The sequence below is a fragment of the Thalassophryne amazonica genome, chromosome 22, assembly GCF_902500255.1.
Source record: "Thalassophryne amazonica chromosome 22, fThaAma1.1, whole genome shotgun sequence".
NCBI lineage: Eukaryota > Metazoa > Chordata > Actinopteri > Batrachoidiformes > Batrachoididae > Thalassophryne > Thalassophryne amazonica.
This window is the reverse complement of record NC_047124.1, coordinates 5,770,080-5,831,027: the sequence shown is the minus strand read 5'-3', so window position 1 is coordinate 5,831,027 and position 60,948 is coordinate 5,770,080. Positions and strand designations below refer to the sequence as shown.

At 40.9% G+C, this 60,948-nt stretch overlaps 3 protein-coding genes across 3 annotated transcripts; all 3 read right to left on the bottom strand.

The window, feature by feature from the left end:
* Positions 1–229: 229 nt before the first annotated feature.
* On the bottom strand, positions 230–15,036 carry LOC117503907 (calcium-activated potassium channel subunit beta-4-like). The gene is made up of 5 exons (XM_034163192.1): positions 15,011–15,036; positions 14,743–14,953; positions 8,405–8,575; positions 2,633–2,760; positions 230–624 (listed from the first exon to the last, which is right to left on the bottom strand). Exons 2-5 carry the CDS (start codon positions 14,929–14,931, stop codon positions 300–302), a joined length of 813 nt encoding a protein of 270 aa, XP_034019083.1. The 5' UTR covers positions 14,932–14,953; positions 15,011–15,036; the 3' UTR covers positions 230–299.
* A 5,305-nt stretch (positions 15,037–20,341) lies between these two features.
* On the bottom strand, positions 20,342–36,399 carry LOC117503906 (CCR4-NOT transcription complex subunit 2-like). Its single transcript, XM_034163191.1, has 15 exons — positions 36,324–36,399; positions 34,924–35,055; positions 33,371–33,443; positions 32,626–32,773; positions 31,702–31,899; positions 31,143–31,222; positions 30,892–31,017; positions 25,498–25,628; positions 25,228–25,348; positions 24,979–25,135; positions 24,256–24,317; positions 23,970–24,019; positions 23,718–23,818; positions 23,250–23,394; positions 20,342–22,870 (listed from the first exon to the last, which is right to left on the bottom strand). Exons 2-15 carry the CDS (start codon positions 35,041–35,043, stop codon positions 22,784–22,786), a joined length of 1,599 nt encoding a protein of 532 aa, XP_034019082.1. The 5' UTR covers positions 35,044–35,055; positions 36,324–36,399; the 3' UTR covers positions 20,342–22,783.
* A 22,309-nt stretch (positions 36,400–58,708) lies between these two features.
* On the bottom strand, positions 58,709–60,775 carry LOC117504314 (potassium voltage-gated channel subfamily A member 5). Its single transcript, XM_034163752.1, has one exon. It carries the CDS (start codon positions 60,549–60,551, stop codon positions 58,875–58,877), a length of 1,677 nt encoding a protein of 558 aa, XP_034019643.1. The 5' UTR covers positions 60,552–60,775; the 3' UTR covers positions 58,709–58,874.
* Positions 60,776–60,948: the final 173 nt, after the last annotated feature.

Sequence of the window (60,948 nt, the reverse complement as noted above, 5' to 3'; positions counted from 1 at the left end):
AGGCTCGTCTGCTTGCTTTCATCATAAAGGCTCGTCTGCTTACTTTCTTCATAAAGGCTCGTCTGCTTGCTTTCATCATAAAGGCTCGTCTGCTTGCTTTCATCATAAAGGCTCGTCTGCTTGCTTTCATCATAAAGGCTCGTCTGCTTACTGAGTCATGACTGATCCTGTCTTCCCATCATGCGCTCTTGTTTCAACACTGCTAAATATATAAACCATATGTCAAGAGTTGTTTTTTTACATTAGGTGACATAAGCAGGTCAGGCGACTTTGCCGACGTCGATGTGGGCAGTCTGATTTTAATGTTCTCGATCGCGGCGTCTCACCGGCACCGCACATGTCAGCAGGGTCCTTGAAGGCGATGACAGCTCAGGGTCAGAGTTTGTGGTAAGGGCGTCACCGGCCTTGTTGCTGCGGCGCTCTGAGACCACGCCTCCTGTGTCTTGGCACACCTCATAGGAGAACTTCCTCTTCTGCAGAGCCTCAGCTCGCACGGCCAGGGAGCGCGCGCACACTGTCAGCAGCACGATGAGCGTGCCCAGAAGCAGTGAGACCATCGGCCAGAGCACGCAGTGCAGCAGGACGCTGGTGTCATGGGAACGACGCCACAACACATCGTCAGGCCTAAAACAACAACAAGGAAAATAAACAAATAATAAACAGCTGGTTTTCTTTTATCCAGTTGACAGGGAGGCGGAGCTTCAGTCATACCTATCTGTCATAAGACCACTCAAACCCTTGAGCTGCAACCGTTCTTTGATGATGGAAGAATTGATTACTTTTCAGGGCTTGACAATAAGGCAATTTATGCACTGGCCCACAGGGCCAGTAGAATTTGAAAGTTACTGGCCTGGATGAAAATATCACTGGCCCATACTTTCACGCCCGCGCCGAACCGACGGCTGCCGCGATGACCCAGTAAATGTACAATACTCTAATTGCTAATGTTGTTACCATGGGGTTTCCACAAGGGCATAATGATTAGACTTTTAAACTGGCATATGAAATCTACCAGATGTCTACCAGGACTTGGTATATTTATACTTAATTGTCAGTATATTCTGGCATGGCTCTACAAGTTCCACAGAAGACAACCTCGCTCTCCTCATCACGCTCCAGCCATGGCCATCTTTTCTTGCAGGAAGCTTGCCAAGTTTTCCTCACCCTTTTCTTCTCATATTCAGCATCAGCAGCCTTCCTCTTCTGTGTTTGTTTTGAGGGTGATAGCTGTTCTTTCCTTTGCTTCCCTGGTTTCTGCCCAGGGGCAGGAGGTTTCAAGAAATTCATAATATTCACTGCAATCGAGCTTGCGTAAGCGAAAATGATGCGTCGATGTTGAAGCGAAATTTGCGCCACATCAGAAGATGCTCTTGCAGATCAAGTTTGTCTGCAGGTTCGTCTGCACTTTGGCAATGTTCGGAACATTGCCAAAGTGGCGCGGAAAGAGATGAAGACGGCCCCACACATGCGCTGTAGCTACCATAACAAACATGGTGGACGATGTAGCGAAAATGTTCAATTTCTACATGTATTTTGACATATTTCTTCACGGTAAGACTAAGAAATTTGCCCAAAGCGATTTTAATTCTTCCTGGCCCATACGAAAAATGAAATATGAACTTCACTGGCCCGTGGTGGCCCGGAACATGTAAAAAAGGCCGCCGGGCCATCGGACCAGTGCTATTGTCGAGCCCTGAACTATTATTATTGGTGATGTATCTGTCTGAGTTTTCTTTGATGTCCTCCTTTCTTTGGCTTTGACCTCTTCTTTAAGAGTCTTACCTTATGACATCACAAAGGCCTACAGTCACCAAATCAAAATCAAATCAATTTTATTTATATAGCGCCAAATCACAACAAACAGTTGCCCCAAGGCGCCTTATATTGTAAGGCAAAGCCATACAATAATTACGGAAAAACCCCAACGGTCAAAACGACCCCCTGTGAACAAACACTTGGCGACAGACACCACACACACTTGTGTGATGATGTTCACACGAATGTGATATGAATAATACACATCAAGATTTCCTCCATGATGTGCAAGGACACAGAGGCGTGATGAGAAAAAAGTCATAAATCAGACCGCCCTCCAGTGACATCATACCATTAGTACTTTGTCCATGGAGTTACGTGCAGACGCCATCTTTGTGCCTGATCGTACGTCTTTACACAAAGTGTACGAAATACTCGACATCATGATATAAAATTCCTTCAGCATATTTGTGGTCTGACTCAGGATCTCCTCCGAGGCCACGACCCCACAGGGAGACCAAGACCTCCTCAAAGGTTCTGACCCCATGTCCTTCTGGATGTCAGAACCCAGAATTATGAGTCCAGAACTGACTTGCCTCCCTGGAAACGAATGATTGGAAACGAATGATTTCAGCCACATGCATCCAAGATCTCTTCTGGTCGCTTCAGTTCAGGCTTGGAACCTAAAAGAACAAACTAACTGTGTCGCCTTGATCCACCCGTCAAGCTCTTGATCCAGTTTACTGTTATTTATAGATGGGGCATCAGTTTGAGGCAGAAACTCACTGACTCACCAGGTCCAAACAGAGCCCCCGACCCCAGGTCTGGGATTAATAATCCTCAGACCTTCGTTATGGAAACTCTCTCGCCATCTCACCTCCGCTGCTGGTTGAAGAAGCAGGTGAACGACTGGCTGCTGACCTCTTTGGTGAAGTAATCCTCCCACCACAGGACGCTCGCTCTGTTCTTCTGGTTATCACGCTCACACGGGGGGACGTACGAGCACTGAAACAAAGGACATGCACAAGATCAGCCGCGCATCAGACATGCACCCTGTAAAAGGCACACGATAATTCGAAAATAAACGCTGTCATCTCGTTAATCTCAACATTAAAAGGACATATAAAGAAGATAAACTGGTTCAACTTTGGTTAACTTTGATTCACCAGATCAGTACAAAAAGTTTGATTCATAACATAACAGTTTGGGATTGTTGCAGGAACAGCCATATTTTCACATGCATGATAGAAATTAGGAGCAGGTGTGACTGAAGTTATATGTATCTTGAAATGTGTTTGCAAGCCCAGTTCTTTCATCTCCAAGGCCGCCACTGTTTGTCTAAAGAAAATATGGAGAAAACATTTTTGGATTTAAAGTTATTGTTTTGGGACCATTTTCGGCCCCAGTTGCTCTGCTTATTTATTTTTATAGCTGCTTTGATCGTTTCATCACAGCTGTGTGCCATCATTCCCTAAAAATGACAATGATTGCCCTACAGGGGGCGCTGTAATATCAGATGGATGCTGATTGGCTTTGAGGGGCGTCGACATCATTCAACTTCCAAACACAACCTCAGCACAGAAGTGCTGGCGTGCACCGTGGGAGCTTGATTGATGTCTGGATGCTTACTGGGGGGACACTGGTTGCTATGACAACAGTGTGATTGGCATAAAGAAGGATAAGAGAGAATGTGGGGATTAGAACCTAAAGTACAAAGTTCAGCTCGTCAGAGAACAAAATTAAATAAAACAGCCGTGCAAAAACTAGATCAGCTCCGATCCTGACAATTGATGGACCCCGTAGACCCAAGTCAAGGGTTAAAAAATTTCCTGTCGTCCTAAAATGTAAAGTACAGCATCTGACATGTTGGCAAACTGCAGCTGAGTGCAGAGAAACCATCACGCTGTCTCTGTTTCAGCTAATAAATGGATTTTCATCTCAGGGCACGTCGCAGCCATTCGTCCTGAACGTCATTCATCATCCAGCTAATCGAACCGGCCTCAGACGATGACATCATAAGTAGGTCGCAGTGGATGGTGGCGGTTGCTATGACAACAGGCCGAGGTTACAGTGGGTGTTTCGGTCAGTAATAAATACACAAAATTAAATCAATCTACAGTGTTTGTATCGACACGCGGGTTCAACTACGACACGGTTACACAAAAGTACACAAAACTCACAATGTGAAGTTAGAAACACACTCGAGTTCTTATCTGACAGTGTCAGACAAACGTGTGTTTTAAAATTAAGCACCTGGAGGTCAGGTCAGGTAATTAACATTCACTAATAAACAAAAATGTCGACTTGTGTATCTACAGCAACATCGTTAACGAGATGAAAAAAAATTTATACATTTTCTGATGTCATCCACAGATGTGCCTAATCTGCCCCGTAGTGCATAAACCTTGCTTATACAGGCAAATACATGACTGCTACATGTGACGTGATGTGATGTACATCACGTCACATGTAGCATATTCATGTGATGTAATGTACATGTTTATGGGTTGCATATGTTTGTGACTTACAGGTCTTATATTATTTCTCTGCCACTAGATGTCGCACTAGCTTCACATTTCAGGATCAAAACAAAGATTCCCTCCTCAGCCACTCCTCCTCAACCCTCCCTCCCTCTCTGATCCACATCAAGCAGAAGGAACAGCAGTTGGAGCCCTTTAACTGGTCTAACAGGTCCAAGACGTGGATTCTAGTCCAACAGCATTCTTCATTGGAGGCATTTTTAGCCTCTGAATGTGGTTTTGGGATGCACATCTGGGAAGCTGCTGCCATCTTGGAAAAAAAACCCAACAACTATGTGGTGAGTAGTGATGACTGCTGTTTCTTCATAAACATGAGGTGAGTTATGAAATGGAAAAGCTCAGGGCACAGAGGGAGTGCTGCTTCATTTTCTGCACACAAAACCTTTATAAAGAAAACAGTTGTTTGCTGTTGTATTAATGTTTAAAATGCCATATAAGGCATCTTTAAGGCATACCAGCGGAGATGACAAAGACACCAGAAGCACAGAAGCTATGCTAATACCACCATACAAACATCAAAGCTAAAACTACACAGGAACAAAGACTTCCTGTTTCATGAGATCATGAAAAGTGTCACCATCAGCTTCAGAATCTGTTTCTGTGACGGACAAAAGAACAACCTGATCAATAAGCATCAATCAGGGTCGCAGATTGTAAAATTAAATGACATGAACAGATTAATGTCATTTTCTGTCCACATTCTGCCATTTAACTAACTAATTTAGACTAACTCGTGGGTTTTCAGCTGGATGACAGTGATCTGGTTTATGTTCAGAGGAGGGCTCACATTAGCAAAGGATGATGGGAAATGAGGAGATGGAAGCAGGTGGGCGGTTTCACTGCGCCAATTAGCTGCTGAGTAATTTCCTTGTTTATGATTTAATTCTGTTAGAAATGTAAATGACAAGAGCTGCAGGTACCCAGAATGCAACAATGTTCCTCCAGCAGGGCTTACTGACAACACACATGCACGAGCGTGCGTGCGTGAACACACGCACACACAAGCACACGCCTTAGATCACGCGCAGAAAAGCATTCTGGGATTAACGTTGAGAACAGATGAAAGCTAAAAAAAACAACAACAAACTCTTCAGTCCACTTCTACTTTAATGGAGTCTGCAGCCGAGCTCAGCTGGTTACATCACAAAGGGTGTGTGTGTGTGTGTGTGTGTGTGTGTGTGTGTGTGTGTGTGTGTGTGTGTGTGTGTGTACATGAGAGTCAGGGGAACATTACGAGCTCAGAGCAGCAAACGGAGAACAGGACAGAATACTGTCGCTGTTGAAAGTTCACAAACAGTCTCAGTGAGGAAATACAGCAGCACTCAGAGCGCACAGAACCGCCGAGCCCCAACAGCACACACGTCACGCCTGTAGAAAGACGTGATTAATTCAAAACAACAGATTTTACATGTTGACGATCGCAGAAAGTACGACTGAAAAACTGATCAAACTCTGAAAACAGACCAAAACCTACTAACCCATCTTGCCACGTGAAGAACAGAATTAGAAGGTGCAGGTTTTAAGTTACGTGTAGCTTCAAAAGAGCTCATTTGTCAGTTAGGTTTATTTCCAAAGGCTACATCTGGCAGCCACAGCGGCCTATCTCTTACCTCCACCCCAGCCTACAGTAGTGTTCAGAATAATAGTAGTGCTATGTGACTAAAAAGATTAATCCAGGTTTTGAGTATATTTCTTATTGTTACATGGGAAACAAGGTACCAGTAGATTCAGTAGATTCTCACTAATCCAACAAGACCAAGCATTCATGATATGCACACTCTTAAGGCTATGAAATTGGGCTATTAGTAAAAAAAAAAAGTAGAAAAGGGGGTGTTCACAATAATAGTAGTGTGGCATTCAGTCAGTGAGTTCGTCAGTTTTGTGGAACAAACAGGTGTGAATCAGGTGTCCCCTATTTAAGGATGAAGCCAGCACCTGTTGAACATGCTTTTCTCTTTGAAAGCCTGAGGAAAATGGGACGTTCAAGACATTGTTCAGAAGAACAGTGTAGTTTGAATAAAAAGTTGATTGGAGAGGGGAAAACTTATACGCAGGTGCAAAAAATTATAGGCTGTTCATCGAAAATGATCTCCAATGCTTTAAAATGGACAAAAAAAACAGACGCGTGGAAGAAAACGGAAAACAACCATCAAAATGGATAGAAGAATAACCAGAATGGCAAAGGCTCACCCATTGATCAGCTCCAGGATGATCAAAGACAGTCTGGAGTTACCTGAAAGTGCTGTGACAGTTAGAAGACGCCTGTGTAAAGCTAATTTATTTGCAAGAATCCCCCACAAAGTCCCTCTGTTAAATAAAAGACATGTGCAGAAGAGTTTCTGTGTAGGCTCTCAGTTGTCCAGGTGGTTTCCATAGTAGAGAAGCTTGAATCTTCGACTGGACTGGGTTGCTTGACCCGAGGACGTCAGAGTCAAGACAGAAGTCAGACTACCAGAGCAAGAATTTTAACTGAGGAAGCTTCTGCGATTTGAAGCGAAGCATCCTCGCGTCAAGCAACCCAGTCCAGTCGACGATTCAAGCTTCTCTACTATGTGCAGAAGAGGTTACAATTTGCCAAAGAACACATCAACTGGCCTAAAGAGAAATGGAGGAATATTTTGTGGACTAATGAGAGTAAAACTGTTCTTTATGGGTCCAAGGGCCGCAGACAGTTTGTGAAACGACCCCCAAACTCTGAATTCAAGCCACAGTTCACAGTGAAGACAGTGAAGCATGGTGGTGCAAGCATCATGATATGGGCATGTTTCTCCTACTATGGTGTTGGGCCTATATATCACATACCAGGTATCATGGATCAGTTTGGATATGTCAAAAAACTTGAAGAGGTCATGTTGCCTTATGCTGAAGAGGACATGCCCTTGAAATGGGTGTTTCAACAAGACAATGACCCCAAGCACACTAGTAAACCAGCAAAATCTTGGTTCCAAACCAACAAAATTAATGCCTCGCAGATGTGAAGAAATCATGAAAAACTGTGGTTATACAACTAAATACTAGTTTAGTGATTCACAGGATTGCTAAAAAAGCAGTTTGAACATAATAGTTTTGAGTTTATTATTCTGAACACTACTGTACGTCTGGTGGCCACCGCGGCCTACCTCTTACGGCCACCATGGCCTACGTATGGCGGCCACCGTGGCCTACCTCTTACATTCACCCCAGCCTACATCTGGCAGCCACCGCGGGCTTCCTCTAACGGCCACCATGGCCTACGTATGGCGGCCACCAAAAGTGCTGCTGCATACTTAATCATTAAAGAGTGATTATGTCTTTAAAATGGGAATAACTGTGGTGATGAACACAGGTGGTCAGTTAGTTAGCAGTTGCATTTTAATGTCAGTTGGGTCCACGGGCGGCTCCATGAACTAACGGCTCCCTGCAGACAAAACACCAATTAAGAGTGAACATCTGTGCAGCTTTGTGTCTCTGTCCCTTACAGTGGCCTCATTAGCTGCAGGTAAAAGGTCAGAGAGCTGATCTACACTTAGACCAGATCCTCTCTGAAAGGAAAATCATCCAGGTGTCATCATTGTAGGTTTGTCCTTCAGAATAAGAGTCCCACGGAGCGGGTACAACGCCAACTTTAAACCAAAAGAAATAAACAAACTGAATAACAGCTTGTAGAGTCCGTCTGAGTTGGGGGGGGGGGGGACACGTCTCCTTTAGCACACGCCTGACTGGTCTCCATAGCAACAGAGTAAATATAGAGGGGAGACGGAGCGTCATCGATGCTGCTTGGTTACCATGACGATGGCAGTGGCGATGAGGTGAAGAGGCAGAGTCATGAATCATTTTTAAAATGTATTTAACGTTGGACAGAAAGAGAGCGCGAATGAGGATAAATATCAACACGGCGTGCTCACTCCTTCGCTCTCTCTCTTTCTCTCCGTGACCTCTGAATGCATCACGAATGATGATGTCACCACCAACACAGAAAACCTTAAAAAGTTTAATTAGAATTACAACTTTTAGGCTCCGCCTCCTTTGCTGTCATTAGACCTCTAGAGCAACCTTGCTAATGAGCTTTTAATTTGCCGTTGAAGCAATACGTTGTTAATTTTGGATAAACAGCGTTGGCTGGGTCGTACCTTTGGGTTGAGAACCAGCTGCTGCTCGTCAAAGTGCAGAAGAGCCACTGAATTGGACTCGGAGTTATTCACAAAAATCTGCAGGCAGGGATAGAGCGACGTTCCTTTACAATCTGCACCGCACGTAAAAACGCACTCAAACATCTCCTCCGGGCGCAACACCGACACCACCTACAGGACAGAAACAGAGTTAAAACACTCAAAGAACAACTTTCAAGTTAAACTTTAATTCATATTTAAGGGCTGCGGAAAAAGAGTTTCTGCCAATGTGTTCTGCCCAGTAGGGGGTGCTAGTGAGTGTGGACACTCTGAGCATCATTGTGACCGTCTTTATCGCAGTCATGCAGAAACAAGACAGATATCACCAGTGTAACTAGCCCCGCCCACAGAGTGAGTTGTGACAGCAAAAATTTACTTGTATGACATCATCATCATCATCCTCACTTTTATTTAAAGGAAGCTTTTCCTTTGTGTTGCATGACAATCATGTTCTTTTCATCATTATTTATGCCACAACAATTAAATCAGTAATGTATGATTCAGCCCGTGGCCACCATATGCACCACTTCATGTTGCCACCTTTTTGATTATAACAACATGCTCTCAAAACTTTCTAATGCTTTATGCAAGCATTAGAAGAGTAGGGAGAGAGCGTGAGGGGAAAAAAATAAGGTTTCCCTGTGAGTCTGTCACCAAAAAACAATTACATGAAAGGCCAAATGTGGCCTGCGGGCCACCAGTTTGTAACGCTCATTCATTTGTTGCACAATAGCAGACTTGCAGTTATGCAAACCGTCACTCAGACCACTTTAAGAGTTTTTATTCATCTTCTATACCAAGTAACAAGCAAGACAAACACAGTCGCACCTACACTCAATTTAGAGTCACCCGTTCACCTAACCTGCATGTCTTTGGAAGTGGGAGGAAGCCGGAGCACCCGGATCGAAGCCAGGGAGAAAACAACAACTCCACCCACAAATAACCAGATGGGAAATGACCCCACGACCTTCTTGCTGTGAGGCAGCATTGCTAACCACTAATCCACCGTGCCACCTCAGAGTTCTCAACACTTTTTAAAGACACTTTGTCTTCAGCAGCGCAGATGTCTGGTGTGACACAGGAATTCATGAGAGGTTTTAACAGCACCAACGGATTGAGCTAACGGTGAAAAAACAAAAAAGAAAACGTGCAGTACAAAAAAATTCAGAGTTGGAGAAAATGCCAAACCTGTGGAGCAGATGTCAGATTCTGACAGCTGACTGCACTGACGCAGAAAGCAGAGTGTGTTTAACGCTGCTGGAACATCACAAAATAATAATCATAAGCCGATGAGTCAAATCGCTGCAAAAATAACAGTTACTCCACAGAAGGTGGTGTGAAAGGATAAAAGAATCAAAGCTCTGTGGATGTGCTGAAATGACATTTGATGGTATTTTTTTGTCAGCATCATTAACAAAATATTTCTGACCTGGCAGGGATTGTCATTGGCCTGGTGGCCTGCCAGGCCTGTAATACTGTGGGGGAAACACTGGGAGTGCTAACAGTGAGAATTTTTAGCTCCCTTAAATTACTGAACACAAACAGTTAAAAGAATGTTCCAGGAAATTTTAGTACATAGCATTGCTGCTTGGTGTATTAACTTCAGCAAGGTCTTAAAACAAAGGTTAGAATTTCGTGCTCCCGAGTGAACCGACAGCACACGGCTATGCCTTCATTCTTGAAGGTTGCTTGCACATTGTGATCTTTGAGGTTAAGGTTTAAGACGGTTACCATGGCAGCAGAGAAAACGGTTTGCTTCCTCATGACCTTATGGCGATTGAATGCAATTGCATTTTTTTTTTTTTTTTTTTTGCACAATTAAAATTAGAGACCACTGCAAAGATTAAATACTAGTTAATACACACGTTTGTAGTAAATGATTCTAAAGTACTGCAGCCTGTCAAGAGTATAAAGGGTTAAAAATGCGAGTAAAGTAAAATAAATAAATGCATGAAGAGCTTGCACTTACTGGAATGAATCAATTTTATTTCAGGGCAAAGCAACAAGCTGACAGACAAATATATCACAGACAATATTCATCATCCATATTAAACTGAGTGCACATTTGTCACTGATGCCACCGGCTGCAGAAACACTTTAAATAATAAATCCACAAACTGCAGCTCCGAAGAAACAGGCTGAACAGGAATAGTGCAGCGGATAAGAGAATATTTAGAGGGGAATCCTGCAAATGGTGATTAAAAACATCAAATTTGGCAGAAATACTCCTCAGACAATCCTCTTTTGAAAAAAACTGATTGGCCACTTGACTTTTCAATCAGTGGTCAGGTAGGGGTCAATTGAAGAATTACACCGAGGTCAAAATTAAAAGATGCTCCAATCATATTGAAAAATATTCCACATTATTTGCCTGATCATAAAGATTCCAAAAAGGTATAGGTTGAACTATTTGTGACTGAATTCTATGGAGTTATGGGATAAAAACAGCAAAAATGGTGACAAAGGTCAGTGTCAGTTTGTACAGGGGTCAAAAGTTAAAGTTGCTCCAATTTTGATAAAAAGTGATGCAAATTACTAGCTGAGTTAACACGGTTTTAAAAAGGAATAGTTTGGACCATGTATCATCCTTACTTATCACATTACGGGGTAACATATGTCACATGTCATAGAATCCAATAGACGTAGACCTTGTTTGACCTTTACTTTGGAGACCAAGCATTCAACACTGTAAAAACTATTCCATTTATTAATCCTATTAGATCAACCAATAATTTGCATCACTTTTTTTTACCATAACTGGAGCAACTTTAACTTTTGACCCCTGTACAAAATGACACTGACCTTTGTCACCATTCTTGCTGTTTTTATCCCGTAACTCCATAGAATTCAGTCACAGATAGTCCAAACTATACCTTTTAGGAATCTTTATGATCAGGCAAATAATGTGGAATATTTTTTAATACGATTGGAGCATCTTTTAATTTTGACCTCTGTGTAAGTCTTCAATTGACCCCTACCTGACCACCGATTGAAAAGTCAAGTGGCCAATCGTTTTTTTCAAAAGAGGAGTGTCTAAGGAGTATTTCTGTTGAATTTGATGCTTTTATTACCGTTTGCATGATTGTTTCACTTATCTGCTGCATTAGAAGGGCATCCGGCATAAATCATGTGCCAATTAATTATGCAGAGCCACCTCGTATTTGCTGTGGCCACCCCAAATGCAAAACAAGGGAGCAGCCGAAAGGGCTTACTTACAGATAAATACTGTTCTTAAACAAACTGATTTAAAGTTAAACCGGCTCAGCATAAATTTATTGGTTATAAATAATCAATCGAAGTGCTGTATTTCCAAGAAAACCTCTTCTACTGTAACAAACATGGACAGTCAGTCAGCAGAGGGGGCTAAGGCTCTGCCCCCTCAAAATATTGCGAAAAATAAAATGGGAAACAGCATAATTAACACATGAGTCTGATTTGCTCAGAGTTAAAGTGTGTAAGTGCCTGTCGGTGCATTTAAATGAGCTTTTAATTTCAGTGTTTTCATTTCCTGTCAGTTCGCGTAACGGCCACAGACATCTATGGAAGTGTGAAAAGTTTTCAATCATATAACCTGAGGATGAGTTTTAATTTGAGCTTTGTCTGGTTTTTAAATCAAATTTTACTGGACAACGAACAAATCAATCCCGCTGGAAAAATAGATACGCCTCCAACCGCCTTGGCTTTTGTGTTCCAAGCCCAACTCCCAGCTACCTTTTGTGTTATTTCATATATGTGCTTTTACGATCACCACATGACATCATTCAAAGCAAAGATCAGCAAGAAGCACTCGTTTGGATCTTGAAGCATGCTTCAAGAATCGAAACATCACGCTGACTGAATTCAAAACAAGAAGCTGACTGTATTAACTAAGTTACGATACCTAGTTATTGATGGATAACATTCAATATCAAAGGTGGGATGTCACATCATTAGAAGCAAAGACTGGACCTGAAGCACTCGGGAATATTCGAAGTTCTGAATTGAAGTTAGTCTCGCAGGCTGAATTCCAAAACAAGAAGCGGGCGGTTCAACAGCTTCATCAACCGGTGAGTTTTAAAGCATTTCAGTGGTTCAAATTCATGAGAGAGGCTCCTGCGGAGACTAACAGAGCAACAATCACACACTGTGAACGGCTGCCTGAACAGTTTATAACAGGTTCTTCACCCTGATCGTTAAATATATTGATTATTGTCATCTGATGACAGGTGAAACTGTGTGTGTGTGCATGAATGAGTGAGTGAGAGAGAGAGAGAGAGAGAGAGAGAGAGAGAGAGAGAGAGAGATGTAGGTACACTGAGTGAGTAAATCCCCCTTCATGAAGTAGGTGCCCCTCTTAATATTAAATATTGAGTGACTGATTTTATTTAGTGAGTTCAATGTAAGTACAAAACATAACTGTAAATGCTTCAAAAATACATGGGTGATTTTATTTAGTAAGTTGAATGTAAGTACATAACATAATTATAAATACTTCAAAAATACATGGGTGATTTAATTTGTAGTTGAATGTAAGTACATAACATAACTGTAAATGCTTCAAAAATACATGGGTGATTTTATTTAGTAAGTTGAATGTAAGTACATAACATAATTATAAATACTTCAAAAATACATGGGTGATTTAATTTGTAGTTGAATGTAAGTACATAACATAACTGTAAATACTTCAAAAATACATGGGTGATTTTATTTAGTCAGTTCAATGTAAGTACATAACATAATTGTAAATACTTCAAAAATACATGGGTGATTTAATTTGTAGTTGAATGTAAGTACATAACATAACTGTAAATACTTCAAAAATACATGGGTGATTTTATTTAGTCAGTTCAATGTAAGTACATAACATAATTGTAAATACTTCAAAAATACATGGGTGATTTTATTTAGCAAGTTCAATGTAAGTACATAACATAATTGTAAATACTTCAAAAATACATGGGTGATTTTATTTAGTAAGTTGAAAGTAAGTACATAACATAATTGTAAATACTTCCAAAATACATGGGTGATTTTATTTAGTAAGTTCAGTGTAAGTATATAATGTAATCGTAAATACTTCAAAAATACATGGGTGATTTTATTTAGTCAGTTCAATGTAAGTACATCACGTAATCGTAAATACTTCAAAAATACATAGGTGATTTTATTTCGCAAGTTCAGTGTAAGTACATCACGTAATTGTAAATACTTCAAAAATACATAGGTGATTTTATTTCGCAAGTTCAGTGTAAGTACATCACGTAATTGTAAATACTTCAAAAATACATGGGTGATTTTATTCAGTAAGTTGAAAGTAAGTACATAACATAATTGTAAATACTTCCAAAATACATGGGTGATTTTATTTAGTAAGTTGAAAGTAAGTACATAACATAATTGTAAATACTTCCAAAATACATGGGTGATTTTATTTAGTAAGTTCAGTGTAAGTATATAATGTAATCGTAAATACTTCCAAAATACATGGGTGATTTTATTTAGTAAGTTCAATGTAAGTACATCACGTAATCGTAAATACTTCAAAAATACATAGGTGATTTTATTTCGCAAGTTCAGTGTAAGTACATCACATAATTGTAAATACTTCAAAAATACATGGGTGATTTAATTTGTATTTGAATATAAGTACATCACATAATTGTAAATACTTCAAAAATACATGGGTGATTTAATTTGTATTTGAATATAAGTACATCACATAATTGTAAATACTTCAAAAATACATGGGTGATTTAATTTGTATTTGAATATAAGTACATCACATAATTGTAAATACTTCAAAAATACATGGGTGATTTAATTTGTATTTGAATATAAGTACATCACATAATTGTAAATACTTAAAAAAATACATGGGTGATTTTGTTAAAAAAGTTCAATAAAGTACATAACATAATTGTAAATACTTAAAAAATACATGGGTGATTTTATTTAGTAGGTTCAATGTAAGTACATAACTGTAAATACTTCAAAAATACATGGGTGATTTTATTTAATCAGTTCAATGTAAGTATGTAACATAATTGCAAATACTTCAAAAATCCATGGATGACACAAGAAAGTGAAAACACTTATTTCCATTGTGGTCCATTAATAAATTAATTAATAATAAATGAATAAAATAAAAAAACAATGCCAACAGCACTTTGTTTACAAATATTACTCGAAAAAATACAGAATATACAGATTATAAATGTGATTATGAGTAAATTAATTTGACTATTAGTAATGAATGTATGAGTTGGTGATTAGTTAGTGAGTGAGTTGAGTTAGTTGGTGTCGGTGTGGGTAGTTACCGTGCAGTTGGCCGGTTTGCTCTGGAGGTTCTGGAGGGTCGGACTGAGCCAGCAGAAGCCCAGAATGAACAGACTCAGGATGCCGCAGGCGATCAGGAACAAACCGAGCCGGATGCTTTTGTCCTCCGCCTCGGAATATTCGTACGACACGCGGATCTTCGCCATGACCGCGGACACCTCCGGCGGCATGGAGGAGCAGGAGGAGGAGCAGGAGGAGCTGCTCCCTCTGGGGCTTCCTCCTCCTCCCTCCGCCTTCTTTTATCCTCCCCTCTCCCTCTCTCTCTCTCTCTCTCTCTCTCACGCACCAAAGGCGCTGGCGCGAATAAAGCTTTCATGACGTCACTTCATAAAACGTTACGTCACCACATACGTGCGCCGATCACGTGGAGTCAACAAATCAACGTGTTACTCAAGAATTTTGTAGCTGCATCACTGTTAAAAATAGATTTAAAACATTTTTCTCTACCGAACGTGTGCGTCGGTTTAAAAAACTCTTTCAAATCCAGAGCTGTTTATAAGACAGTTAGTTCTAAATGATGTCAATATTCTGTATTAAAACCACTTTGTCTGTTAGTCAGTAAAGCAAACAGGTCCACAAACCATGTAATCTAAATGTTTAGAACAGCTTCAAAAAAAAACAAAAACAGTATATGAGACTATTTTGTTTCATGGTGTGAATTACATTTGCATGAAGCAGCTTTAAGACGGTCAGAAGCAATCAGTCTGAGTCTACACACAGAGACCAGACCTATCTTTGGGCAGTTTGGTCCATTCCTCTTTGCAGCACCTCTCAAGCTCCATCAGGTTGGATGTGGAGCGTTGTTGCACATTTTCAGATCTCTCCTGAGATGTTCAGTCAGATTCAGGTCTGGGCTCTGGCCGGACCACTCAAGGACATTCACAGAGTTGTCCTGAAGCCACTCCTTTGATATCTTGGCTGTGTGTTTAGGGTCATTGTCCTGATGAAAGATGAACCGTCACCCCAGTCTGAGGTCAAGAGCGCTCTGGAGCAGGTTTTCATCCAGGATGTCTCTGTACATTGCTGCATTCATCTTTTCCTCAATCCTGACTAGTCTCCCAGTTCCTGCTGCTGAGAAACATCCCCACAGCATGATGCTGCCACCACCATGCTTCACTGTAGGGATGGTGCCTGGTTTCCTCCAAACATGACACCAAAGAGTTCAATCTTTGTATCATCAGAGCAGAGAATGTTGTTTCTGATGGGTGCCTTTTGTCAAACTCCAGGTGGGCTGCCATGTGCCTTTTACTAAGGTGTGGCTTCTGTCTGGCCACTCTACCACACAGGTCTGATTGCTGGGTTGCTGCAGAAATGGTTGTCCTTCTGGAAGATTCTCTTCTCTCCACCGAGGAATGCTGGAGCTCTGACAGAGTGACCATTGATTTCTTGGTCACCTCCCTGACTAAGGACCTTCTCCCCTGATCGTTCAGTTTAGTGGGCGGCCAGCTCTAGGAAGTGTCCTGGTGGATCTGAACGTCTTCCCTTTACAGATGATGGAGGTCACTGTGCTCACTTTCTTTTTATAATAAATTAGCAAAAATAAATAAATAAATAAAAAACCAAAGCAAAACAAAAACTTTTTTCACATTGTCATTATGGGGTACTGTGTGTAGAATTTTGAGGAAACAAAAGAATTTCACTCAATTTGGAATAAGGGTGTAACGCAACAAAATCTGGAAAAAGTAAAATGCTGTGAATATTTTCTGGATGCACTGTAACATGAACAGTCTAAACCACCTTAATATACGATATATTTCATATTAAAAAAACTGGTTTTGGATTCTGTTGGAGCCACTTCGGCCTAAATAATTCACGTTATTGAAACACACATAAAACCAAATTTGAACCCGTTTGTCAAAGGCTAGTTCCATTTACAAGCAGCTTATGTTGGGCAAGAACTAGTTACCAGCTGAAAGGCGGTTATAGTTTCTTTCAAACCAGGTTATGTGTTGTGTAAAGGGGGAGGTTTGTGTGTGGATTTGTTCTGGCGGTGTGTAGTTATCAGACTGTGACATGAAACATGATGAGATAAGCCTCTTAACAGACAGAGAGCACATCAGACCTCCAGGCTGCTCCACAAAACCTGTTCAAACCAACCAACCAACTCAGTTTAACCGAATACAACCAACACATCATCAGCACGTGAACACAGATGAACCCTGATGATTTTGTGCTCATTATGAATGACGTGTGGGAAAATTCTGTACCAGTAAAAATTAATGATCCAGTCTCCGCGGCTGCACTTTTGACATTTAATTTATGTTCATGTGGAGAGCATGCCGAGGTGTCTGAGCTGGGAGTTACATTTTCCACTCAGGTGTTCAGGCACCCAAAGGTGTCATATCTCCTTCAGTGTAATCAGAAAGACCTGCCACGTGTTGTGTTTTCAACTGTGACGATAACTTCAGTTATTCTCCAAACCATGAAAGACAAAAGCCAACAACACAGTTCTAACCTTCCTGAGTCTGACTCAGGTCACTTCATTCTGACACAGCATTAAAAACAAATTCCCAAAATGTGAAACTTTTTTTTTTTTTTTTGCAGATAATCCATCATATGTTTATTATTTTTCATAGCTGTAAGCTGGAATCACTCAATTCTGAGGAAAAAATTATGGAATCATGAAAAACAAAAGAACGCTCCAACACATCAGTAGTATTTTGTTGCACCACCTCTGGCTTTTATAACAGCTTGCAGTCTCTGAGGCATGGACTTAATGAGTGACAAACAGTACTCTTCATCAATGTGGCTCCAACTTTCTCTGATTGCTGTTGCCAGATCAGCTTTGCATGTTGGAGCCTTGTCATGGACCATTTTCTTCAACTTCCACCAAAGATTTTCAATTGGATTAAGATCCGGACTATTTGCAGGCCATGACACTGACCCTATGTGTCTTTTTGCAAGGAATGTTTTCACAGTTTTTGCTCTATAGCAAGATGCATTATCATCTTGAAAAATAATTTCATCATCCCCAAACATCCTTTCAATTGATGGGATAAAAAGTGTCCAAAATATCAACATAAACTTGTGCATTTATTGATGATGTAATGACAGCCATCTCCCCAGTGCCTTTACCTGACATGCAGCCCCATATCATCAATGACTGTGGAAATTTACATGTTCTCTTCAGGCAGTCATCTTTATAAATCTCATTGGAACGGCACCAAACAAAAGTTCCAGCATCATCACCTTGCCCAATGCAGATTCGAGATTCATCATTGAATATGACTTTCATCCAGTCATCCACAGTCCACGATTGCTTTTCCTTAGCCCATTGTAACCTTGTTTTTTTCTGTTTAGGTGTTAATGATGGCTTTTGTTTAGCTTTTCTGTATGTAAATCCCATTTCCTTTAGGCGGTTTCTTACAGTTCGGTCACAGACGTTGACTCCAGTTTCCTCCCATTTGTTTTGTTGTGCATTTTCAATTTTTGAGACATATTGTTTTAAGTTTTCTGTCTTGACGCTTTGATGTCTTCCTTGGTCTACCAGTATGTTTGCCTTTAACAACCTTCCCATGTTGTTTGTATTTGTTCCAGCGTTTAGACACAGCTGACTGTGAACAACCAACATCTTTTGCAACATTGCGTGATGATTTACCCTCTTTTAAGAGTTTGATAATCCTCTCCTTTGTTTCAGTTGACATCTCTCGTGTTGGAGCCATGATTCATGTCAGTCCACTTGGTGCAACAGCTCTCCAAGGTGTGATCACTCCTTTTTAAATTTACAGGGTGATTCCATAATTTATTCCTCAGAATTGAGTGAGTCCATATTTTTTTCCCTCTGCTTGGTCTAAAAAAGTAACCGTTACTGACTGCCACAATTATTTTTCCTGATTTCTTATAGTGTTTCTTAAAGCCAGAAAGTTGCCATTTGAAATTACTTTAGTTTTGTGTCATGTCTGATCTGCTTTTTTTCTACAAAATTAAACAACTGAACGAACATCCTCCGAGGTCGGTGATTCCATTTTTGCCCGGGGTTGTAGAATAGTCTTTATTGTCATGGGGGGGCAAATCGGGGCTACTGTACACAGTAAAAAAGAAAAACGAGACATCTTATACACCATACACACAAAAAATGTGTTTAAATATATATATATACACACACACACACACACACACATGGGAATATAAACATTTGAATAAAGTACAGTTTAAAATGTGGCTGTAAACATTTTGGGAGTGGGGACACATTACACAGAGTGAGTAAAAGTGAAGCCAAATTGGCTCTACTGTCCTCTAGTGGCTACTTGCAGTACTAGTAATCATCTCCTGTATTCTCCAGAGCAGTGTAAAGGTGATGATTCATTGAAAATTCAGGACTAAAACTGTGCACAGCATACATTTTGTCTTTATTTGAATACGTTTGGAACTTATACTTGAACATATTTTTAAACAGGTTCTTATAAAATAAAGATGCCTTTTAGTGAGATTAGTATGCATGTTTTCAGAGAAGAAGGTTCCAGGTTCGAAACCACCCCCGCCCATTCTCCATGCAATATGGACTTACGCAAAACTTGTGCTAAATCAACATGCAGATCCAAATCAGATCTGTTGTGAGGACCCAAGTGAAAGGGAGCTGAAGCTGTAACCATTTCAGATTCCTTGTTGGTTGTCATGGTGATATGAGTGCTCTCCAAAGGCGGATGATGTCACATTTCTATCTGATGCCTCCATCTGGCTACTTACTTGTGATCCTAAGGTTCTGTTGGACCTTCAGAACTAAAGTTTCATTCCTGGGTGTTAAATTTGGGCCTCCTTCCTCAGTGACGTAAAGATAGTTTAATACCAAGCTTTTTTTTTTTTTTGCTTTTTTTTTTTAAATAGACTCCGCAGTTCCTGTGGTACCGTGAGTCTTTTTGTTGGTGGTGGTGGTTCCAGACTTGTACGGATCCAAAGCTGTGCTCCAGAAACTTTCCTTCTTGATCTCTACCCTGACCCCCCCCGAATCATCAATACTCCTAAACAGAACGCAGCACTGATTCATTTACTTATTTATTTTAATGGCTTTTAGTACCTTTAGTACTTCAGTGACATTTTATTATCTTTGTTTATTGCTTTTCTGATTTTAGATGTTTGTAAAAATAAATAATAATGAAGTTGACATTGTTTGATAAAATGCAAAAATTTGCAGTTGCAACATTACAATATAATGGGGAAAACAAACAAAAACAGCTGGTTGGTAACTAATAATCTCTGTAATGCTAAACTGAGAGTTCAACTGAACGACCATGTCAGACAGCGCCATCATGTGGTCAAGCACCTGAAACACTTTATTTTTTTAATGCAATAGTATGTTTGGTCTTTCGTGTGATGTAACATTTTTGTATTTTCTGTCTGAGCGACTTTTGTTCTGACTGAGACGTTAACATTCACACAGTAAAGATCAGATAAAGGTTAAAGACCCCACCCTCAAAAATTCTGGATCCACTTGTTCATGGGACTTAAATACTCACCACATGATGTCTTCTGACAAAATACTCACCACATGATGTCTTCTGACATGAAGGCACCAAGAACCTTCAGTGAACTCGCCAGGGCTGAAAAACACAGAGGAACTAAAAACCAGACGGGACTCATTGCTCACTTTCATTACCAGAATATTTTTTATTTTCCTATTAAAACACTAGCTGCCATATTTAACAAAACAGCCAACGGCCAAGTGCCTCAGTCCTCCAGTCAAATCCTCGCAAACAGGTCACGTGGGTTGTGGGCATATCCTTGGCTTGCTACTGTCCCAGTGTGAACAACCTGGCCCCTGTAGTCGTGGTGACATCACCGTTACAGATTTTCATCAAAAAGCTTGCGGAGGCAGTGGAGTCGGTCGTGGTCCCCTATAAGCATAGCGGTGGTTTCTATGGCCACTCAAAGTCTGTTTGCATCACGTAGTGGTGGCCAGCGGGAATCATCTGGATCATGTGGACTAAAATTCACACAGCTTCCACATCAGGACACATTGGTACGGCACAAATCAACGTGAGAAGAAAAAAAAAAAAAAAAACTTGTATGAATGAACTGAGCAACAGCCGAACGGTGAGGGGAGAAAATAAAGAGAAATTTGGACAAAAAGGCAGCAATGCGCTGACACGTTTCGTCTGTTAAACGTTATTCTATCGACGAAGGCGACGGTGAGCACTTGGGTTCCTCGATTCTGCGTCATCTTCAAACAAGCAACAAGGTTGCTGCTTTTTACACAGCGATGTTGACAAACAATCACAAGCTGCTGACTTCTAACGTAACCAACGTCAACAAAGGCCAAAATGGCCTTCACTGTAGCTAGCCACGTTAGGCTAATCGATACATTAAACAGTTCAAAAACAGATCAATAAAATTTACCACCATTTGTGGGACACTGCAAATACATCACCATCAAAAAGCTGTCAATTTATTGCCATGTTAGCATCTTTGCTAGTAATGTACCAAAGATGCTAAGCTAGTTTAGCATGTAGCTTATTTAGCTTATTTGTAAACAAGGTACCTCCCAGTTAATAATATTATTAACTTGGCATTGACATCACATTTGTGCAATATATGTGATTTTTCGGCCCGCCAATTTACCAAAGCTAGCAACAGCAGATTCTGCATGTTTTCTGAGGTTATTTCGTAAAATCAGTAACTGCATACCCGCCCCATCTTGCGCAATAAACACATTAGCAAAAACATGTCAGTTGCCTGCAAACAAGATCACCAAGCACAGGTTTTAGGCATCTACATGCTAACTAGACACGCTAACTGGCTTGAGGCTCCACTGTGGCAGCTGGACTTGGTTAATCAATTTACTTGTTCAGTTCCCAACCAGAATAACAAGTTCACAGGTACTTGATGTTAATGCCTTTGCAGTATTCAGTACATATTCTTTGGAACAGATTATATTCCAAGATGGATTACTAGTCCCCATTTTGGATTCCATTTCCTTCCATTGCGTTAAAGGTCAGCGGTATCAAGACGGTTTGTGATCATCAGATTGCTCCAATAATCACAGGAAATTAAAATAAATTTTATGCAGATTTATTCCAAATATTTTGCTGTCAAATTACTAACACAACCTGTTTATTCCTCAAAACCAAATCATCACATTTTTATAGAAACTGGTGAAAAGCTCAATTCTGGTTTGGAACATAAACCATATTTTTGTTTTGGACGCACAAATATTTCTAAACAATAGATCTTTATAGTCATCTCTGTGGTAGGCAGGTGGACGAGGGACTCCCTCTAACGAGGACTTTTCTACTTTTGATTACTGCTGACAGCAGCACAAAACTTTATTAATAATCTTAACTTTAATCTGATTGGTAAAAAATATTAACAGTCAATTAAAAAAAAAGTCCAAGTCACACCAGCGAGCGACGAATGGGGGGGAGCTCCTGTTATGAGCGATCAATAAGCTGCAGTGAAAAACCAACTGGACGAGTCTTTAAAACAAGACTCGACTGCGTTGTGTCAAACGTCACCCAGTAACACCAACAACCCTCCGAAAGAAAAAATAAAAGTGTCCTCTGTTATTATAAAATAGTGCTACAACGTTCATCACATTTTCTTGCTGTGTGCTGGTACGAAACCTAATTTAAAAAACAACAACAACAAAAAACCTCTTTTTTCTTTTTTAAGCGTGACAAGATGAATCCCGATGGCTGATTTATCCAGTGTTCTGATTTAAAATCTGGCTCTTGTTAAAATAAAAAACAAAATAATCTGTATTTATACGACCGAACAGAAACCTGACAATGTTTTTGTCTCTGTAACAAATAACCAAACATACAGAGGCCGGCCAACAAAAGAATGAGGTAAAAAAAAAAAAAAAGACAAAAAATTTAAAGTCTATTCAGAGGTGAGGGGTGTGGCTGACACTCACATCCCGTGTTCTTATTGGCTAGATTCTAACTGAGTGGCCCTAAAAAAAAAAAAAAGACCTCCAGGAAACCCAAAGGCTGCAACCGACGACCAACATTACGGCGTCTTCAGGTAGATGATGATTGATGAGCCAAGAGGGCCAATCACAGGCTGGCATGAAAGAGAGAAGACCAATCAGAAAGCTTGCTGGGCAGGGTTGTAGTTAAAGGTGGAAGGAACGTGAGGTCTTTCTTCTAGTTTGTCGTACTCCAGATGAAACTCCTGGATTTAAGCAGGAAGGAAGAAACAAAAATGAGCAAGAAAAAGGGGGAAAAAAGAAAGATCAAAGAAAAGAAAGAACAAAAGAAGTGCAGAGAGGAAAAAGAACAGAGAAAAGATGAAACAATCATAAAGTCATCACGGTTAATAAGCGTCAAAGAATCAGCAGGTCGATGGTCGAGGAGGAAAAAACCCCTATCTGCTAAAAGCGCTAACACTTTTACAAGCAAAATTAAATTATCATACGATAATTTCTCTGAACAGATATACTGGAGCACAGACATATGAGATGGTCCTTTAGGAGAAGGAACCACACAACAAGCCATATTTTTACAGATATTTGTAATAAAATGTGATCAGAATCAGAAATACAAGCGGTCACCTTGGCCACCTTCCTCCAGTTGAGGCAGTCAAAAAAGTAGTAGGTCCCTCTCTCGTAGGCGTTGGTCTTCAGCGTTGGCTCCATGCCCGGCGCCCGGGTGATCCAAACCCGCTCCTCTTTATGGTATCGCCAGTCCCTGTTGAAGCTGGATAAACAGAGACAGACTGGTCAGTTCAACTGGTTTTTAGATAACTAAGAGAGGACAGGATACACAGAATTCCACAAATAGGGAATTGTGGCAAAATGTGTGTTTTTCTGCGTGTATCACAAGGTTGAATTCAAATATCTGCCTCTACTTTGGAAATTCAGAGTCAACATCAGTAAAGAACTAAACAGAAGTACTAATCCTTGGGATCCAACCAAACCTGCCAACGGGAACCAAACTATGGACTGACCCTGAACTAACACAAGTAAAATCCTCCACATAAACAACAGTGTGTGTGTGTGTGTGTGTGTGTGTGTACTCACAGTTCCACAGCAGCCAGGAGTTGTAACAGGTCTCCTCCATTCATATAGTAGAGATAAAACAGCAGATCTTCACCATAACGAGACAACTTAATGGCTGCTAACTGGAGACAGGACGGCGTAAAATGGAAAAATGAAACATCTACGGTTTCTTTTGTTTTTAAGATGAGAGAAAACCATGAATGCGTACATTTATAACACTCAGAAATACAACCCCCCCCACCACCACCTATATACCTGCAGAATTTAACATACCTTGTCCCGAATATGGATGTTTGTCAGGTACTCTGAGGGCACGTGGAAGTCTGCAGGAGCCATGCAAAAGAAATGAGAAAATAAATGAAGCTGGTCTTTAACAGCAGAGGACGTGCGAGCAGGTTTTACACTCGTACCCCTTTGAGGGCATCCGCATCATTTCTGTGTCCATTCACCCGACGGAAATAAAAAGTGTCTTTCTAATCCTAAAGCTGTTACCATGGAGACAGACCATTATTATGTCACATGTGGTGCGTTTTTTTTACCCTGAAGAACTCAGACTCACCTATGTCCTGCGGCCGACATGGCGCCGACGCCCATGGAGACGCAAATTTAGGATACAGATTCCTGACAAAGAAAGAGACACCAACTTAGACCAGAACAGTCAAACCCAGAAGGACGTCAAGAAACTCAACTGTGTGATAATACGAGCCAGTAAGACTCCACTTTGCTCGCGTCTCTTCACAGGTCACCAGTATTAAGACGAAGATGAAAGTGCCACAGATTTTTTTGAACTTATGCAGACTAATCTTGTACCGATGGAATACATGGAGTCTCAGACAGCCAGACAGGAGATCCCTATAGACAGAACGTCACATCAAGAGAACTTTCTGCTAATTAAGAACGTTTCCTTCTGTAAGTTATACAAAAACTTCTAAGTACATAATCTGATTTTCTTAGTCTGACTGTTTTCATTGTGTTGTTGCAGCAGTGGACTCTTTTTTTTCTTCATTGTTCCTGTGTTACAGCAGCACCACCCCCCCCACCCCCCCCGCGTGCCTCAAAGTCATCACAGGTCTAAAAACTCACATCTGTTCCTCATTAATATTCGAGGCCAAGCACAAACACTGACATGCGCATGACATCACGCACGGCACCGCGGAGTTAACAGCAAACATGCGCGTGCCTCTATGTCACAAGCAGCCCCAGGTTCAGGATTAGTGATAAGATGATGTCATTGTGAGTCCTCGTGAGTATAGAAATACCAAAATGTGACTGAGCGCCGTACTCTGGGGAGTTGAGGTTGAGGCCGAGCGTGGTGAGGTCAGAGCCCAGAGCCAGGTGGACCATTCCGGGGTCCGTCTCTGCTGCACGAATGAATGTCAACAAGCCAATCATTCCAAACTGGTCCGTTACCATGCCAACAGGGATGTTGGTAACACGGCCTGCAACACACAATCATAAAGACGTGCGACGTCCTTGAAGCTGTCTTTATTTTTTAAAATGGTCTCTACAAATAAACAGGTTTGTGTCTCACCATCGGGTAGAACTTGAATGCCTTTCTTCTGGTTGTTGTTGCTCTGGACCACGGCGCTCTTATCGCCGGGGAACTTTGGACCATCTGAGTTAGAGGCAAGTTTCCCTGATGAGTTTAGATTCTGATTGGACAGAATTAAAACAATTAATCTCTCTCTCACACACAAAAATAATAACGAAGAAAAAAAGAAGCATGGTTTGTGGAATTACAGATCTGTGATCAAACTGACAAAGTGACAGACAGGGTGATACCACCCAGACTTTTGCTCACTGTTTTGCTGTCATCACTGGTGCTGGAGGAGTCTTTTGTTTGGTAGTTTGGCCCTGGGAGAGCTGGGAAATCTTCATTGTGGATGGAGAAGTCCTGCGACTGCTCACTAGATGGCTTGGTTACCATACCGACTAGGAAATGTGTAGAAGAGGATTGTTAGCATAACGCAATTTAATCCAACATTTCAACCCTTTATTAAAAATAATAAACTTTATCTAACAGCATCTTTCACTCAAAGTACTTCATATACACCAAAACAAGATTAACAGCAACATCTTTGCTCTGCTTTTCAGAGGATCTTAATTTGAAATCTTTGAGTGTAGATTAAAAAATAGTGGGGAAAAAGGAATTTGAGCAGCAGAGAGACAACGCTCTACTTCCAGTCAGGACTTTCAAAATAAAGCCTGCATTATTGCGGCTTAAATTTTGCTTAAATTTTCATTGTTACGCAGCTGATACCCAGCTTTATCTATCCATGAAGCCAGAGGATACGCACCAATTAGCTAAACTGCAGGATTGTCTTACAGACATAAAGACATGGATGACCTCTAATTTCCTGCTTTTAAACTCAGATAAAACTGAAGTTATTGTACTTGGCCCCACAAATCTTAGAAGCATGGTGTCTAACCAGATCGTTACTCTGGATGGCATTTCCCTGATCTCTAGTAATACTGTGAGAAATCTTGGAGTTATTTTTGATCAGGATATGTCATTCAAAGCGCATATTAAACAAATATGTAGGACTGCCTTTTTGCATTTACGCAATATCTCTAAAATCAGAAAGGTCTTGTCTCAGAGTGATGCTGAAAAACTAATTCATGCATTTATTTCCTCTAGGCTGGACTATTGTAATTCATTATTATCAGGTTGTCCTAAAAGTTCCCTAAAAAGCCTTCAGTTGGTTCAGAATGCTGCAGCTAGAGTACTGACGGGGACTAGCAGGAGAGAGCATATCTCACCCGTGTTGGCCTCCCTTCATTGGCTTCCTGTTAATGCTAGAATAGAATTTAAAATTCTTCTTCTTACTTATAAGGTTTTGAATAATCAGGTCCCATCTTATCTTAGGGACCTCGTAGTACCATATTACCCCATTAGAGCGCTTCGCTCTCAGACTGCGGGCTTACTTGTAGTTCCTTGCTAAAGCTTATAGTTAGGGCTGGATCGGGTGACCCTGGACCATCCCTTGGTTATGTTGCTTTAGACGTAGACTGTGTTTCATAATTATTGTATGGCCTTGCCTTGCAATGTGGAGCGCCTTGGGGCAACTGTTTGTTGTGATTTGGCGCTATACAAGAAAAAAGTTGATTGAAGTTGATTGATTATTAAGAAGACCCACCAACACCTGTACTTTTGAGGAGGCCTCAGCCAGCTGACGTCTTTTTTACTGGTGTGTGGCGGAGAGCATACGGACGTCCTCCATAAATCAAATCAATCAATCAATTTTATTTATATAGCACCAAATCACAACAAACAGTTGCCCCAAGGCGCCTTATATTGTAAGGCAAGGCCATACAATAATTACGGAAAAACCCCAACGGTCAAAACAACCCCCTGTGAGCAAGCACTTGGCAACATTGGGAAGGAAAAACTCCCTTTTAACAGGAAGAAACCTCCAGCAGAACCAGGCTCAGGGAGGGGCAGTCTTCTGCTGGGACTGGTTGGGGCTAAGGGAGAGAACCAGGAAAAAGACATGCTGTGGAGGGGAGCAGAGATCAATCACTAATGATTAAATGCAGTGGTGCATACAGAGCAAAAAGAGAAAGAAACACTCAGTGCATCATGGGAACCCCCCAGCAGTCTAAGTCTATAGCAGCATAACTAAGGGATGGTTCAGGGTCACCTGATCCAGCCCTAACTATAAGCTTTAGCAAAAAGGAAAGTTTTAAGCCTAATCTTAAAAGTAGAGAGGGTGTCTGTCTCCCTGATCTGAATTGGGAGCTGGTTCCACAGGAGAGGAGCCTGAAAGCTGAAGGCTCTGCCTCCCATTCTACTCTTACAATCCCTAGGAACTACAAGTAAGCCTGCAGTCTGAGAGCGAAGCGCTCTATTGGGGTGATATGGTACTATGAGGTCCCTAAGATAAGATGGGACCTGATTATTCAAAACCTTATAAGTAAGAAGAAGAATTTTAAATTCTATTCTACAACCCCTGGCAAAAATTATGGAATCACCAGCCTAGGAGGATGTTCATTCAGTTGTTTAATTTTGTAGAAAAAAAGCAGATCACAGACATGACATAAAACTAAAGTCATTTCAAATGGCAACTTTCTGGCTTTAAGAAACACTATAAGAAATCAGGAAAAAAAATTGTGGCAGTCAGTAACGGTTACTTTTTTAGACCAAGCAGAGGGAAAAAAAATATGGAATCACTCAATTCTGAGGAAAAAATTATGGAATCATGAAAAACAAAAGAACGCTCCAACACATCACTAGTATTTTGTTGCACCACCTCTGGCTTTTATAACAGCTTGCAGTCTCTGAGGCATGGACTTAATGAGTGACAAACAATCTGGCTCCAACTTTCTCTGATTGCTGTTGCCAGATCAGCTTTGCAGGTTGGAACCTTGTCATGGACCATTTTCTTCAACTTCCACCAACAATTTTCAATTGGATTAAGATCCGGACTATTTGCAGGCCATGACATTGACCGTATGTGTCTTTTTGCAAGGAATGTTTTCACAGTTTTTGCTCTATGGCAAGACGCATTATCATCTTGAAAAATGATTTCATCATCCCCAAACATCCTTTCAATTGATGGGATAAGAAAAGTGTCCAAAATATCAACATAAACTTGTGCATTTATTGATGATGTAATGACAGCCATCTCCCCAGTGCCTTTACCTGACATGCAACCCCATATCATCAATGACTGTGGAAATTTACATGTTCTCTTCAGGCAGTCATCTTTATAAATCTCATTGGAACGGCACCAAACAAAAGTTCCAGCATTATCACCTTGCCCAATGCAGATTCGAGATTCATCACTGAATATGACTTTCATCCAGTCATCCACAGTCCACGATTGCTTTTCCTTAGCCCATTGTAACCTTGTTTTTTTCTGTTTAGGTGTTAATGATGGCTTTCGTTTAGCTTTTCTGTATGTAAATCCCATTTTCTTTAGGCGGTTTCTTACAGTTCGGTCACGCGTTGACTCCAGTTTCCTCCCATTCGTTCCTGTCAGTCCACTTGGTGCAACAGCTCTCCAAGGTGTGTTCACTCCTTTTTAGATGCAGACTAACGAGCAGATCTGATTTGATGCAGGTGTTAGTTTTGGGGATGAAAATTTACAGCGTGATTCCATAATTTTTTCCTCAGAATTGAGTGAGTCCATATTTTTTCCCCTATGCTTGGTCTAAAAAAGTAACCGTTACTGACTGCCACAATTTTTTTTCCTTGATTTCTTATAGTGTTTCTTAAAGCCAGAAAGTTGCCATTTGAAATTACTTTAGTTTGTGTCATGTCTGTGATCTGCTTTTTTCTACAAAATTAAACAACTGAATGAACATCCTCTGAGGCTGGTGATTCCATATTTTTTTGCCAGGGGTTGTAGAATTAACAGGAAGCCAATGAAGACAGGCCAATATGGGTGAGATATGCTCTCTCCTTCTAGTCCCTGTTAGCACTCTAGCTGCAGCATTTTGAATTAACTGAAGGCTTTTCAGGGAACTTTTAGGACAACCTGATAATAATGAATTACAATAGTCCAGCCTAGAGGAAATAAATGCATGAATTAGTTTTTCAGCATCACTCTGAGACAAGACCTTTCTAATTTTAGAGATATTGCGCAAATGCAAAAAAGCAGTCCTACATATTTGTTTAATATGCGCATTGAATGACATATCCTGATCAAAAATGACTCCAAGATTTCTCACAGTATTACTAGAGGTCAGGGTAATGCCATGCAGAGTAAGGATCTGGTTAGACACCATGTTTCTAAGATTTGTGGGGTCAAGTACAATAACTTCAGTTTTATCTGAGTTTAAAAGCAGGAAATTAGAGGTCATCTATGTCTTTATGTCTGTAAGACAATCCTGCAGTTTAGCTAATTGGTGTGTCCTCTGGCTTCATGGATAGATAAAGCTGGGTATCATCTGCGTAACAATAAAAATTTAAGCAATGCCGTCTAATAATACTGCCTAAGGGAAACATGTATAAAGTGAATAAAATTGGTCCTAGCACAGAACCTTGTGGAACTCCATAATTAACCTTAGTCTGTGAAGAAGATTCCCCATTTACATGAACAAATTGTAATCTATTATATAAATATGATTCAAACCACCGCAGCGCAGTGCCTTTAATACCTATGGCATGCTCTAATCTCTGTAATAAAATTTTATGGTCAACAGTATCAAAAGCAGCACTGAGGTCTAACAGAACAAGCACAGAGATGAGTCCACTGTCTGAGGCCATAAGAAGATCATTTCTAACCTTCACTAATGCTGTTTCTGTACTATGATGAATTCTAAAACCTGACTGAAACTCTTCAAATAGACCATTCCTCTGCAGATGATCAGTTAGCTGTTTTACAACTACCCTTTCAAGAATTTTTGAGAGAAAAGGAAGGTTGGAGATTGGCCTATAATTAGCTAAGATAGCTGGGTCAAGTGATGGCTTTTTAAGTAATGGTTTAATTACTGCCACCTTAAAAGCCTGTGGTACATAGCCAACTAATAAAGATAGATTGATCATATTTAAGATCGAAGCATTAATTAATGGTAGGGCTTCCTACCATTCAAATCAAATCAATTTTATTTATATAGCGCCAAATCACAACGACAGTTGCCCCAAGGCGCTTTATATTGCAAGGCAAAAGCCATACAATAATTACAGAAAAACCCCAATGGTCAAAACGACCGTTTGGTATGAGAACAACTCTGCAGCTGACAGCACGGCATTACAACAAGTGGTTAAAACTGCTCAAAAAACAAAAAACAAAACAACCAGCAGCAGCCTCTTTTCCTTGGAGGACTTTTATGTGAGCAGATGCAGAAGCAGAGCATCATGTATCCTGAAAGATCCCACCCAGCACAAGAACCATTCACCCAAATACCCCCAGAGTCAGAAGAACAAAGCTAAAGAGCAGCTTCTTCCCAGAGGCTGTCAGCTTTAGCAATTCCTTGCCTTAGACTGTACTCTGCACTTGTACTACTATGACTACATGCAACTATTCAGGTGCTAATGCTACTTGGTATTTAACAATTAGGTTTTAGGTTATTATTATTATAGGATCCATTTTTTAAAGGTTATTAATTCTGTATGCTGCTGTACCTGGGTGATCACACAAGTTCAACTAAATCTGTGGATAGAATTGTGATTCAGATCCAGTATCACGATTCTACACCAAACCTTCCTCATGCGAGCTTTTAGCCAGAATGAAAACACACTGTGTCTTACCGTAGGGCGCCCGCCCGGCCAGCGGGTTGAGCAGCGGCGTAGGGTTCGAACCTCCATCCCGTCGACTCCTGTCTGCCAAGGCAGGGAAGTCTGACAGGTCTAGCCCGGTCACATTCTCACTGCCGTCTGTGAACAGGAACCAAAGCAAAGAGAAACAAAATGGCATTTAAACACACCAACATAAAAACAAACTGGATTTAAAAGTAAAACTGTAATCCTGACTTTATTATTATTATTATTATTATTACTACCAGTGCCATTAAAGATGTTGTTGGACAGAGAGTTGTTCATGTTGAATCCTGGATTCCTGTTCACTCCAAACCCTGACATACTGTCAAAAACACACAAAACAAACCTCAAAAAAAAAAAAAAAAAAAATCAAGTGAAATCATCACAGGGGCGGATGTCAATAGACTCGTTTATTCACCCAGCTCCAAACTATTTTTTACTCTAATCCCTTTACATTTTCACAGCCTGTACTCCACCTTTCATTTAATAATAAGCAACAAGTTTAATATGTACTTCAAATTCAAGCTGGTTTTTAAGAACACCCACAGAAAACTACCATAGGACTGCAACTCATAATTTTTATAATCACTTTATCAATGATTTTTACTGTTAGTCAATTCTCAAGTTCTTTAATCAAGACATCTGCTGATCTCATGAAGATCACAGCATATGATCAATCAGAGCATCAAAGAGCCACTTTGGTGTTTCACACATTTAGACACTCAGATGTTCAATCTAACATAAAAGTTAAATCATGTTTTGGGATGAAATGCTTGTGTTTAAAGTGTCACGTCTTGTTACCTGTTAATAGTGAAAGGCTGCCGTGATTGCTGCTGTTTGGGCATGCAGATGATACTTGGTGACGACCGACTCGGGCTCCCCATGCTGCCGCTCCTTCCTCCCCCTCCTCTGTCTCCTCCTCCTATGCCACCCACCTGCCCCGTGCTGCCCCCAACCTGCTGACTGTGGTTCAGCCGGCTGCTCATGGGCAGGATTCCCCTGCAGACACAGAAACACAAACAAAAAACATTCAGCACAAAATGTTAAAAAAGAAAAATTCAACTTTATTTCCACAAAGTAGGTTTGTTTTTGTCTGTTTGGTTTATTTGATGGATTACTTAAAAACTCAGTGAACTGATTTCACCAGACTTTATGAAAATGTTTGGGTGTCACCAGGAATACAAACCATAAAAGGATTGGAACTAGACCTGGCATTCAGATTCAGACACAAATACCACAAATAGTGAGGATACTAACACTCTATATTGGCTCCAGACATCAAGCGTTTTCACAGCAGTCAGATCATTCGAGATCGGACACAACTCGGCTCTTAGATCACATATGAAAGCGACCCACATCTGATACAAAAGAAAAAGCCAGAGTCCTTCAGCCTGCTAATTCTGGCAAAACTTTTTTGTTTTTAATGCAACTTTTTAAGCCGACATTACTGAACCTTCACTATGTGGCAATAAGTAATCACGAACTTGCAGTTTAGGACAATCACCACAGGGTGGCAATAGCTTTGTCTACATCACATGATCGAAAACAGCTGATATTTTTATGGTGTGTGACTCTAATCGCTGTTTTTCTTTGTATTATTACATGACTGTCGTGATGATGTATCATGTCTCTGCAGTAATTTGGGAAAATGGGGAAAAAAAGTTGATTTCAGAGTGAATGAGCCCAGCTGCCATCTCTCTGTTAACTTATCTGAATGCACAGTACCTGCTTGGCGATGGAGGTGTGTTCAGCGTGCCGGTGCTGGGTGAACCGGAATGACCAGTGAGCTGGTTAGCGGATTGGTTCAGGCTGCTTCGACTTAATGGAGGGGCCGCACTGCTGTTCAATCCACGAATAGGAAACCCCAAAGTACCTGATGGAAGATACATATTTACAACATTTTCACAGATTAATCCATCTTCAAACTACTTTCTAAATATCATTAATTTTATTTTGATGTGAGCGAGTCCACTGGGTGACACACTGGGGCTAGATCAGTGTACAGGCAAGTTGCAAAGTCACTTAGGCCACTAAACTGGCTCAATGGTATGGCCAGACTATTTTCTAGGAGCTCCACGCTTGAGCTCCAGTAGTACCCATCACTCTTTCTCAGTTCAATAATAAATGATACGTAGTCTGTTTTAGTAATCGGTGAAACACTCGTTCATCAAACTGCACCACTGCTCTTAATATTGTCCCCAGATTCTCACAAACTCTGGAGATTTCAACTGCTCTCAAGAACTGAGCCAGCAGTTGGAACTAGTATCTATCTGCTGGGTAGTTCTGAGGTAAGGATTTAGTTCCTGTGGTGGAAACATACTTACGGTGCCACAATAACAAACACGTGCATCTGTGATGGCACATTTTCCAACAGGCATAGACAAAGGCAACACTACAACTTTAATAAATACATGCTAATGGAATATAAATAAAACAAACAGGTATAAGGATGTGTAAATATTGTTCTTACTCTGCGGACCGTACAAACTGGCCCCGAGCTGTGACAGCTGACCCGTAGAGGAAGCCGAGGATGATGACAGCATCTGAGGAAACACAAGCACATGTGACTTTCAGTTCACTTTTGTACGACAGAATATGGATCAAAGAACGGCTGACAAAATCATCTACTGACAGGAGTACTTTGGCCGCTGGAAAGGCCCAGTGAGGTGTGAGGATACAAGATGGACATTCCAGAAAAACCATCAGAATCAGAGCTTGTGATAACATACTACTGTGTTTATTAGTGCCTTATTCTGCCAAACCCTGACCGGGTTCACAGCTCTGTACTTTAGTAGCATAAGGGTCACACATTGACAGGATGAGCTGCTGGAGATGACACTGTCATATAAACAATCTTAAAAAAGCAGAAACCTGCAACAGAAACCTGCAAATTCACAAAGATCATTTACTGAATCAGCATTACATTGATCTTTTTGTTGTTGGAGCAACAACAAAAAGACAGTGTGTGCAAATGAGATAGTGGCACTTTGTATGTTTAACCTTGGTTGAGGAAGCAAAAATGATGGAATCACCTCACACAGAAAACAAACCTCAAACAAACTAAATTTAATTACTGTAATCAATGTCATATTTCTGTCAAAATCAAGCAAAAACTACAAATCAGTAAATGTTGAGGAAAAAATTCAGGAAAAATCATCAAAAATCACACACTCAGTATGTTGTTGCTCCTTGTTTACACTATGACACATGGAGTTTTTTGAAGACTTCACTTATGAAAAACAATATTCTCCACTATCTCCAATAACAGCTCCAATCAGCTTTGCATGGCACAAAGTTTTTAAAATTTCTACCACACATTTTCAGAAATATTAAATATTAATAGTCACACTAATTAAATTAGTTTTTTGTATGTTTCACTGAGCCAGAGTGTTCAACAGCTGAAAAAAATAAATAAATAAAAAATTGGGATTTGTTTATTTACCACAATATAAAAACCCTGGATGAACCTCCTGCGACTACTTTTTGCCAGAGTTTGTACACACTCACACAGTACCCTTCTACTTGTGTCTTTCTCCAGCTCATTATTATGCAGCTAAATTAGCAGGATGATTGCAAAATAACAATTATAGCTACTATCCTTCCAGAATAAAAGCAGGGTGTTCCTCCCCAGGATTTTTAATTAACAGGTATAAAGGACCACGAAGCTCATTCCATGTACCAAGATGAAGCACTGAATAATATGATGTAATGAATGATGTAATTGTACCAGAACTCTTCATTGTAGAGAGAGGGGGAATGAAATACAAAATGCCTGAAAAGCAGAATCTTCCATTAAGTGAAAATGTGTTTTATTTATTTATTCACTTATCTTCAATAAATTTACATTCATGAAAAAAAAAAAAACCTAGAGGCTGGCAAGTAGCAGTAACAGGGCACAGCTCCCTGTTGTGGATTGGTGAGGAGGACCCTGAAAACCAGTGGCCCATTGTGACTACAGGTTACAGCTTTAATTTTTTTTAAATGCCTGCGATGTTGAGGATCAAAGTAAAACATTGATCTTACATCTTTGTCTGTGCGGTGTGGGGCGAACATGGACTGCTGGCTGTAGTAGAGGCTGGGCTCGTCCACATATTCGCTGTCAACACTGCTCTCCATAAACTTCTTTCTGTTGGCACCAAACATTTTGCGTGCCACCTGAGGAAACAACAGCATAGACAACAAACCGATTACGAGAAACCGGCAAAAACCTACTGGAGCCATTTTTCAGTGAATGTATTTCTTCCAGTGCATGTCATCGACCTCATCCATGTCTCACTCTGCCCATCTGAATCAGTCATTTCAGTCATACCCGTGGACTGCACAAACTTTGCTGCTTCCTAAAGACCTGTTCCATTTACTATGTGACAAACTGAACCCCCATGTACAACATCTATCACTACTATAACATTATTAAAACTGTTGCAGCTGTTAAACTACCTTCACTGCAGTGAAACCATCAACCTGCTCTCTGTTCAACATTGTCTTACACAAAGATGAGGAAATCCATTCACAGCATGTTTTTACACATTTTCAAAAAGAAACACTGAAGCTTAATTGTAGCAAACATCAGCAGAAATGCTGCTGTTTCCATATTTATATTCCCTTTTAGCAATGTGGTTCTGATCTGAAGTGAACATGTGTGTGCAGTGATTTATAAAGTGTATGCTGAATACTAAAAATCCCTATTTGTGACGTACAAGTTGGTGATAATGGTCACAGACCAGTTTGTTGGTAGAAACCAGTAAGCTGTGCACTGGCAGCCGTAAACAGTTGTTAAAATCACGCTAACGTACACCATGGAGCACTGTCGCAAACAGCTAGCACTAAAGCTAACTGTGCAAAAACCATCACATTTAAAAACCAAAACAAAACAAAACGGTGATTCAGCTACTGCTTCGCAACATTCTTATCTTTTTCAATCAGTTTTAGTCTGTGCAGGTTCAATGTAATTTAGGTTCCCCGTTAGCTGTGGCTAGCAGCTCCTTCCATACAAATTAATGGGAATGTTAGCATAACAGCTAACAGTCTGATCTCGGCTAACAGCAGCATAAAGAATCCTAAAACTGAGACAAACAGAGAAAAGGCCCGTAATAAGGAGAGGCGACCGACAGAAACAAAGTGCGGGGAAGCGGCTAAGAAGTAAACTTAGCCTCCCGGCTTGGAGAGCGCAGATAGCGACCGAGGAGCCACTTTAGACTCCCGTCTCGAAGGGCCAGAGAGCGGCTGAGGAGCTACTTTAGCCTCCCGGTTTCAGGCCTGCTCAGCCTCAACACAAAGGCACTGAAACACACCGCGGTTTGAAAGTCGGAAATCTTTACCTTTCAGCTACCGTGCAATTAGAAACTAGTATTTTCTTCATGCCTAACTTTAACAAATAAATATGGTTAAAAATAAAAATAATAATAATAATAAAAGCAGCTCACCACATCAATCCGTCCTGCCTCTACAATTCAAGATGGCCGATTTTTAGTCACCAGCCAGTCAGGATGCTGGAAAACTACAATATTACTCCTCACTGTATTCCAATATTATGCCAGTAATATGTATTATGACAGTAATATTATGCCATCATTGTACTCCATTATTACTTCAATGTATTGCTACACTCCAATATCACTCTGTCACTTACTCCAGTATTACCCCATCCTAAATTTCCCTGAGGGAGTCTTCCCAAGGGATCATTAAAGTTCTATCTAATCTAATCTAATCTAATCTAATCTAATCTAATATAATATCTGTAGTTTGATATTATCCCATTACTGCACAATAGTATACACGGCACTCTACTCCACTTCGCTCTACTACAGTATACTAGTCACGCTACTCTACTTTACCATGCACCACCATCACTCTATTCCAATTTACTCCATTACTCTACAATATACTCCATCACTCTATAACTCAATTCCAATTTATTCTGCTGTATGAATCATCACGTTACTCCAATTTACTCTTCCACATGCAATCATCACTATACTACCCAATCACTGTACTTCAATATTTCATCCCCAAAGGGCAAATAATGTGCATTCTGATGTTCATTGTATTCTCATCTACTGCACTGTTTTTCAGATTTCCATTTCTCTACTGTATTCTGTTACAATCCGCCATGACGCTACACTATACCTGGTTTTCTCTATTCTGTGTTGTTCTACTCCAGTCCTCTTTTACTCTGTGAGACTGGCTTGACATCCCATTGAACGCTGTTCTTTTGGCAGCTCCATTTGTTCAGGGTCACCACAGTAGATCCAGTCCAGATCTGCATTTGGGATTTGGCACAAGTTTAACGCCGGATGCCCTTCTTCACGCCAGTTTCACCGGGAGAAACGGACACAGCCCCTGGTCTTACAAAGAGGTTTCCCAGCCAAGTCTGCTTTTGAGACCTGACAGGATCAGGCTAACGCAGAGCAGATTCTGTGTTGAATATCTTTATTTATTCTTCTTGTGTAAAAGACACATGTTGAGTACCAAGGTGGTGACTCTGTCACGGTTGCTAGGTTACAGCTGTTCACCTCTAGATTTCCGAAAATTGGTTGTAAATTGTAATTTTTCATCCTACCTAATAATAACTTTAATAATCTAGATCAATATAGCATGTGTTTAACAGAGATGCTGTAAATGTCTGCATGTTGCGGAGATAAGCGCACCATCCAGAACTTTAGAAAGAGGCGGATCAGTTTTCTCTGGGTCTCATAGGCTGATCTGTGTGTCACTCAAATCAATTTTTTGTTTCTGGGCACTTTTGTTTATTGGCTCTTTAGTCCACCAATTGGGGAGGGGAGGGGGGGACCGTAGCTACGAGAAACAGAGTGCAGGTGAGCGCGTTTGCTTCTTTTATTTCAGCGAATAAAATCAGTACATAATAAAGGCCAAACCTGATTATTAAGGAGAAACGAATACTGCAGAGGGACTTGTGTTCATATGGTATCTTTTTGTCCCACTTAGCTGTTCTGTCGAATTCCAAGCTAACCCGCCATACCTGGAAAATGAAGAACATTAGAAAGGTTAGAAAACTGGCTTTAATTGCTCGTTTTACTCATAATAACTGAACCAGTGAATGAACTGTACTGAAAAAAATCTTTAAACAACTGTGTTTAAAGGCAAAATAAATTACTGGACCTTCATCACCAGAAAACCCAGGAGTCACGTCACAACAAGGTAGCTTTCCATCTGTGACCTGTTTCACCTGTGACCTCTGGGGTTTTCCACCCGTGACCTGTTTCACCTGTGACCTCTGGGGTTTTCCACCTGTGACCTCCGGGCTTTTTCACATGTGACCTGTTTCACCTGTGACCTTTGAACTTTTCCACCTGTGACCTGTTTCACCTGTGACCTCCGTGCTTTTCCACCCGTGACCTGTCTCACCTGTGACCTCTGGGGTTTTCCACCTGTGACCTCCGGGCTTTTTCACATGTGACCTGTTTCACCTGTGACCTCTGAACTTTTCCATCTCTGATCTGTTTCACCTGTGACCTTTGAACTTTTCCACCTGTGATCTGTTTCACTTGTGACCTTTGAACTTTTCCACCTGTGACCTGTTTCACCTGTGGCTTCCGGGCTTTTCCACCTGTGACCTCCAGGCTTTTCCACCCGTGACCAGTTTCACCTGTGACCTCTGAGCTTTTCCACCCGTGACCAGTTTCACCTGTGACCTCTGAATTTTTCCACCTATGATGTGACCTGTTTCACCTGTGACCTTCGGATTTTTCCACCTGTGACCTGTTTCACCTGTGACCTTCGGATTTTTCCACCTGTGACCTGTTTCACCTGTGACCTCCGGGCTTTTCCACCTGTGACCTGTTTCACCTGTGACCTTTGGACTTTTCCACCTGTGACCTGTTTCACTTCTGACCTCTGAGCTTTTCCACCTGTGACCAGTTTCACCTCTGACCTCCGGGCTTTTCCACTTGTGACCTGTCTCACCTGTGACCTCTGAACTTTCCGACCTGTGACCTGTTTCACCTGTGACCTCTCAGCTTTTTTAATTGTTGGACTTAAGGTCAGAAAACACACTCAGGAAATATGTTTCCCAAAAGCATCTTCAGACTGGATCTCTGCTTTTGGAAAGTTGCTGTGGTTGAATGAGCCAATGGCACCATCAAGTGGCAAAAAGATGAAGTGCATCTCAGTCAAACTAATTTTTAGTATTTCGGTTTATTTTGTAACTCTTCTGCATGTATGTATAACAGTTTAACAAACAGGATTAAACTGTTAGAAACACAATGTAACATTAACGGAATGATGAACATCTGATACATGTAAACCACTGATACACACAGAAGTATTTTCAGTGTTTTGGCTTCTTCAGACCAGTTTGGCAGCATGGTTCTGGGAATCGACACCAGTAAAAGGTACTTGATGGATGGACGCAGCCTCACAGATAATTCAGGCATCAGACTGGCATTCACTTTTCAAAAAACAAAAACAAAACAAAAAAAAAAAACCTACAAACAGTTGCTCCTCAAGAAACTGAGCTGAAGTGTTTCTGTGATGCACTTTTTGTATCTCACAGAACCTTTGAGGCCTTTCAGGTGATTGCAGTCATGAAACTACAGCTGCTAAAATAAATAAGTACAATATAAATACGAAAAACCTGAGAGGTTTGTTCATTTTGAAGATGTTTCATCTGGTAATTTGATATCACATTTTATTTATTCATGCTTTCAAATATAACTCCAAAGGAAATCTACAGTTATATATTTAGCATTTGCACTACAAATCATATTATTAGATTATTAAACTACTGGCTGGACCTTGACAGAGGTGGTGAGTGAGGTCATTTTGAGATACTGTATTTTGTATTTATTTACCCTCAGAACAAATGAGTGATGAGGACAAAGGGTTCAAACCTTTGTTTCACTGTAGGATGTCTCATTCTGAAGACATCCTCTAAATAGCTTAAAATATGGCATCATCCCAAAGACACGCTTGGAAGGTACAAAAGCTTAAAAATATGAGATCATAAAAATAGCTAAAGTCATAAAATGTACCTCTGACTTTTCCAACATGGTTGGTTAGAACCAGAGGAGCTCAATTTTTTTCCTTTGAGGGACCACAAATTAATCTGGATTGGGTTCCAAAGACCAGAATCATATGTTGATATTGTGTAAATTACATATATACAGTTACATTACAATTAAATGTATTATATTGAGTGGAAGCTTAACATTGTAAATAGAAAATAAAGTCACAATAATGAAAACATTACTACTGAATGGTATGTCATTAATTTGCATAGATGGTCAATTGACATGGTGGGTCAAAACAAGTGGAGTGTGGACCAGATGGGGCTCGTGGACCCTAAATTTGGCAACTCTGGTTCAAACATACTTCAGTTATGTTCACTTCTCAAAGCAAGAATTCAGTCATGCATACACACACACACACACCTTCAGAGGCCCACCCATTCAACTAAAAGCTATTCAAACTTGTATTATCAGCAGAAATAAAAAAATTCAGTGTGCTTACTAAATTAACTTGTTGATTTATTCTTTAAATAATCTCTTTTTCACAATTTTCTGCAACTCGTTTTGAATATCAGGTGATGCGATATGAAGTCGTGACACAAAGGTTGAGAAATAATGTAAAAAATGTTTCCAGGCATGCTGTCAAAGCACCTGTTTTTTACCTTCAACTTGAAAATGGCAGTTTCTCCTGTGATGAGATTGTCATCAATGCAAATGTAAAAGTACTGGCGCCTGATTGGCTGAGTCTGATCAAGTGGCGTGTGTGAGGTATACGGAGCACTGACGCGGGCCGCTCGTAGGACATCGGTGGGTAAGTACTGTAATGTGGGACATCTCAGGATAGCAGCTTGGAGGAAACAAAACGCGTCACTTGTGCTCAAAACAGGATAGAAACAAGAAAACTGTTTCCTACTGTAAATTCTCAAAACAACCACTTTAATAATAATAACAATAATAATAATAATAATGTCTGTTTCATTGAGAATATACTGCCATGGTCTGTTCAGAAACACTTCAGATTCTTTCACAATAAAAGTCTTTCAGTTGTTTGTGGATTTTATTATAGATGCTTTTGGTGGCCAAGTAGTTAATGCGCTTGGTTTCAGTGCAGAAGGTTCCGGGTTCAAATCCCACCCCTGCCACATTCCTCCATGTAATGTGGAGTTGCGTCAGGAAGGGCATCCGGCGTAAAACCTGTGCCAATTCAATGTGCAGATCCACCTTGGATTTGCTGTGGCGACCCCGAGTGCAAACAAGGGAGCAGCCGAAGGGACTTACTTTTACTATAGATGCTTTTAATGTGAAGGACTTGAACATAAGACAATTAACAAACTGGTACGTGAAGCCGTCAAAAACAGCTGCTGATTCTGAGCTAGCTCATATGAAAATGTTTTTGGAAAAATGGTTTGGAGCAGAGTTACAGCCCCAAAAAAAAAAAAAAAAAAAAGGAAATTATAGCTTTTGTCTGGACATCGTAGCTCATTAAGAAACAGATCTGAAGCCAAAAAGTGGACATATCCAATGTCAAATATGTATTTTATTATTATTATTATTATTATTATTTTATTTTGAGTCTTTGGTTTCCAGATGCTTTTGGCTCTGTGGTGTTATCCTTTCTGATTTTTCGGATGTGATCGGGGGCACACTGCTGCCCCCTGGTGGTCTTGGAAGAGTGCAGATCCTTGTCTTACCTGAACTACTCCCCACTTCAAGCACCAGATATGATGTATTCTATGACCTTGACCTCTATTTAGAGACATTAATGGGCCATTTTCAAGTTTTGTTGATTCATAAGTGAACTTTTGATATCTGCAGAGTGAATGCTGTTGGTTAAATATCTTGTCATATATCTGTTATTGTTAAGGATTTGGTTTTTGAGAATTTACAGTATTCTTCTTCCATTCTGGTGAATTCACTTGTTCAGTTTTCTATCTTACAGAGTTTCTTGATATGTAGGATAAAGTACAAAAACATCAAGAACAAGCCACACAACGGTATTACAATACTAAATATTTCAGATTCAAACCCCTGAACACAAAATCAGATCCTCATCGAAATAAACGAGGACCCTGCGGTGAGAACTCTGAGATCCTGAATGCATCATGGTATGTTCAAATGCCCAGTGCTCATCTATGGCTTTGGCAGGAGGGGGCAGCTGAGGAAAATTAAACTCATCATCCACAGCAATATCCAAACGCCCCCTCTGAGTGTTTTTCCCCACTGCAGTTTTTTTGTTGTTGTTGTTTCTTTGTTTTTTTTTTTTTTGTTTGTTTGTTTAGAAAAATAGAAATCAGGAAAACATCATTAGAAAAATAAACCAAAACGAGACGGCGTCACAGAAATATCCACTGATATCGCACAGCGAGGGATCTCTGGTCATACGATGTGAATCACTGACGCAGTCTGTAGAAAAAAGGAGATCTGTCCTGAATATGTTGACTTGTCCAGAGAGCAAAACCATGCAGCCGGATCCTGACCCCCCCCCCCCCCCATACACACCAAAAAAAGAGAAGGGGGGGATAGAAATCAAAGACGAGCTGCTTCTGAAGTGTCACTGCTGAGTTCTGCTTGAAGGCACGGAGGTCCAGAAAGGGAGCTGATGCTGTTTAGTGAAGTTTGCTGACTCTGCTGAGGTCAGAGGGCAGGACTTGAACTTTGTCAGGACAAAAGACAAAAGAAAACAAACTTCAGTCCCACATCTTCAGAAAGTCGGACAACAATCCAACATATCCAGAAAACCTTTATTATTATTTCAGTTCCACAGAGGGAGGTTTGTTTGTAAATATGACAAAGAGGACCTGAACTGAAGGAGAAACCAACATGGAACTGTATAAAGGGGTGAGGCGGGGCCAGAGCAGTTTAAATGGGTGTGATGGCATTGAGTTTTGGTGAAGATTTGTGTTTTGCGTCATCTTCTTGTCAGAACTAACTCTCACAGGGAAACCTTTTGCAGGTTTTAGTTCAAGTAGACCAGATTGGGAGGTTTTGTCAGTGCTGAGGGATCCTGTGCCCCCCCACCTTTGTTCATCTTCCTCGAAGTTAATCCGGCCTGCAGCGGCAGATGGTGGAGCCTCGGCAGCTCCGTCGGTGCTGAACGATTGCACGGTTTTAGGCATTAACTTGGATCAGGGTAATCCACTGCAGCATATGCAGCGAGGCCAAATCCATCAGGCAGGAGAACTTTCCTCCTTCACTTTCTCCTCCCCAAACACTCTCCAGGAACTTGCTAATGCCATCTGAACATCATGGCCTGCTGCAAACCAAACGCATCAATACACCAACGTGGCTGAAGAGCCTCACAGTGTTATGCTTTAATGCAGCACGTGCTAATCTCACATTTAAACCTCAGATGGGATTTAGAAGAATGAAACATAATCTGAGCTCTAGTGTGGACTCTGTTCTTCTCGTCTGTCTTTATTTATTTATGTATTTATTTATTTTAGTTCAGTGTAGTTCATTTTATTGTAACACTGATTCTCTGTCATTTCATTTCACGACGCCCCCAAAGATTCTGGTTGGGTGAAGCAGAATTTTCTAACATGCAAAGTAAGACCATATGGCTGCAAATGAATGGTACCAAGATGATGCCAAAGGTCAAGGTCACAGTGCAAGGTCAAATTTTCAAAAGCTGACAGACCCGTAGTTACAATTAGACATGAACAGAAAGACATATGTGGACTTTCAAAATACACCATCAGATTTAATCTTGACTGAGCCTGAAGGTCAAAATCAAAGGCTGTCAAAGTTTGATCATGTTGTGGTTTAACGGTGCTCGATATAAAAATGTAAAGAATCAGATGATAAAGTCAGTCAAAAGGAAGAAAGTACCCAATAAAAATACTCAGAAATGAATGGCAATACTTGTAATAATCAGCTGCACTGGTAAATTATATTAGTAAATCTAAAATCAAAAATCTGCTTTTGTTTTTGCAGATCCACAGAAATAATAGATTGCTTTAAATATTGTTCTCATTTTTCCTGTCTCAGTGAAGCTTTATTGCCGACAGGTCATTTTGTTTTTATATAAGAGCTTTTAAGGGATTATGTCATGCTCACTTTAGTATTTTCATGAGATTTTAGAGCTAATTTCAATTGATTGTAAATCATCACACTCAGAGGAATCATTCATTTGTGTCTGTGTGACATATGAAATGCTGTTTTTTTTTCTGTCTTCTTACACTTTGAATCTATTTCAACCAAAATTACGTTGATTTAATTTTTAAATTTAATTTACTATTGTATTATTACAAAAACAACTTAATTTTTTTGGTGCTTTCAACATAAAACTCGTGGTGGCAGTGATAGTTTGTGTTTCATACCTGATGAGTTCCTTATCTCACTTTTGTTTTGTTTATTTGAAGGACTACGAATTCACCCCCCAAAAAACAACAAACAGAACCTGAACAGACCAGTTTTCTGAGCATTTCTGATAACTCCTCTTCTTTTTTTTCTTTTTTTTAAATCCACTTCAAAAGCCACAATCTTAAAGTCTCCTCGAACCAAGTTGTTATGACTCAGAAAGGAATTTGCCTCTAAAAAATCATTGCTGTCCTGTAGAAAAAAGCTGAAAAATCCACGAGGTTTTAGATTTGCACTGAAAAACAATTTTGATGTATTTACATTAAAACATATTTAATCCTGGGGGGGGGGGGGGGTGTTAGGGGTTGGAACCTATCCTGAAGAGTCATAGGGCGAGAGGTGGGTACCCCCTGTGACCCTTTTTTGGAGAATGATTTAATTCCACTTGCACTAAAAAAGCGTCTTTCTGTTATTCGTCCACTAGGTGGAGCTGCCGTATTTCTTTGTCCAGTTATGTGGGAGGTTTTTTGTTTTTTTGTTTTAATGCTCTGTTGTCTGTTTTGTTGTCTTAATTCTGTTGTTGTTGTTGTTGTGCAGTATTGTCTTTGGCACTGACACGCGCCCTTCACTGATCCGTTTTGGACCGTCGCCTGTTTCATGCACAGATGAAACATCTGAACGTTCAGCTTCAGTTTGAGGCTGAACACGTCGTGATGCAGATTAAGTAACAGTCATTGTGCAGTGAGTCATTGCAGTCAGACTGATACCTTCTTACCTTCAGAACCGGAACCAGAACGAGACCTGATCTTGTCGTTGCTGCTAAACAAGAAATGCAAATGCAGTGCAAGCTTTGCATTTTGTATCACCAGTTAACCATCATCATGATGAAGTTGTATAGAGGAGGATTTTCTTAAAAAGAAGACCTGAAAGTTTAGCAACAAATTGCCAGAAGGTACATCTGAGATGCAAGCCTGGATTTGATCTGTTTTGGTGAAAGAAAATCCTTCTCTGCTCTATTCCACTATGAAGCTAAAAGTAGTGATGCAAAATGCAAAGCTTGCACTGTGCACAATTTCTCCAGTCACAGCCATGTAAGCCTATAACTTCTTCTGGGTTGTCTGGGTGTCTTTCCTCACGCTTCTGGGTGATTCTTAGACTACGGGCACTTATTATGTCCTTTGATCATATTGTATGAAAAACAGAAAAAAGGGGAAATTTCACACTTTTATAGTTATCTTTACAATGAAAGTGTGTTAAGAAATTTGTTCTAGTAGTCTATGATACTTTTTCACCTTTTTTCAGCATCATTATATGCAAATATTGCCGCTTTGTGCGTGTTTTTTCTAATGTTTTAAAATATATTTGAATAAAATATCAGTAAAATAATCAAAACATAATTGGGGTATTCAATGTCATACAATTGTTGTGATTTTTTTAAACAAAATATAGTTGTCCCACACTATTGCCGTAATTTCCACCACAACACTGTAATGTCCCTTTAAACAGTTTGTATGAAAGATTGTTTGGGTAGTTTCTATGGAGATAAACACTGACATCAGAGCACATGTATATAGTGCCAAATCACAACAAACAGTTGCCCCAAGGCGCTTTATATTGTAAGACAATGGTGTGGTGGAAATTACATTTACAAGGCCAATAGTGCCCGTAGTTAAAGAATCACCCTTCTACTTCTTGCACAGTCACTCAGTTTTTGAGAACTGTCTACTCCATGCAGATTTACCATAAAGTACCATACTGTTTGCATCGCACTAACCCTATGGCAGTAATAGAGCACACACAGCAAAATATGTGGATAAATCGAATTTGATTTACATTTAATCAATTCAAATTATTAAAAGAAACTAAATTAATAACCATCTTCATCTTTAACTGTGTTGAATTCTGGTGATGATGCGGATAGACTCACCCTGATCTCTGGTTGGTTAAATTGCTGACGGATCAGCATCGTGCGTTTAATAACGCGCTCTAACAAACTGAAAAATGACCATCGTCTTTCAACCATTCAGACTGCAGGAAAAAAAAAAAAGAAATCCTGTGGGTGTGAAAATTGACAGTATCCAAATCTGTTTTCACACCCAGCCTACATAATCCTGACTGGTCTGGATGTATGTCACATGAGTGGGAATTATGGGAAATCTGACAGGGATGAGTGCTGCAGCTGCTCCAAGATGCATAATCTTTAAAATTTTAAAGTGACAGTAAAATATAAATCTTATTATAAACACAGAATGTGTGCATCTTAGCCCATAAAAGGTCAATTATATTTGTTTCTGAAAACAAAATGTAGAAGCAAACAAATGAAAACAAGTCAGTTTCTGACACAGTGGAGCTCATTAGGTCACACCTGTGACCCACCTGTGACTCGAGTCTCTCAGCTGGCAAATGATAGTCTCTGTAAAAATAAATAAATATTTTCTACTGTGCCTAGAACTTTGGAACAGTGCTTTGTTTGTCATGAAATTTAAATAAGTTCAAATAACCCAAATTTGTTAAGTTTAATAAGCTGTAAATATCACAACATGAGTCAAATATTAAAAAATAAATCCGTAAACAAAAATCAAAGCTACGTGGCACTGCCTTATCAACAGCGTTGCCATGGGGACTGGTTGGGGTTAAATGCTAGTCTAAAGTGAACCTGTGATGGTCCTGCTGTGACCAATGAGCTGTGGAATCCAGAAATATCGCGGTGAAGTCACAAGGCTTCATCCCAGTGATGAATGAAGTAACAGCAAGCCCACGACTTCACGCCCTCACACGGTGATGAAGATGAAGATGTGGTGAGACTGTCTGCAGAGATGAAATGATTTTACCGCCAACACACTGCAGCAGGAGCACATTACACAACTGACCCAAAGCGGCCTGGCTCCGCCTCTTTATCCAGAATCAGTCAGAAAATGTGTTGACTAGTTTCTGATAAATGAGACAGGGAGCCAATGCAGGGACTTGAGTATTGGGCTAATATGGGCTCTCCTGTGGGTGCAGGTCAGAAGCCATGCAGGGGAGTTTTGCACAACCTGCAAACGAGCCAGTTCTTTCTTATTAAGACACATGAACAGGCTGTTACAGTAATCCAGTCGCGAAGATATAAAAGCATGTACAATCATCTCTAACTCTTCAAAAGACACCATTTTTCGAAGTTTAGTTTAGTTAGTTTAGTTTACAGTGTCCAAATATTTATGGGCCGGGCTGCCTGTAATGTCTGGGTATTGCGGTGGGGTAACGGTGAGATGGGTGGAGCGCTGACAGTTACTGAGAACGTGGAAATGCCACTGAGAGCGCTTTGTTAGCGGACCGGCATAGATTTGATTAATTTGAGCTCTTGTGTTTTCCTTTAAAAAAAAAAAAAAAGCTGCTCTCCTCTGAGCCAAAACAATTATCTTACATAAGCCCATCTGAGTCCTCCGCTTCAATGTCGCAGACCTCCAGCCAGCTGAACCGCTCGCTTCAAATTGCTCATTAACACACGCCCACCACCGCCGCCCTCCCCGGGACACGGCCTGGGTCCACATGAACCACGCCGAGGTCATGTTGGGTCAGCGGTTCAGGGCTAATCGTGACATTCACAGCATGTTATATATGCGTCAGAGTCAACCTGCCTTATAACATCAGAGCCTGAACATACAGGAAACCAGATCCAGGTCATTCAGGAGACCCAGACATTTTCATACAGATTACTGAATAATAAGGGGGCGTGTCTTCTATTCCTTCTATTATTATAGTTACTGAAACTTGTAACTCCTTTAGAGTTGTCATGTGTGTCTTGGTGGCTTCCCTCACTTTTCTCCTTCATGCAGTGTTGGAAGACCATTCCAGATTTCAGCATTTCTTAGTCATTGTTTGAACTGAACTACAAAAGATCTGGAACACACCAGCTCTACACATACCAAACTGTTGACCTGTCAATCAAATAGCCACACCCACCTGGACAGCAGACGACAGTCCAATTACTTTTGATCCCATTGGGACTACACACAAAATTGGCTGTAATTCATTCACTGATTCGGATGCAATTAACCTCAATCTAATTATATAGTGTGATTGCTGAAATAACCCAAATACAGGTTCATAAATATTTGGACGCTGACTGTGGCGATGGTTTTAAAGCAAGGTGACATTCGCTGTGGACGTCGGCTTATCAGGTTTCCTGGCTTTTTTATTTTTGTTCCCCCTCCAGCAGCTGAGGATCGTGTGCAGTCTTACGTAATGCCTGCGCTGCATTGTCTCTCCCGCTTGCAGCGCTTTGGCAGCATGTGCAGGCCGGGGTCACGAGCCACGAGGTCACCCAAAGAAGCTCACGCTAATCACTTCGCCCGCGCAGATTCACAAATCTGCCAGAACATTCTCAGCGTCGTCATTTTCACAGAACGCGGCGTCATGCATGAAATGCATTATGGGACTGAAAATAGAAGCATCATATGTAAATACTGTCCAGATTAGAGAAAACACATTTTGGATTAGCGACGGCCACGGTTGCCGTTTTTGAAATAAGATGTCAGTCCTTGTGACACAAGTTCGTTAATCTTTGTGACTTTGTGAGGAAACACATTAAAGTTTGTTTACGAGATTAAACTATACACATAAATGACAGTTTCACATTTCTTTTTTTTTGGTCACTTCCAGAAATAATCTGTTTCTGTCCAAACCTGGAAATATGTCACAGGAAATAAAGATGTGAATCTGTCGTACAACCGGAAATCCTGCCACCCGAGAACTGATGGTTTCAAGTTTGTCTTAAGACAGACTTGAAACCATCAGTTGATAAATGGATTCAAGTCTGTCTTAAAACACTGATTCAATCTGTGATAAAAGCCGTGGTCCACGTTTTGTTATCCAGGCAAAGCTGCCGCTGTAATCCGCCTGTGACATCGCCACACCTTCTGTTATTCCATTTTATCAGTCAAACAGCCTCCTTATCTGCTGGATTCATTGATTAGCCAGATAGAACAGCCCGACCATGAGCTAAGGGCGCCATCCAACAGATGCGCGTGATGCCAGGCTCACGGCTGCTGTGTAATCTGGTCAACTGGCATCCGCTTTGCGCATCTTAATTAGGGGAAGCCGTCTGCTGCACGCAGCGCCATCGGAGACCAGAAACCAGGATTCTGGGAACACGCCAGTGACTGTTGACCTCTGGCACTACTTTGCTTATTTTGGGGAGGGGTCACTGGTTCTAGGGTCCACTGGTCCAAACCTCTTTATATTATTTGATGGTGTATATTACAACCCCTGATTTTGAAGTTCACCTTAACCGCTAACCCTATCCAGGACCAGTAAACCCTAGGACTAGTGGGAAGTTCCCATTTATTTTACTAATTAAAAAGAATCAAATGCGGTATCGTAGTCACCAAACTAAAGCCTGAAAAGTCCATAAAATGTTCCCTTTATCCTGATCTGCTACTGATTTTAATGATTTCTATTCCAGAACAGAACCAGACTTTTCTGGAAGTTTGGTAAAAATCCATTCATGTTAAGAAATAAAGAAAGGCATTTGAAGATTATAGCTCAAGAAAAGATAGTGTGAAGAATTTTCTGCCTTTGTGGGAACAACAAACAAACAGCTTTCTACAACCACAATTCTAATGAAGTTTGGACATTGTGTGAAATGTAAATAACAGAATAATATGATTTGCAAATCCTCTTCAACCTATATTCAATTAAATACACCACAAAGACAAGATATTTAATGTTCAAACTGATAAACTTGATTGTTTTTGTGCAAATATTTGCTCATTTTTTAAATGGATGCCTGCAATACTTTTCAAAAAAGCTGGGACAGGGGCAACAAAAGACTGGGAAAGTTGATGAATGCTCAAAGAACACCTGTTTGGAACATTCCACAGGTGAACAAGTTAATTGGAAACAGGTGAGTGTCATGATTGGGTATAAAAGGAGCATCCCCAAAAGGCTCAGTCGTATCCAAGCAAAGATGGGGTGAGGATCACCAATTGCATGAATAAATAGTCCAGCAGTTTAAGAACAATGTTTCTCAATGTTCAGTTGCAAGGAATTTAGGGATTCCATCATCTACAGTTCATAATATAATCAGAAGATTCAGAAAATCTGGAGAACTTTCTACACGTAAACGGCAAGGCCGAAAACCAACATTGAATGCCCTAGACCTTCGATCCCTCAGGCGGCACTGCATTAAAAACCGACATCATTGTGTAAAGGATCTTACCACGTGAGCTCAGGAACACTTCAGAAAACCATTGTCAGTTAACACAGTTCATCACTACATCTACAAGTGCAAGTTAAAACTCTACCATGCAAAGTGAAAGCCAAACATCAACAACATCCAGAAACGCCGCCGCCTTCTCTGGGCCCGAGCTCATTTGAAATGGGCAGACGCAAAGTGGAAAAGTGTGCTGTGATCTGATGAGTCCACATTTCACATTGTTTTTGGAAATAATGGACGTCATGTCCTCCAGACAAAAGAAGAAAAAGACCATCCAGATTGTTACCAGCGCAAAGTTCAAAAGCCAGCATCTGTGATGGTACGGGGGTGTGTTAGTGCCCATGGCATGGGCAACTTACACATCTGTGATGGCACCATCAATGCTGAAAGGTACATCCAGGTTTTGGAGCAACACATGCTGCCAACCAAGCAACGTCTTTTTCAGGGACGTCCCTGCTTATTTCAGCAAGACAATGCCAAGCCACATTCTGCACGTGTTACAACAGCGTGGCTTCGTAGTAAAAGAGTGCGGGTACTAGACTGGCCTGCCTGCAGTCCAGACCTGTCACCCCTTGAAAATGTGTGGCGCATTATGAAGAGCAAAATATGACAACAGAGACCCTGGACTGTTGAACAGCTGAAGTCTTACATCAAGCAAGAATGGGAAAGAATTCCACCTACTAAGCTTCAGCAATTAGTGTCCTCAGTTCCCAAATGCTTATTGAGTGTTGTTACAAGGAAAGATGATGTAACACAGTGGTAAACATACCACTGTCCCAGCTTTTTTGAAACGTGTTACAGGCATCCATTTCAAAATGAGCAAATATTTGCACAAAAACAATAAAGTTTATCAGTTTGAACATTAAATATCTTGTCTTTGTGGTGTATTCAATTGAATATAGGTTGAAGAGGATTTGCAAATCATTGTATTCTATTTTTATTTACATTTTGCACAACGCCCCAACTTCATTGGAACTGGGGTTGTAGCATCTTCCTCCACTTTGGTTTGTTGGAGTGTAAGCAGTGCAACGCCAGAGGGGAAAAAAAAAAATGCGTTTAGGCTAGCTTTGTCCAAAGACTGAAGCAGGAAGAAGCTGTTAGCTTTGCTAAGACAAGAGCCGGAAGGTGTTAGCTTAATGTAGCACAAAGACCACAAACATGCACTAACTGCTATCTTAACAGCACAAAAACAGCAAACAAGCTATTACAACATAGCGCAAAAACAACCAACATGAGCTAACTGCTGTCTTAGCATGGCACAAAGACCGCAAAATGAGCTAAGTGCTATCTTAACAGCACAGAAACAGCTAACATGAGCTAACTGCTATCTTAACATGGCACAAAGACTGAAAATATGAGCTAAGTGCTAGCTTAACTTAGCACAAAGACTGCAAACATGTGCTAACTGATATCTTGAAATAGCACAAAAATAGCCAATATAAGCTAACTGCTATCTTAACTTGAGACAAATACTGGTAATAGGGGATGTTGGCCAGGTTTAACACAATGACTAGAAATAGAAGGAAAATGATGATTAATTTTACACATTGACTACAAGTGAATGTTAAACGTCTTAGCATGGTTTAGCACAGGGACTTAGCGCAATAGGAAATTGTTAGCCTAGCTTAAAACAAAAAATTGGACATGTTATTAAACTTGGCTTCATCAAAAGCTATATGAAACAAAAACCAAATCAAAATAATTAAAAACTCAAATCATTGCATTACTGTGTCCTCAGTCGTGTTCGTTTCACTAATATTTTACGCTGACAATATTGCACAGTTAGTGTCTACATTTGTTCTTGGCGTGGACTGTCTGTTATCTTTGTGTCATGTTTTTGGATTAATATTGTGAACATTTTGGGTTAATTTGTTTGCTAATATAAGTATTATTTAAAAAGATCTATAATTATCAGAAAGATGGTATTTATTCAGGAAAACATTCATTATTGATGCGGCAGATATCTTTCTTTGTCAGCTCAAAGTGTAACGGGAGAATGTTTGAGCTGCAACGATGACACTAATGAGACACGATGCTGATGCTGGGCGTAATTAGAGAGTGAAATCACATGTAAGTAATAAAGCGGAGCATGTGGCCAGCTTTCCGGATGACTGCGTCCAGATGTTGTACTGCTGACGGTGAGTCAGTGAAGGTGAAACCATGTGGATCTTCAAGACAAATCGGTCCTGCAGCTTCACTCACACATGCTGAAAACGTTCAGCTACTCAAAGTCAGACAATTAAGAAAAAGCTTTTATTGGTAATAATGTGAAAATATAAAGTCCTTTATGTAATTTAACCTGATTCTCACACACTTTATGACATCACTAAAACTTATCCAACAACATGCAGCTTAAAATTCACTTTGTTGTTTGAATAGTTTTTTGTCAGTACCTTAAAAACTAAAAAGGAACTCATCCTGTCTGACAGTGTTGATACGTTTTATTTTATTTTGTTTCTGGGTCTGATTCTGCTGGCTGTTTAAAGATTCATTCCAGTGAAGCGTGTTTCATTTTTACGACTCACTAATGTAAACTTTGTCTGCACGTGTTGGAAATCGACTCATTCAGATGTGACGAGTCGATTGTGAGTGAATCTGAACGAATTAATTCTCCAAGTGAACAGAAAGACTTGAGTCCTTTCCGTCAAAGATTTATTTGTTTATTTCCTCAAAGTGTTTTAGTGAACACAGCTGCGGTCAAGGAGATGATGGCAGGAAGCAGAATGGGTCGAACAGCCAAAGCACAAGCTGTGACCTTTGACCTGCATGTTTGTAGCTCCACAGCGGCTTTGTTAACATCAGCCGTGTGTGCGTCTGTATTTCATTGTGACAGGTCCAAATCTGCACCAAATGTCACACTTTGATTGGTGGATGTGGAGTGACTGACAGGTGTCCGTTTGTGAGAAACGAATCAGAATCTAAATTAACAGGCGCTTGATGATGCTTTCATTCTGTTTCCTTAAACCACTGGTTCCGGAAAGGTCCGAGAGGATGCAGGTGCTGGCGACCTCACTGACAAGCTCCTCCCCTCTGATCTCAGAGCTCCCTCACCTGGTGGACTCGCAGTGACGGCTCGCACCTTCTCAGACCTTCTGAAACTACCCTGAGGCTGTGGAAGGAAGCCACGCCCCCTATCCTACAGGAGGGGTAGCAAGAGTGACATCATCGCTGAACACCTCCTTCAGACTGTGTGGGCGTGTCTCACAGATCATATGGACAGTATTGTGCAAAACTTTTAGGCACATAAATTTTTTATATCAATGTGTCAGCAGGAACGTCCCTACCCCCATCTCACTTTTAGAGATGGGGGTAGCGGGGTAACCTCATTTTGCACAATAAAACCATTTGAGTCAAAGTTCAGACTTTGATGTCTGGGTTGTGCACTAAATATCACTTGCCAGCCTGAGCGTGTGATTGGTCTTTTTAAAAATCGCCACATTTTGCACAAAATTCTGTTTCCTGTTTGTTCAGTAAGTATTGTAGCTGTGACACAGATCTCTCTCTAATGGTTCACTCTAAAACGTGCTCTAATCTGCTTTCAATCCTTACAGCTCGTCCAGCAGTCGAGCTGCTGAACACAAAACCCTCCTTTGTTTTCTTTTTTTTTTTTTTCCTGGACATACATGTGCAGTTCACACTTTATTTGTTCAAAAACGTTTAAAACTCAAAACACACTCTGAGTACACATACGTACATCCAGTCCTCAAATTTGAACTGGATCCTGATCCACACCAAGTTGTCATGTGACCCCCGACAGATTTCATCTGCTTCCTGACAAACTGATCAAAAAGTTGAAAAATATCATGTTTGACTATGTAAAAATAAATAAATGAATAAATACAAATTAAAAATCCACATCTGGATCCAGATTAATATCCCTGCAGGATGGCGGTCAAGCCAGGTCAAAGTGTAAATGTATTAAAATCATTTATGGTTGTTTGAAAATATTTCACCTTGTTCAAGTGAATGCTTTAAAAAAAAAAAAAGTTTGACATATCCAAACGTTCAGGCTTATTGTTGCTTCTTTTTTATGATGCTCTTTCATCTCAGTGAACTGAATTCTATTTATGTTGGCCATTTGAAATTACACTCAACAAAAATATAAATGCAACACTTTTGGTTTTGCTCCCATTTTGTATGAGATGAACTCAAAGATCTAAAACTTTTTCCACATACACAATATCACCATTTCCCTCAAATATTGTTCACAAACCAGTCTAAATCTATGATAGTGAGCACTTCTCCTTTGCTGAGATAATCCATCCCACCTCACAGGTGTGCCATATCAAGATGCTGATTAGACACCATGATTAGTGCACAGGTGTGCCTTAGACTGCCCACAATAAAAGGCCACTCTGAAAGGTGCAGTTTTGTTTTATTGGGGGGGGATACCAGTCAGTATCTGGTGGGACCACCATTTGCCTCATGCAGTGCAACACATCTCCTTCGCATAGAGTTGATCAGGTTGTCAATTGTGGCCTGTGGAATGTTGGTCCACTCCTCTTCAATGGCTGTGTGAAGTTGCTGGATATTGGCAGGAACTGGTACACGCTGTCGTATACGCCGGTCCAGAGCATCCCAAACATGCTCAATGGGTGACATGTCCGGTGAGTATGCCGGCCATGCAAGAACTGGGACATTTTCAGCTTCCAAGAATTGTGTACAGATCCTTGCAACATGGGGCCGTGCATTATCCTGCTGCAACATGACGTGATGTTCTTGGATGGCACAACAATGGGCCTCAGGATCTCGTCACGGTATCTCTGTGCATTCAAAATGCCATCAATAAAATGCACCTGTGTTCTTCGTCCATAACAGACGCCTGCCCATACCATAACCCCACCGCCACCATGGGCCACTCGATCCACAACACTGACATCAGAAAATCTCTCACCCACACGACGCCACACACGCTGTCTGCCATCTGCCCTGGACAGTGTGAACCGGGATTCATCCGTGAAGAGAACACCTCTCCAACGTGCCAAACGCCAGCGAATGTGAGCATTTGCCCACTCAAGTCGGTTACGACGTCGAACTGGAGTCAGGTCGAGACCCCGATGAGGACGATGAGCATGCAGATGAGCTTCCCTGAGACGGTTTCTGACAGTTTGTGCAGAAATTCTTTGGTTATGCAAACCGATTGTTTCAGCAGCTGTCCGAGTGGCTGGTCTCAGACGATCTTGGAGGTGAACATGCTGGATGTGGAGGTCCTGGGCTGGTGTGGTTACACGTGGTCTGCGGTTGTGAGGCTGGTTGGATGTACTGCCAAATTCTCTGAAGCGTCTTTGGAGACGGCTTATGGTAGAGAAATGAACATTCATTACACAAGCAACAGCTCTGGTTGACATTCCTGCTGTCAGCATGCCAACTGCACGCTCCCTCAAATCTTGCGACATCTGTGGCATTGTGCTATGTGATAAAACTGCACCTTTCAGAGTGGCCTTTTATTGTGGGCAGTCTAAGGCACACCTGTGCACTAATCATGGTGTCTAATCAGCATCTTGATATGGCACACCTGTGAGGTGGGATGGATTATTTCAGCAAAGGAGAAGTGCTCACTATCACAGATTTAGACTGGTTTGTGAACAATATTTGAGGGAAATGGTGATATTGTGTATGTGGAAAAAGTTTTAGATCTTTGAGTTCATCTCATACAAAATGGGAGCAAAACCAAAAGTGTTGTGTTTATATTTTTGTTGAGTGTATCTTTCAAACACACAATTTAGTACAAAATGTGTGCCATTTTTTATGTTATGTACGATAGTTACTTAAAATATTACACATTTACCATTTTTTTTCAATATTTTTAAAGGATTTCATTCTCTGATATGAGCCTCAGACTTTTGCACAGTAAATGTTGCTCCTGCAGTTTTAACCACAAACACGGAAACATCAATTATAACCTGAAACATGCTGGTGAGTTAATTTGGATTCGATGACAGAAAAATAAATATTTATCATTTACCTGAGATACCTAAACTTTGAATAAAACTGTACAGATATAAATGAAGTAATATATACATTTTTTTTTTATCTTTTTAAAAGTGTACATCAGTAAACCATCATTACAACAAATCAATAAAAACTTAGTAAATGACACCTGAGTTATGACATGTTTGTCCAAGTTATTAATATAAACATTTTGCCATTTGAAATTATTATTATTATTATTATTATTATTATTCAACCTGAATTTGTTCATTCTTCATTTTTTTAACAGATTTTTATCCATCACATTTCAGCACTCACAGTACTGGACATTTTAAATAGATGCTAGTTAAATTATTAGATTTTAATTTGTGACTTTCAGGTCACAGTTGATTTAAATTCAGCTCTTTGTTAAACCTTCTTTTTTTTCCAATTTGTCACTGTTCGTGTTCCGTAGACTTTTACTGATTTGGGGTTTATGTCTTTTTTCAAACCCGTATCATGTTCACACATTTTGACACTAACCTGGTGTATTTGTTGTTTGAAGTGTCCAGACACTGTCCTCTTCTTTGGCTGTCCTCCTGTGTGGTACATGTGGTGTCCTATTTTTTTTTTTTTCTCTTTAGGACTTGAATGTCATTAAAACAAGAGTCAAAAGTCAAGGCTGCTGTTTTCCTGCTAAAAATCTCCTCTTGGAATTATCGCTCATTTAGAAAAACAGAACCTGAGTGGAGGAAACGAGTGTCTCCATCTCAAAAATAAATAAATAAAGACAGGGGCAGGGGGATTGTTTGAATCTGTAGTCCAGATGGTGAAGAACAGGACCATGTTCAGATCCACGTTTTCAGTGTAAACATGAAGAAAAACAAAATACTCATTTGGCTCTTTTTTTTTTTTCCTGATGTAGGGGAGACCGGGTTCGTTTGTCACACTGCTGCTCCCTATTTGTCATAATGCTGTGGGTCAGAGGTCACCAATGTGTGATTCTGAAAGTCTCATGTTGATCATTATAAGTTAACTATGCTAACTGCAGTAAAGTTTGACAGCTATAGTTTAGAACTAACCTGATGGTCACGTTAGCTATAAATGACAGTAGCGAAGTGACCAGCTGCCATTCATTTATAATCAGAGCAGGCGTTTTACAGCAACAAGAGACAAATGGTCATCCCACCACCAGCTAGACAGAACCAGAAGAAAAGTCTATCTCATGTAAATCCAAGTAAAGGCAGCACAAAGTCAGCATTATGTCAGTATGGCGTACGTTGTTTGGTCGCATGAACAAAGTAATCTAATATGGCAGAATGCACCACCAGACAGCTGTATTTCTGTGTAAATCTTTGCCATTTTTTCCCTCTTATATGTTGTAAACATGAGAAATAAGCACTTTTTAATCTAAAAACCCTGTTTTTGTAACCAGATAATACCTCTGAGGTGATTTACAAGACGTCTTACAGCAATATTAGCAAGGTAACTAGCAGTACAGGAGTTGAGAGGTACACTGAAACAAATCACTGAATTGAACTTTGTGTCCATTAAGCAGTCAAGCAAAGAGCATCCTTTATAATCTGTCGCTAGTAATGACTAGCCAGGCACACCGGGGAACGCCCATCAAGGAACTAACGCCAGCTGCTTGTCGCCCTCGTCGCTAATCTGACTGTAGTTTAAAGTCTAATGGTCTTCTTGCTAACTGAATGTGTAGCAAATGGTGTCCTTCGTAACTAAGGTTCTACAACGACAAATAAATGTCTTATTGTTAAATAAAATTATAATACATAAAACATGATTTCCTTTCATTTTTCATGATTCAAAAGAAAATATTTCTAATACTTTTAAGAACACAGTAAATTTTGCAGAGTAAAATATACTCTGCCAGGATAACATTTGGTCCCACTCCTAATAGAGTTAAATATACTCTACCACAGTGCTAAATCAGTTCTATCACAGGGTAAAATCAACTCTATCATGCTGTGAATGACTCTTGTTGGAGTTGAAAAACATGATTTGACAAGACGGTAGACCTGATTTCACTCTATAATAGAGTGTATTTAACTCTGTTCGGACTGGGACCAAATGTTATCCTGGTAGAGTATATTTTACTCTGCAAAATTTACTGTGCAATATCAACTTCTGCGGTGTTACTTAAAGACACTTAAAGCTTGGATTCAGAAAATCTGATAAAATTTAGCTTCTGTTTAGCCCCGCCCCTTTTTAAATGAAGTGTGACAGTGGTTCCGGTTTCCCCTACTACGGACTTTGCATTATGAACAAGAGCCTGGTTGTCATTGATTAGTAAAACTCCTCACTGCGCATATTTGGCCTGTGTTTTTTTTTTTGTTTGTTTGTTTTTTTTTTTGTTTTTTTTGGCGCACTCTGATTTGTTTTAAAGGGTCACTATGTGCACTTCGTGTTTTACTCCTTAAAGTTTTCTTGATGCGCTCAAACTGATGATGAAGATGATGATGATGACGATCAAACCCCTTAGTTTTCAAAACGTTTGGCCAGCCCGCGCGTGCAGACTTAAAGAGTCCATTCAGGGTTTTTATTGGACAGAACGCTGCGGGTGTTCGCGTGGGACTGTGGAGGAACTACAGGTCCGTCTCCCGCGTGTCCAAACAGAACTCGTAAAGGGACTTTTTAAAATTGACGCTGCTGTTCGCCTTCATGTGCGCCTTTTCCACTGCGCGCGCGCCCTCCTGGCTGTCCGCGTCCTGAGATTTCACGGACGATTTGCTTCCTTTGCGCTTCAGTTCGGGACTCGACCTCCCGCTAGTGGGATCGTCCTTCAGGGAGGACTGGTCCTGATCCGTCTCCCTGTGGTAGAAGTAGTTGAAGTTGGACACGATGACCGGCACCGGCAGCGCGATGGTCAGCACGCCGGCGATGGCGCACAGCGAGCCCACGATCTTCCCCCCGACAGTTACCGGCCTCATGTCACCGTAGCCCACGGTCGTCATAGTGACCACAGCCCACCAGAAGGCGTCGGGGATGCTGGAGAAGTACGAATCCGGTTCGTCCGCCTCCGCGAAGTAGACCGCGCTGGAGAAGAGGATGACTCCGATGAAAAGGAAGAAGATGAGGAGTCCGAGCTCCCGCATGCTGGCTTTGAGAGTCTGACCCAGGATCTGCAGACCCTTGGAGTGCCTGGAGAGCTTAAAGATCCTGAAGACCCGGACCAGGCGGATGACCCGGAGGATAGCCAGGGACATTGCCTGCTGTCCGTTCTGGTACTCCTGGCCCTGCTGCTCGGCCAGCTCCGTGCCCAGCGTGATGAAGTAAGGCATGATGGACATGATGTCGATGATGTTCATGATGGTCTTTGAGAACTCCGACTTGCTGGGGCACGCGAAGAAGCGCACGAGCAACTCGAAGGTGAACCAGATGACGCACGTGGTTTCGATGATGAAGAACGGGTCGCTGAAGGTGAGGGACGGACGCGGCGCCGTGCTGTTGTCCGGTCGGCTGGTGACCGGCAGCTCCCGCTCGTCCCGGAACTCCGGCAGGGTCTCCAGACAAAAAGTGATGATGGAGATGGTGATGACGATCACCGACACGATAGCGATGCCCCGAGCCGGACTGGAACTCTCCGGGTACTCAAAGATGAGCCAGACCTGCTTCTGGAACTCGTTCTGAGGCAGCGGCTTCTCCTCCTCCTCCTTAATGAAGCCCTCATCCTCACGGAACCGGTCCATGGCCTCCTCCCCCAGCTGGTAAAACCGGATCTCATCAGCGAAGACATCTATGGACACGTTCACGGGTCTTCGGATCTTGCCTCCAGATTGGTAGAAATAAAGAATCCCGTCGAAGCTCGGCCTGTTGCGATCAAAGAAGTACTCGTTCCGGAGCGGGTCGAAATATTTGATCCGCTTTGCCGGGTCTCCTAGTAAAGTGTCCGGGAACTGCTTCAGGGTTCCCAGCTGGGTTTCGTACTTCAGCCCGGCTATGTTTATGAGCACCCTCTCGCTGCTGTCCGCGTCCATGTCCACGTCCAGCAGGTCCTCGTCGAACAGATGCGGACTATGGTCCGCGCGTAAAAGCGCATCCATAGCGCTGTCACTGCGGCTCAGAGTGCTCAGAGTGCTGTTCATGTCGTTGATCCTCCACGGACTCAGCTGCTGCGGGCTGTTGGTCTCCTTGCTGTGGTCCTCTGACGGGGACGAGTGGACGAACCCCGGCGGAGGGACCTCCAGCGCGTTCCGGCAGCTCTCCTCGGCAGTTCTCCCCTTCGCGTCGCCGTTCTCAAAACTCACCAAAGCTATCTCCATCCCGCAGCCATCAACCGTCCGTCCGCGCACGAGACTTGTTGAGCGACAGCATCCTCCCGTCCGCGTGGAAGTTCTCTGATGGGGATCAAGTCCTGTCTGCTGCTGCTGCCGTGGGTTTGGATGAAATGATGAATCCTGACGTCAAAAGTGCTGCTGCGTCTGAAAATGACTGTGAGAGTGAGACAAGCTGTCATCTCCAAATCTCTCTCTCTCTCTCTCTCTCTCTCTCATGGGGTGGGCACGCGCTCTGTTTGTTTTAATGCGCGCGCACTGGCACAGTCTGACTGAGTGTAGATTTTGTTTTGAACCGTGAACCAGGACTTTGTGTTTTATCACATTTCAGCTAGTGTGGTACTCTGTGAACTCAGACCTTCAGGAGGACTAAAACCTGCTTTAA

What these genes read in the sequence shown, in the direction of transcription:
- LOC117504314 (XM_034163752.1), bottom strand. Translation starts at nt 60,551, where the DNA reads ATGGAGATAGCTTTGGTGAGTTTTGAGAACGGCGACGCGAAGGGGAGA.
- LOC117503907 (XM_034163192.1), bottom strand. Translation starts at nt 14,931, where the DNA reads ATGCCGCCGGAGGTGTCCGCGGTCATGGCGAAGATCCGCGTGTCGTAC. An exon ending in AGCTGGTTCTCAACCCAAAG is followed by an intron (nt 2,761 to 8,404) that starts GTACGACCCAGC and finishes CCTTTGTTTCAG; the next exon opens with TGCTCGTACGTCCCCCCGTG. An exon ending in TTCTTCAACCAGCAGCGGAG is followed by an intron (nt 625 to 2,632) that starts GTGAGATGGCGA and finishes TTGTTGTTTTAG; the next exon opens with GCCTGACGATGTGTTGTGGC.
- LOC117503906 (XM_034163191.1), bottom strand. Translation starts at nt 35,043, where the DNA reads ATGTTTGGTGCCAACAGAAAGAAGTTTATGGAGAGCAGTGTTGACAGC. An exon ending in CCAGTGATGACAGCAAAACA is followed by an intron (nt 25,349 to 25,497) that starts GTGAGCAAAAGT and finishes CTGTCCAATCAG; the next exon opens with AATCTAAACTCATCAGGGAA. An exon ending in ACATCCATATTCGGGACAAG is followed by an intron (nt 23,819 to 23,969) that starts GTATGTTAAATT and finishes TCCTGTCTCCAG; the next exon opens with TTAGCAGCCATTAAGTTGTC.